We start from the raw sequence: 53,482 nt of genomic DNA, 5'->3' as shown, positions 1-53,482 counted from the left end.
AGCCAAAGTCAGACGCTTAACCAACTGAGCTATCCGGATGCCCCAGGTTCCTCTTATATTTATTGAAACCTGGACATGAAAGACTTCTTTAAATCTCACAATCAAGGCAATGAAAAACTGAGGATATATCTGAACAATGGTCAACACAGAAACAGAAAAGAACTGAGAATTAAAAATGAGCCCATGTGAACTAAGGAAAGAAAGGAAATGGATATTCGCTGAGTAGTTTATTACACATGTAATTATACAGTAATCACATGTGGGATGTTATTTCTGAATATATATATATATATATATATGTGTGTGTGCGTGGGTGTGTGTGTGTATTTATTTTAAAGTAATTTCAAGGTTAAATAACTTTCTCAAGTTCATTCAGCTCTTAAGAGGTATTCTGTTTGACTCCAAAGTAGTCCCTTCAGGAGGGACAATCTGGTAGGCAAAATTAGTCCACCTTATTTAAAACTCTCTGGAATATCTTTTGTGTATTCTATGCATTCTAATTTATCCTGCCTCATTAGAAGGTGATTTCTCTACTAAAACAGATTGCAGGCCAGAAGAACCACTATTTGGCTAACCTGCTTCTTGAGAGCAGGAAGAGTGAAAGGTCTTGCTCAACAGTCAGAGAAGCAGGCATCCAGGAAACCCTTAAGTATAACGCAAAACAGCTCACAAAACTGTAAAGGGCCATGCAAATATCATTATCCATTTATAATTTGCTTTTGCCCAAGCACCCGCTAAGTGACAAGTTGTGAAATTCGGCAGTACAAGCTGCGGGTAGGGACAGGGACATTTGAGGCCTCTTATATTTAAGTAGAGAGTAAAGAGCAACAACTAGCTGACATGATCTAATAACAGAGCAAAGCCTGCAGTAGAAGGGCTGTAAGAACAGGGGGCAGCCAGTGGACCAGGAAACAAAGAGGGACTGTTGAAACCCACATGTGGCCTTATTGCCAGTCCTAGGAGACACATGGATCTACCATACTTTGCTCTTAGGATAATAATATCAATAACAGCAATGTGAATAATACTTTATCATAGGAGTTTTAGATACATTATTTCATGGTCTCAGAACAACACTGCAAGGTTCGTATCAGCATTTTAGTTTAAATTTTTTTTAATGTTTATTTTTGAGAGAGAGAGAGGGGGAGAGAGCACACAAGCAGGGTTGGAGCACAGAGAGAGGGAGACACAGAATCCAAAGCAGGCTTCAGGCTCTGCACCATCAGTACAGAGCCCCACGCAGGGCTTGAACCCATGAACCATGAGAACGTGGCCGAAGTTGGAGGCTCAACCGACTGAGCCCCCCAGGGACCCATAGTGTCAGCATTTTATAGTGAGGTTCAGTGAAGTTCAGAAATGCAAAGCAACCCAGCAAAAATTAGGGCTGAGCTGGATCCCACCCAGGTCCTGGGCTATTTGACTCCAAAGTCCCTGCTCTTTACACAACTAGGCAAGGCAGAACACACATATTAAATGTGTAGTCTTTTACTTAGTACATAATAGAGGACTCAGTAAATTTTAGTTCTCTTCTTCCAGACTGTGACTTGCCTATTAGAAAGAACTCCTGGCCTTGCTTTACTCTTGGGTCTGATTGCAAGCCATCTATATTAGTATCTAATTGCTGCTACAAATTTAATGGCTTAAAACAACACAAATTTATTACATTACATTTCTGGAAGTCAGAGGTTCAAAATCAAGCTCAGTGGCCTAAAATCAAGATGGTGGCAGGACTGGTTCCTTCTTGAGGCTGTTGGAGAGAATCTGTTGCTTTCTCCAGCTTCTAGAGGCTGCCTGCATTCCTTGGCTTGTGGCCTCACATCACATCTCCTTATTCTCCCTCTGCCTTTGTCATCACGTCATCATGACTGTCACCCTCCGGCCTCTCTCATGTTAAAACCTGTGATTGCACTGGACCCACTTGTACAATCTAGGAGATTCTCCTTACCTCAAGATCCTTCATTTATTCCCATCTGCAAAGTCCCCTTTGCTGTGTAAAGTAACATATTCATAGTTTTGGGGAATTAGAACATGAACATCTTTGAGGGGCCATTATTTAGTCCATCACACCATCTCTTTCTGCTTTACCTTTCACTGGTTGATCAGGATAGATCATATAGATAGATCAGGATAGAATATAATATGAGTGGAGTCAAGACTAAAAAACTAGTAAGGTCACCCAGGAAAGAAACCAGTGCATGATTTGAGGTCACTGAGAGCAGAAAATCTGCATACCAAGTTCAAGTGATACATCATTGAATAGCAAGAGGAGAGAAAGGGTGCTTAAGATTCAGCCCCTTGCAATATGCCAGTCCCCCAGGGTCAACTATTTCACGCTGCAGGTGAAGACTTGACTCCAGCCTCACCCCTGCGGGGTCCGGCACACAGAAAGCTGGAGGTGTGCCTGAGGCACTGACACAGGCATGTAAGCAGAACAAAGGAATACACCTTGAGCCTGAAAGCTATTCCCACGCAGGGCAATAAGCCCAGTGCAGGTGCATGGGCTCCTTACCTCTTGGTAAGAAAGTATTCCAGGCCCAAGGTCCATTCTGACATGGCTAAGTGGGGGCGAAAAGACGGCAATCACCACACTGCCTTTCCCAACATTTTTTGCCTCTTCCCCCCATCTCCTATCTCTGGTTTGGGAGCCGTAACCAAGAAATATAGGGATGGCTTCAATTCCTACCCTGCCTTCCAATCCAGCTACAATTCTCAGATATCTTTTTTTTTGGAGGAACATTATCCCAAGTGTTCCTTTTCTTCCTCTGCCCTGCTCTTAACCACCAGGGTTGTTCCTAAGGGCCTCACTCTATGCATCCTCCCAGATAGACATCTCCAGTCCAGAGTTCCCAGAGCTACCACATGTTCAGACTGTGAGCTACACAATCCTAGGGGGTGCCATTCATATAGTAGATATTGTAGATTTGTATATTTTTTACCTCAATTTTCCAACAGACAAAAGTGTCTTGAGAAAAGAATTCTTTTTTCTCACCTGCACCTTGGTGTAACACCAGCAAGCAGTGGCCCTGCCCTCCATTTTCACAGGATTTTGCAATTTGTCTCAGTCTTGGGAGATTTGGAACAATTCCTACCAAAATCCAGCAGCAGTGATGGCAGGATGAGAAACAATGATAAGCTAAAGTCCTGCTTATTATTATTATTATTATGATTTTTGCTTCCTTTTTTACCCTCCAGGGCTGCCTTAGCTGGGCTCTAATCTTGCATTGTTCAAAAAGCTCTGTCATCTAAAGGAGGGAAAAAAAATTAGGCTTTTTGTCTGCCCATTTATCTGTCTATATCTGTGAGATTCCACCTCATGCATTTTCTGTAAGATCTGTAAAAAGAATGGTGACCAGCTTGCATCCCTAGGTAAAACCTACCTGCTATGGACACACCAGTGTGCACATTAGAAGGGAGCCCCATCTATGCTCACGAGTGCTGGATCATTATGGTCACCAATCTGTGAAATAGTTTAAAATTTGGAACAGATAAAGAGAAATGACTTCAAAAACTAGTTGGGTTTTTTTTTTCCTTTTGGGTGCCTCAGTTGGTTAAGCATCCAGCTCTCAATTTTGGCTCAGGTCACGATCTCTTGGTTCGTGAGATCAAGCCTTGAGTGGGGCTCTGCACTGACAGCCTGGAGTGTGCTTGGGATTCTCTCTCTGTCTCTGTCTCTCTTTCTCTGTTCCTCCCCTGTTTCTCTCTGTCTCAAAATAAATATCTTTTAAAAGGTAGTTTTTCTTTGATAGATCATGAGACATCTAAGGAAAATCCTGGAAAATGCTCTTCTGACCAAGATAGATTTGGGGTGTGTGTGTGTGTGTGTGTGTGTGTAGTTAACAGATAAGGTTTACTACCAAATACCCAAGACGTCATTGAAGACCTTGAGAAAAAGTCTCAGCGGGCGTCCCCTCAACCACCTATAAAATCCCTCTGGAAAATGACTTCCAAGACTGTACTCTGGTCTCCACCCCACCCACCCTTTTAGGCTTCTTTCCTTCTCTGCCTCATAAATCCCCTAGATTCTTCCTGAACTGAATTTTCAAGAGCTTCCCAGTTAACCATCCAATGATGCCAGAATACCATCCCCCAGGTTGCCTCATAATAAGAGTGAGCCTTTGAGATATTATCTCTAAACTCCCAAAACTCTAAGTTAGGAAAACCCAATCTTAGAAATAATGGACTTACTATCTGGAACATTTTATCTCCACAGTTGGAAATTAGAAATAGTGAACAAGAAGTAGCTCTGTCCTCAGAGTAAGCCTAGACTGTACACAACAGAAAATAGAGCAATTGCTTGTATCAGAGAATCTGAATCTAGAAGAACCATTGGTCCTGAAATTTAAATAAGTAGACCCGGAAGCAATTTTACCTTTAGATATGAAGTAATCCTTGTTTTACAGCTTCAAAAAATTTTCCACAGGAGCTTAGACATAATATTAATATACTTTTTGATTGTTAAATAGTAAAAAGCAGAATTGGTTGCCCAGCTAGAACTCATGCATTTGAATCTTACACCTACCATTCATGCAGTAACTGTTGATAAATCAAATGGTGACTTAAATGAAACTCATACACAGAACTTTCCCTCCTGTCTCTTAAGCGATTTTCATTCTCCTCTGAAGACAACGTAAAAGCTTCTAAAAATCTGAGAATGGCCACCTATAAGACGATTAATAACCTCAAATTGAAAAGGAACAGGAACAATCATACACTAGGTAAGGGTTTCTGTAGCACATAGAAATGAGGGATTGTGAGTGATTTGAGACCACAGTAAGCTGACTACACATCAATGGTGAGACGTAACCTCACTGTTACATCTTAGTAACGTAAGATGCGGTACATTTACTTAGAGGTACATGTCCTCAGATGCAACCTAAGGACAGAAAGAACTGAAAGGAAAACCCTAAGCTTTATCCTCTCATCTTCTTGTTTGCATTAATGGTGTTACTGTTTGGGAATTATTTTCTTTTTACTGTTAGGTAAAACAAGCAGTAATATTTTGTAAAAAAAAAAAAAAATCAAGATTTTTTTTCAGCACAAGAGAAACGGAGGTACAATTATAGAAAAAAAAAATCTCAGTAAGAACACAGTGTTAGCACTGAGTTAGAAATATCATTATAAACCCATGCCTTGAGAGAGAAAAAAATTGGTCTTTCCTGGGACCATCCACTAAAATTGCTGATTAACAATGGCATCTCCTTAGTACACATATTTATAGTGTTTGTAGTAACATCTTTCCACAAAAACAAACCAGGCCTCCTTGGAAAAATAGCCAATTCCATGTCTGGGCCTAGGAAGGTACAAGAGGCAGAAGACAGGAAAGGTTTCAAAAATTAATCTGCATAGGTGCTTTAAAAAAACTTTTTTTTCATTTCGATGGAATTTCGGTCTTGCAAAAAAGTTGCAAGATTACTACAAAAATTCCTGGATGTTCTTCACCCAGATTTTGTGAATGTTAACATTTTGGTGACTTTGCTTTATTTTTATCTTTGCCAGTGCATAAAAGATTTTAAAAAATTGAAAATAAATTGCAAGCATCATAGTCTTCACTGCTAAATGCTTTAGTACATTCTTTTGTATAATTATACAACAATGAACATTTAATTATCAACAGGAAATTAACATTGATACAATTCTATTATCTTTTTTTTTTAATTTTTTTTTTCAACGTTTATTTATTTTTGGGACAGAGAGAGACAGAGCATGAACGGGGGAGGGGCAGAGAGAGAGGGAGACACAGAATCGGAAACAGGCTCCAGGCTCTGAGCCATCAGCCCAGAGCCCGACGCGGGGCTCGAACTCACGGATCGCTAGATCGTGACCTGGCTGAAGTCGGACGCTTAACGGACTGCGCCACCCAGGCGCCCCTACAATTCTATTATCTAATATACAGATCTTATTCAAAGGTGGCCAGTTATTCCAATAATGTTCTTTATAACAAATGAAAACCTTGGGTCACGCATTGCATTCAGTTATCATGTCTCTTAAGTCTCCATTAATCTGGAACAGATATTCTGTGTTTTAGGACATCACAGTTTTTATTTTTATTTTTTTCAAATTTTTATTTAAATTCTAGTTAGTTAACATATAGTGTAATGTTGGTTTCAGGAGTAGAATTTAGTAATTTCTTACTTACTTATAACACTCAGTACTCATCCCATCAAGTACCCTCCTTAATACCCATCACCAATTTAGCCCACCCCCGCCCCCACCTTCCCTCCAGCAACCCTCAGTTTATTCTCTATAGTTAAGAATCTCAGGACATCACCATTTTTAAAGCATATCAACTGGTTATTTTGTAGAATGTGCCTCAGCTTGGGTTTGTCTGATGTTGCCTCACCATTAGATTATTTGTCTTTGGCAGGAATGTTACTCAAGTGTTGCTGTGTTCTTCTCAATGCATCATACCAGAAGGCACGTGATGTCGATTTGTCCCTTGTTGATGATGTCAACTTTGGCCAGTTGGTGAAAGTGGTGTGGTAGACATTCATCTCTGAATATTTCTTCTTTACATTTCAATTTGCTTTGTTGAGGCTTATGAAGAAGAGAACTAATTCATATTTGTTAGGAACTAAAAGTAAAAAATTAGAAAGTGTTCCAGCAGAGATTATATATGAGGAAGCATTATATAAACTGGAAAAGCACTTAAGTGAATATAAAGGATTGTTATTATTTTTAGCAATTATTCTGCTTTTAACCTTTCCCAGGAAAAATGACCTAATATGTAAAAAGCTAAACCTCTCAGCCTTTCATCTGAATTTTATCAGAGAAAACAATCACATGAAAGCAGCATCAATCCAAACTCAAGTGCTTTAGAACTCCTGATGAAGAATAACTTCTGTTTTTCTCAGTCTTATGATCTTAGCTCATTCAGCTACCCCTTGGATAAATTACTTAGAGTCTCTAATTTTCAATTTTTTCCTTCTATGAGAGAGAGAGAGAGAGAGAGAGAGAGAGAAAGAGAGAGACCACTCAGGTTTCAGAATAGTTGGGAAAAACAGATATAAAATGCAATGCACTTGGCATAACGCATAAGGCTTGACAAAGTCAATGTAAAAAAGAAGACAAATTATTGTGAAAGTGGTCCCCATCAGTAGTCCCTGTGGGTCCCTATAAGGTAGGTAGGATAAGTATTTGTTATTATCTCCATTTTGGGTGTGGTCACTCTCTCCAAGATCACATAAATCAAGCCAGATGTGGGGCTGGTACCTGCTTTTGGGTTACTATTTATTGCTCTTTCTTCTCCAGGTGGCCATAACCTTGTGTTTTCTGCATGAAGAACTCGTTTCACATTTAAATGAGTATACAGTTTTTGTTACATTTCTTAAAGATTCTGCTCAGGCCAAAATGAGACCGTGTAAAAGATAACAATAGCCTCTGTTTAATATCAATTAAGTCATTTTGTTCTCTTATCTCTTGTGTTGAAAAGAAAGTTCCCGGTAGCATGAAAGGTGACCTGTGTAAGACTGCAAAACAAAGTTATAGATCATTGTTGTCGGCACCAGTACTAAACATTTCTCTAATTTGGATTCAAGGGCATTCTCACCAATCATGCCAGCAGAATGCAAAGCAACATGTCTTTTACCCAGGGCAACCTCCACTTGACCCATGACGATTAAAAAAAAAAAAAATGTATGATTCATTCCGATGAAAATATATTACCTTGAAAACACTCCTGGAGAGACCGGTAAGTCAATTTCTGTGGCATTTGGTTTTCTAATTGCAACTTCATTTTTATCAGTTTCTCAGATCTAGATCTTTAACTTGTGAACACACTTGCCAAAATGTGAAGAAAAATTTATTAGTTTTCTTTAGTTGACCATTGTCTTTGGTTTGGTGTTATATAATCCAGAAATCAAAGGGAATCAGGATACTGCCAAATAAACAAGTTAAATTGCTTAATAATTTAGAAAAGGCCCAATTAGTAGGAAAGGATGCCAATAGGAGGCCTCCAAGGCAGTGTCTGTTCTCAGAAATTTGCTTGTCGCAGGGAATCCAGGGACAGGATAGCAAATGCACCCAAGTATCACTACCTTACTCCTACCCCCAGATTGCATCCTTCCTCTCTCCCTCCCTCTCTCCCTCCCTCTCTGCTTTCTGTTTCCTGACTCCTACATTTTCTGTAGAAACACTTTAACACGAAGTGTGAACGTAAGAGGTTAATGCTGACAAATCTTAAAATCACTTTTGACAAAAACCCTTTTTGTCCTTTTTTTAAAAATATTCATTTTGTGAGATAGAAAGAGAGAGAGTGCAAGTGAGGGGGGCCAGAGAAGAGAGGGAGACACAGGATCCAAAGCAGGCTCCAGGCTCTGAGCTGTCAGCACAGAGCCCGATGCAGGGCTCAAACCCACGAACTGTAAGATCATGACCTGAGGCCAAGTCTGACACTTAACCGATTGAACCACCATGTCCTTTTTTTTTTTTTTAAAGCTTATGGATTTATTTTGAGAGAGAAAGCACAAGTAGGGGCCGGGCAGAAAGGGAGGGAAAGAGAATCCTAAGCAGGCTTAATGCTCAGCGGCAGAGCCCAATACAGGACTCAATCTCGTGCTGCAAAATCACAACCTGAGCTCATATCAAGAGTCAGAGGCTTAACTGACTGAGCCACCAAGACACCCCTGGCCTTCTTAAATGTAAATAAAGATTGTATTGTGTAAATGCTTCTTATTTAGCAACACAAGACCATTATCATTAGGATTCTGGATTAATTCATACTGAGTTGGCTTTTGTCATCAAGGGTGGCCTGTGGCCAGATTGTAAAATGGGTAAAATTTTGCCTCACTTCTTCCCTTGCAAAAATATGTTTTTCATTTGCCCCTGATGATTCTGGGTTTTCAGGGTAGATTTTTTTTTTTCAGTCGATGGTGAAAGCACTCTGACAGACACACCCCAGAACCAGAAAGCCTAGAGAGTTCTGAATAAGATAAATAAGATGAATCGTAAGAAACCCACGCTCAGACACATTATAATTGAATTGTTGAAAGTTAAAGATGAGAGAATATTAAAAGCAGCAGGAGAAAAGCAACTTGTTACATACAAGGAAAACCCCACAAGGCTATAGCAGATTTTTCAGCAGATTTTACAGGCAAGAAGGGAGTCATACAATATATTCAGAGCTCAGGAAGAAAAAAACCCCTGCCAACCAGGAATAGTATACACAGCAAAATTGTTGTTCAAAAATGAAGAGATAAAGACTTCAGAAACGAAAGCTGAGGGAGTTCATCACCACTAGACCTGCCTTACAGAAAATGCTAAAGGGAGTTCTTCAAGTTGAGAAGAAAGGATGTTAACAGGAGGATCGGAACACTTGACTCCACTGAGACGCCAGGGAGGTGTGCACACAGAGGAAAAGGCCATGTGAGGACACAGTGAGAAGGTGGGCGGCTGCAGGCCAAGGACAGAGGCCTCAGAAGAAACCAAGCCTGCCAACACCTTCATCTTTGAGTTCTAAGCTCCAGAACTGAGAGAAAACAAGTTTCTGTTGTTTAAGCCATTCAATTCATGGTACTTTGTGATGGCAGCCCTTGTGAACATTAAGATAGGAGTCTGGGGGCGCCTGGGTGGTGCAGTCGGTTAAGCATCCGACTTCAGCCAGGTCACGATCTCGCGGTCCGTGAGTTCCAGCCCCGCGTCGGGCTCTGGGCTGACGGCTCAGAGCCTGGAGCCTGCTTCCCATTCTGTGTCTCCCTCTCTCTCTGCCTCTCCCCCATCCATGCTCTGTCTCTCTCTGTCTCCAAAATAAATAAACGTTTAAAAAAAAAAAAAAGAGAGATAGGAGTCTGCCCTTGACTCCTGACTCACCATGTGACCTGGCAGGGCCCTTCTCCTCCCTGGGCTCTGGTTTCCACATCTGAAAAGGACAGGTTGGGCTAGATGGTATTTGACGCTCCCATCTGCTTTTGTGGTAAGCAGTTCCAGAATTGTCATTAATTTTTATGTGGCAGATTTTACGGTGAGAGGATAATCACTAGGACAGGTGGTTTTGTTTTTTCACCTGACTTCTGTGCCTCTCCTGAACACCAGCAGCAGGAGGGTTATAATGAGGTATGGTCAACTGAAATCCCTCAGTGTGTCTGTGTTAGTTTGCCAGCACTGCTATAACAGAGTACCACAAACTGGGTGGCTTAAACGACAGAAATTGACGGTCTCACAGTCGTGGAGGCTGGGAGGCTGCAGGGAAGATGTCAGCACGGGTGGCTCTTTTCTGAAGGGCTGTGAGGGAGAATCTGCTCCCGCCTCTCTCCTAGCTTCCAGTGGTTTTGCTGGGGCAATCTTTGGCATCCTTAGTGTATAGAAGTATCACCCTGATCGCTGCCTTCATCTTCATGTGGCATTCTTCTCCATGCATATTTGTGACCACATTTCCCCCAGCTAATCATGTTGGATTACGGCCCACCCTCATACCCTCACTGTAACTCAATTACCCCCGCCAAAGACTTGTCTTCAATTAAGGTTGCATTCTGAGGTAATGGGTGTTAGGACCCCACCATAAGAATTTGGGGGGACATAATTCAACCTATAAATAATAGCATCCCTAACTGCTTACCTCCCGCTCACCAAAGAAATTATCACACGGGAATGCAAACTGGTGCAGCCTCTCTGGAAAACAGTGTGGACGTTCCTCAAAAAATTAAAAATAGATCTACCCTATGACCCAGCAATAGCACTCCTATTAGGAATTAGGTAAATTCCTAATTTACCCAGGGGATACAGGAGTGCTGGTGCATAGGGGCACTTGTACCGCAATGTTTATAGCAGCACTCTCAACAATAGCCAAATTACGGAAAGAGCCTAAATGTCCATCAACTGATGAATAAAGAAATTGTGGTTTATATACACAATGGAATACTACATGGCAATGAGAAAGAATGAAATGTAGCCTTTTGTAGCAGTGTGGATGGAACTGGAGAGTGTTAATGCTAAGTGAAATAAGTCATACAGAGAAAGACAGATACCATATGTTTTCACTCTTACGTGAATCCTGAGAAACTTAACAGAAGACCATGGGGGAGGCGAAGGGAAAAAAAAGTTAAAGAGGGAGGGACCCAAAGCATAAGAGACTCTTAAAAACTGAGAATAAACTGAGGGTTGATGGAGAGTGGGAGGAAGGGAAGGGTGGGTGATGGGCATGGAGGAGGGCACCTGTTGGGATGAGCCTTGGGTGTTGTATGGAAACCAATTTGACAATAAATTTCATATTAAAAAAAAAAAAGAAATTATCACAGAGAATCCCCCAGGTCAGCCTCCTGTCATGGTTTGCCTCACAACCATATGCTTATCCTGGGTTTTCCTGCCTGCTGTTCTGTATTTAGTACCTGGTTTTGTTTCTTTGGCAGTTCCAGTGTTGACAATTTGGAGAATCTGTTTGGTAATTAACTTCACCTTCCATTAGAGGCTACACCAGTGCAGTTGCATATTCTTCTAGCCTCCTGTGGATCCATATTCTCCAGCCCACGGATGTGCCCATTTTCAAACCCATCCAGGCCAACAATTCCCACCCGAGGCAAAACCCTAGGCCACCTCTGGCCATTCATCTAAGAGGGCGGGGTGAACAAAGAGGTCCTCATAGATCCTGAGGTAGTAGATTTTATAAATTTTTTTTTTCAACGTTTATTTATTTTTGGGACAGAGAGAGACAGAGCATGAACGGGCGAGGGGCAGAGAGAGAGGGAGACACAGAATCGGAAACAGGCTCCAGGCTCCGAGCCATCAGCCCAGAGCCCGACGCGGGAATGGAACTCACGGACCGCGAGATCGTGGCCTGGCTGAAGTCGGACGCCTAACCGACTGCGCCACCCAGGCGCCCCTGAGGTAGTAGATTTTAAATGACCTCTAAAGCAATAAGCAGAGGTAGAAAAAAGGCAATAGGCCAGAGTACTGCTAAAATTCGTAATAACATTTATTTTGCTATACCCCATCTCCTTCCTAGCAGGCTGCTTTCATGCTCTTAGAGGCTTGGGTGGCTTGGTTCTGCAAGGGGACAGCAGCCTCCTTGCTTTCATAAATACAGAAGAAATATCACCTGGGTCCAGCGAGAAAACCAATTCACATTCCCTCAACCTGTTGGAAGCCCTGGTTTAAGAATTACTTCACTCTACTGGGAAAGCGCAATTTTCATTTGCCATTTAAGAATGTTGGTGCATTGAAGGATAGGAGTTAAATAACATATATAAAAAAGATGATTACTTAAAAAAATTGATCTCTACAGAAATGTTCCATTGACGTTCAGTATACCAAAGCACAATAAGAAATGGCATTTTCTGGAGCCAGCACGGAGGTTGCCATGGTAAGAACGATTTTTTTTTTTCAGTTACCTAGAGAAAGAATAAAGTATCAGAAACATGTGCGGTTTGTTAGGTTCTAAACACTAGCATAGGGATGTTTTTTTCTTTCTAAAAAGGAGAATTTAATGGAGAATAAAACCTGTCCTAGACCATGACTTCCTAAAAGGGTTCCGGTTCTTCAAGGAGAATTGTAAACGTATTTGATTGGGGTAGGGGGAGGGGGGAGGAGGCCCTTCACTGTATAAAATGTCATTGAGGGACCTCTGGGGTGTTTTTTTTAGTATGGCCTGAGGAGCTGGAGATAACACCAGCTCTCTTTCAGGGTTGTTGCTCAGGTGTGCAGTAATTGGAGATCTCCTTTCCTCTGGCCCCTGTGTCTTTTATGTGCTGTTTCGTGCTGAGCAAAGCCAGGCTCACAGTGTAAAGCCTCTCAGCTCTTTGAGTTACTGCAGAGAATGCACGTGCATAGAACTATTTTAGACTTTCTGCAGAAGTTAGAGGGGAAATGAAGAAGATCCGTTTGAATTGCACAACCTTCCTTCTCCCTATCTCAATTCAAAAAAGAACAAACTTTAAGTATTTCTATTCTCTAATATTCCTTCTTTGGCTGTTTTAGCCACCAAAGTCTTCTCTTTGGTGGCCTCTTTCCACTCAGGACCCAGGCTCATGGGCTAATATTTCTCCTAAAATCCTTTTCACCATTGTTTTTCCTCCCCTCTATTTTGTTGAAGAATTTCGGTTCTACACCCAAAGTTGCACAATCCAAATCATCATGGTTGGACGGGTTCAACAAAGTCCTCTGTTACATAAGGGCTAGAAACACTCTGTGTTAAGGACCTTGCCCACTGCCCAGGACAAATTAGGTCGTCCTCCTCCTCCAAAAACAGCATCCTTGAAATTCAGCCTCTTTTTACTTCAGCAGTTTTCCTCCCAAAAATTGTTCCCTGCAGTTCCAAGAATCAAAGACTCCTAAAAGCTGAAAGCTGAAAAAAGTTTGGGGAACAAATTTCACCCTCTCACTTTACAACAGAAGATCATTATGGACCAGAGAGGGAGGAAGGACTTACCTGCCCAGGGTCACCTGGAAATTACAGTGATGAAATTGGGATGATAGCCCAGGTCTCTCAGTCCTTCACATCCCCCAACACTCTTTCTGCAGCATCTGTGACATTCAGAATATCTTTGACTATAATGTACAGTCAGAAATACATTTTACATTAGATGCTCCAATATCCATATGTGTATAAATATATGATATATGATACTTATAATTACTACATGTGAGGCATGCTAATATTTTCTGTTCTTTTGTATTCAATTTCACATTTTAAAATATTGGTCATAACTCTCTAAGTTGATTTCAGGCCCCAGGAATAGGTTGTAACAAAGGGTTTGAAAAACGTTGTACTACAACCCACTATCAAGTTCATTTGAAGTCAGGGAAGGTTTCATAGAAAAGCTAATTCTTGTGTTGGAACTCAATATAGAAGCAGAAAAATTGAGATAAATAGATGAGATAGAACAAGGATGAGGAAATGTGGTGGTTACTAGCATGTATGTAAATATCTTCTCAGATAAACTATTTGAAGAAATAAAGAGAATAATTTAGGAACCAACACGTGGTAAATTCTGGTATTAAGTATACTGGTGAGAATTAATAAAAGATGGAAGGAATACTTCAGTTCAAAAGTAAAACTATTTTATACTATAGAGAAAATCTTAGTTGTACAAGCTAAGTACATAGAATTGAGATGCTACAACCACAAGATTTCTTAGTTCATAGTGATACACAAACTTGTCATAGATTTAGAACACGGACCGCTCCTTTCCTGTCCTCACTGGCCTTACCTGCTAATTCAGCCTCCATATTCCTCATTTTCTCCCCATTCTAGATAAAGCTGAATTTTCTCTCAGCTGCCTTTATCTCTAGGGGTCAGGTTTCTTTAATGACAAGGACTCAGGTGCATCTTTCTTGGTTCAGACCTCTCTCTCTTTAGCTATGTGTCTTCCAACCCATGACTACCAGACACTTCCCATAGAAATTCCCAGCCAGGCCCTTAGCTCTGCACCCTGAGCCTCCAACTCCTCCTCCTGTATGGAGCCTCGAATCTGGAACTTCTTTCTTTCCACAATCTCTAAATACACTCCTCTATTGTTCTTGACATTTCCCCATGGGCTACTTACACACCCTACTCCTCACTCTCATTTAATCCATGCATTTAACCCTTCTTTCCTTTTGTGCTTCCAGAATTCATGAAAGGAATAAGTTCTTTCACAGCTCACTACCCCATTCTTGATCCCAGGCATTGACTCCATTTTGGTCCTTTTTGGGGACAATGGCACAGAGATCCCTGCAGAAGCAAACCTCAGAGTTCTCAGGAGGAGAGAATCCTAGAACCAGACCAGAAGTTGAGAAAGAGCAGAGGCAACCACAGAGCACAATCCCTGAGACTATATAGCAGCCAGGTTGGAAAAATTCTGAGCATTTCTTTCCTTCCCTCGTATGCCTTCCTTCTTAGTCTCACCCCACCACTTTGGCTGAAATCAATTGTGAGACCTTCTACCATATTGCCCCTGTACTAACTCACTTTTTTCACTCAAGTTTGTTTTGTTTTTTATGTTTATTTATTTATTTTTGAGACAGAGAGAGACAGAGAGAGAGAACGAGTGAGGGAAGGGCAGAGAGAGAGGAAGAGAGAATCCCAAGCAGGCTCTGTGCTGTCAGCACAGAGCCTGATGCAGGGCTCAAACCCACAAATGGAGAGATCATGACCTGAGCCAAAACCAAGAGTCAGACACTTAACCAACTGAGCCACCCAGGGGCCCCTCAAATTTTAATTATAGGTATTTAGGTTTATATCTCAATGCCTATATATGTCTCTGTGGCTGTCAGTGCCTAGCCCCATGCTATATAGACAGCAGGCATGTAATCAATGACTGTCAAAGTGCAGTTATGATCCCACACGCATCCTAGGTTGCTGCTTCAGTCCACTCTGCCTCTGCTGTACCCCAACCCATATTTCCCAAGACAATGCTCTTTCCAAAATGAAAGGAACCAAAGTTCCCAAGTAAGATTGACAAGTGGTCTGTATCTGGATATTTTCCATGACACATAATAAACTCAAGGAATATCCTACCAAACCCAGAAATGTGATCACTCCAGTCCTTGGGAAACATTACAACCTTGTAAGTTTTATTGTATAGATCTTGTTAGTGCTATATGGAGTAGGTGGGTTTTGTTTCTTCCTTTAAGGAGTGTTATTTTGTTCTGGTGGGTAGTTAACATTCCTGCAGATCAGCCTGATCTTTTCAAGATTGTTTTGAAGTTTTGTTATGGAAGATCTTGAGTTGCATTTATTCTAGAGGTAGATGAGCCCTATTCCTAAGGCATCACCTTTCAAGGGTCTCCAGTGAATGCCCAGAAGGTACAGGAAGGTTTCTCTTTTCTGGGAGGTTAGAATGGAAACGTCTTCCAGCCCTCTGGAAACTCCAATAGCTATTCAGTACATGGTTTCCAGGTGGCTTTTCTTTCTTCAGGAGTTCTTTGTCTAGCCCCATGAAGTTGCGTTCAAGGAACAAGCAGATTACTAGGCAGATACTTCAGGAATCACTGTGTAGATTGCTCTGTGCAGCTCCCTTCTTCTAGTACTCAGCTCAGTGAGATGGTCATGCGGTGCTTGAGTAGCTCCTCTTAGTGCCACAGTCTGAAAAATGCCTCCAGGCAGAAGGTGGGAGATCACCAGGCTCACACTGTTTGTTTTTTCCCTCTGGGATCACTACAACCGCCCGTTGTACAACATCTGAAAACAGTCATTGAATACATACATCCAGTTGTTAATGGGGGGAAGACTGGTCCAGTACCAGATACCTCACAGTCATTGGAATAGGAAGTTATGTTAGTTAAATTAACCCTACACTCAACCTTAATGGAGAACACACTCTTGGGATTTATAGTAACTTTGAAAAAGCCTACGACAAGTGTTTCTACTCTCTTTTTTGTTCAACAAGAGAGGCCTGGTTAATTAGCCTAATTGATTTATTCTTTGTTGAAACAAGTGGTGGTCAAGATATTCAGGCTGTCTGGGGATTTTGTACCAGCATTTCTGTGTCAGCCTGAAGGGCATCTAAGTTTCTAGCAAACCTGAGCCTAGCAGTTCATACTCTTTATAATGGTCCTGTAGGTTTAGGATTGCAATATATTCCCGTGTGCAGATTTCCCCAAAGATCGTTGTTCATTGACTCTAACTGGGAAGGTAGCTGAATTCTGCCAGAATTTATTACTTTTCCCTGAAATAAGCCTTCCTGAAAGATATGGGTTGGGCATATGATAGAACAGAGTTTTGAGTTCATCAGTCTGACAAGGACAGGTGATAATGATCATCGCTGACAAGTGTGTGTTTGTGTAGCAGAATGCTGTGCGGTTCTGGACTTCATTGTTATCTGAAAGGTAGGTTGTGGGAGGAGGAGAGTTCTAGCTCTTAATTCCTTCTAATCAAAAAGAATCTGATTCCTATAAAAAATCAAATATGTTCAAGTCAGTTCACAATACCCACCAGAGCAGTGAACAGTTGGAAGTTTTCACCTTTTACTTAGATCCCCTGGGCTCTGTGAATTATGGATGCATCAACATGGCAACGGCACTGTTTTCTTTTTTATAATTTTGTTCTAGATGAACTGAGAGGACAGGTAGGGTTTATAGAGATTCATGACTAATTTCCAGGCAAGTATACTGGACAAGTTTTGATTAGGTTTGTTTCTTGTAGCCGTTCTCCCTTGCTTGAGGTAATACAATCAGAGAATCAAATGCATCATTATCTGTATACTCAGAGGAAGTGATGCTTTTTTAAACTTTATTTAGAGTTTGCCTCAACTCTCATCCTTCACTTACATATCTTGTACACTACAATCCACAGTGCCTATTTTTTAAAAATAAAATTCTGTTTTAAACAATCTTTAGGAATGCCTGACTCATGATTTTTTTAGTAGATAACGATAGTCACTGCAGAAGTTTGAGGTGCGTGAAGGTCATCTACTTCACATGACCTTGCTACCAGGTTATAATGCAAGCGAGTCTCAGATTTTAGCCAATCCGCATATCCTATATACCTTTAATTTCCCCAGTGAGAACTCATTCCAACCATTTGTCAGGCTAATCAGCCATTATTTTCACCAATTAAAAAAAAAAAAAGCTTCTAATATTCACCATGCCAGTTAACAAACAAGGGTATTTTTTGAGGCACACATAACAGAAGCATCTTAAATAACGAGTTCTGTAGTTCAGAATGCTGGCTGACCGTCGGAAATGTGCATTTTTCTTTTAGAGCCACAGACTGAGTCAATGCTGAAGCTATTTTAAAGTAAATTGCAGATATCTTAACATATTTTCAGACCTGATCACAAGTATCTACATTGTTAAAGTCTGTGTTAAGTAAAACTCAATGGGTTTGGGGTTCCTTAAAAGCATTCATACACTGTGTGCACTGTCGCTTTTCCAAGAGGTGATAGGGAAGCTGGTGATGGTTCCAGCGTTCTGCACTTCCTAACCTCAGCTGGTCGTGGAAGCCTTTTTGGTAGTGTAGCCCATGGGACTAGTGTTCCTTAGAAACCATATTGGCAAATGCCAGTCTGGCTGAGTTATACAGGCAGATGTCAAGGAAAAAACCTGAAGGCTAGAAGACGGGTACATTACTATAATAGATATGCAATAATAAGATCCTAACTAAGCGTGGGAAAGCAAGACATCTTGAAAAATCCAATTAGATATTTAAAAGCATGGAATAACTTGGAACATTAGCATAACTTTAGCTAACCTTGACTGTAGAGACAGGCAAAGATATGCATAATCCAAAGGGATGTCATCTAAATATCTGCAAGTGTGATCTATCCAGGCAGGAATCGCATAAAAAGAATTCAGTATCCAATCCAGGAGTTCGCAGAGTAGGTGAATTCAGTCAAGTGGTGAGGCAATCTGTGTGTGCATGTGTGTGTGTGGGTGTAGGATAGGATCTGGAACAGATTCAGATCTGTCCCCTTTACATCAAAAGTCTTCAATAGAATTGTCCATTCTTACTGTGTCTCTTTATTCTCCTCCCATCCATTATTTCACTGAAACCAGTCTGGTCAAGGTTGCTAACTGTCTCTAAGTGCTACCTCAAGTGGGTGATTTTTAGTCTTCTTCAGTTCAATATAACAAACATTTTCAAAACTTCATCTATTTCATCTAAATTTTCACTTTTATTGACATAAAATAAGTGTCATCTTGTTTCCTCTTAAATATCTACAGCAATTCCAAATGTAGCTGTTGATCTCTGCCTACGTCATTCTGAAAGCATCTTTTTTAGGAGCTTTTCCGCCCCTCCATGTTCGCATGGTACTTTTCCTTTGATACTTTGCAGCATTTTCAGTGCTATTACTTACACAGCCTTGGTGAACCATTAATGATTGAAGGTACTTTACAAAATACCAACTAAATTGCAGAAAAAGAAGTTACAGCAGAGTAAACTACACGTTTCAGAAATCACAGAGTTCAGACCAGCCTGCTATAGTACTCACTGGCTCATAGTCTTTGTGTTTAGAGCTAAAGCTTATTGGCCAACAGCATTAAAAAAAAAACCATCTGTAACCCTTGCTTTCATTTCCTGGAAATGTGCCATAGCACTCGAAACAAAGAAACATGTAAATGTGAATGTGTACATAAATCGCATACATCACCATGGAGACACACACATCATGTTTTTAAATTTATTTCTGAGATAAACAGCATTATAACAAGTCAGAGCTGCCCCAGCCGGTATACAATGGGGTATGCTTCTAAATATAAAAGGCAGGGGCAAGTGTATGCCTAAGACAATAAACCTGAGTCCTCATATGTATTCCCATGATAGTATCCAGACTGGGTAGGACCTCATCACCTGATGTGAGTAGATTTGCCCTTGGAAATTTAATCCCATGCAATTCAGCTAACAACCCATATTTGTTAGGGATAAGGTGCTGGCATTTGTAGTTATGCATTGTAGACATTGATAACTATTATTCCTTCAAGACCAAAGGCAACAATATCTGCTAAGTTGTAGGATGCTAACATACCTGATTCTCTACTCATTGAATTGCTCCTCCTAGGTTTTGCCTTGGAGTTAATGTGAGCGCTAGGAGGGGGCTGGGGAAAATGACAACTCTCTTCTGTGCTGGGCCCCAGGCAGGTGCTGTGGTGAGGACCGACTTGTCGACTTGTCGTTAGGCATGGTGGCGGGGGGCGGGGGCGCACTATAGCTCGGGATCACAGTGTTCCTAGGGGTCTATGAAAATGTTTTCATTTCTATTAAAATCAGAAGAAAGGGGCACCTGGGTGGCTCAGTAGGTTAAGTGTCCGACTTTGGCTCAGGTCATGATCTCTGTTAGCTGTGCTAACAGCTCAGAGCCTGGAGCCTGCTTCAGATTCTATGTCTCCCTCTCTCTCTGCCTCTCCCCAGTTCACACTCTGTCTCTCTCTCTCTCTCTCTCTCTCTCTCTCTCAAAAATAAATAAACATTTAAAAATTTTTAAATCAGAAGAAAAAATCTAAATGTTTAGGCTGAATAAAATGTTTTGATATATAATATCGATGTATTTATCTTTATACCAATACAAACATAAAATTGTAACTTAACATTTTTTATGGAGAAAGGGGCCATCAAAGCAAACGTGCTAAGAGCCCATGAGAGTCCCAGTGTCGTCCTGGTTGTGGCCAGAGTGGAAGTCTCTTCTGACTGGAAGATTTTGAAGTAGAAGACAGAGTGCTGCAGAGAAATGGCCTCTGTGTGTTTTCCCACAACAAAGGCAGAGGCAGTGCCTTAAAAACATCCCCATTTATTGATTCTTCCTGCCCCAAATCACAGGGCTGATCCGTAATAGAATACATCCATTGTATAAACAGCAGGGCAGCTGTTTCCTGCTCAGGGAGGTAGCAGGGTTCCCTGAGGGGTCAGAGTGGAGTGGCTAGTGCTTGTTGCGTGCAGATGCAAAAAGAATGCCCAAGACAGGTTTGGTATTAATAACGTCACCAAAGTTTAGCAAAAAGAAGCAAACCTATGACAATAATATTTGAAGTTGGTAGGGGAGAGGGGTGTCTGAGAACTGTTGTGTCCGGGAGCAGCAAGTCCCCAAGGGGATAGGTTAGTACAGATTGGAAGAGGATGATGCAGAACTGTGTCTTCAAATATGCTATTTTACCCTGTCGTCCTCACTGGAATGAAGTAGGTATCAAAATTATCCGGAAAGCTTTTACAAAGCGAGGGACTCCACTGAAGAGTCTAATATCTACCCCCACCCCTCCCTGACACACACAAGGGAAGTTTCCACACCCTCCCTTTAAAAATCACTGCCATAATAAGCTGCAATTACCGATGAGAAGATACTGTGCTTCTCACTATGCTGGATCAAAACACACACACACACACACACACACACACACACACACACAAAACAAAAAACTAATAACTACTGATGTAAAAGACAGAAGAGTACTAAGATACTGAAAGCTACCACTTCCCTCTTATCTTCTATGTCCAGTTATTCTAGTACTTTGCATATTTTAACTCACTTTAGTCTTCACAATAATCCAACAAGGGGGGGCATTATTACTACAGGCATTGTATAGAGAAACAGGCACAGAGAGGTTAGGTAACTTGACTACAGTCACACAGACAATAAGTGTCAGTGCTGGTGTTCAAGCCCAGGCACTCAAGCTCTGGTGTTGGTACTATTACTGGTCGTTGAGTAGAGGAATTGGTAGTTAAAATGACACTAACATATGTCACAATACCTGTCCACATGAACTATTTACTAAATCAATACATTTTACCAATAACATCACTTGTGTTTTCCCAATTCCTTGTTTTATAAAACCCTAGGAGAGAACTCCCTCCATTGTCACTGAAACAGGACTTCTGAAATTCTGGGTGGATCCAAGCAGTTCATCTGGAGGCCCTAGCAAAGAACTATCACATTTCAAACTTCCCAAATGAAGTAACTTGCCAAATTATGAAGTAACTAAATTCATACTTCAAGATGTTACATGTTTTGAAACAAATCTGGACTTATTCATATTTGTAATCATTTACCCTAATATTTCAACATGTGTTTCCTCTCTCCAGTGGATTACAGAATCCAGATAGATTTCTCAACTCGATCTTGAACCTAAGAACTCCTTCCAATTCACCACACATGTGTCAAAGTGCAAAGGTATTAGAAGCCCATTGCTTTGCTTTTCTCATCTTATGCTTCGACTACCCTACCATGAACTAGAGTAGGTCTGTAAGGGCACCAAGCTCTTCTTTTTTCAGCCTTTAATGCCCTGCCCCATGTGCTTGGAGCCTTGGAGCTCAGTCTTGGCCCACTAGCGCCATGCCCTTCCCCAACCTAAGGAGAATTTTACTGTTCAGGAAAGAAGGCTGTCCTTTTGAAAGCTTTTCTTCTATTGAAGACATTCAGCCATCTAGAAAACTTTTTTTCTGAAGGCACATCTCCCCTCTCCAAATTAACTATCTAAACCCAAAGCCAACCTTGATTTAAGGGTGGATAATAAATTGTTTTACATCCATGACGATCTGCCCAGTTGAAAATGGAAACGCATCCATGACAAGAATTGTGGAAAACTGTGAAGGGAAGCAAAGTGCTTTGTCTACAGAAGTAAAATGGCATGGAAATATTCTGCCCTTTCTTTTTATTGTGTGTGTAGCATTTAGTGTATTTTTATGATTGCAAAAAGTAATACATAATTACCATGGCTATTTGGAAAACAAAGGTACAAAAGATAAATATAAAATAATCTATAGTTTTACAGCCAGAGATAACATATGTTAATCATGTTAATTCATGGGCATATGTCTATCTAGTCACTAAAGGAAGGACATGTCCTGTTGACTCTTTTGTTATATGACTGGTTTTTTCCTCTTCAATCAATATATTCTGATATTTTTCACATCATTAAGTATACTTCTACTTAGTGATTCTTTGTTGATGTATCTGGTCTAGAAATTGGATCTAACATAATATATTTGATATATATTTAGGTTGAACTACATAAAATTGCCATTTTTGCAGGTCAAATAGTTGAATATCATCAATTTTATATGTTTCCACCTAATATTTTCCCATCGCTGGATTCTTAGGTTATTTCCAATTTTTTATCTTACAAATAATGATGTGATGAACACTTTGCACATAAATCTTTTTGCAAGACTATGATTCTTTTCTTAGGATATATTGTTAGTAGTGAAATCACTGAGTCAAGAAGGATGGACCTTTGATATGGCCTTTGATACATGTTGCCAACTTTTCTTCCAGATAATGCTGAGTTATAATCTCTTTGGCAGCTTTAGTGCTTAACCCCCCCCCAAAAAAAAAACCTCAATTATTCTGTTTAGCTAATCTTCATACTAAAGCAGGAAATCATGTCACTGTTGGTTACCTTCCCAGCATTTAAATTTTATCACACAATATTTTTGCATGCCCAGAAACTTTATAAATCCATGGTTAATGCAGATGAGTGATAAAGCTTCCTTGAACCCAGCACCCAGCTTTTTAGTTCATGAGAGCTTAGTTAAAAAACTAGAAGAAATGCCTTCCCTTCCACTCAAGTCAATTCCCCTAGACTGCATTACCTGGTATGATGCTAAAAATGGCCAATGCTTCATTTGTGGGCATCAAGTTAAATTGCACTAGAAGATGCAGAAGCCACTATTTTGTTTTGTTTCTTAGTTGTTTTATATGGAGAATAGTGATACAGTCAGTGAAGGAAAGCTGAGGGAAGATATGGTGTAGTTACACGTGTGCACATGTTTATGTGTATGAGTGCATATTAGGGAATCCTGGGGTTCATTCTTCTACAGGTAGCAATTGATTGGGGTGTAAAGGAAAGATGTTAACAGGTTCTAAAATTTTTCATTTTTAAGTTTTATTTTATTTATTTTGAGAGAGAGAGAGCAAATGGGGGAGGGGCAGAGGGGAAGGGAGAGAGAGAGAGAATCCCAAGCAGGCTCCGCACTGTCTGCACAGAGCCCGATGCGGAACTCAAAGTCACAAACTGTGAGATCACCACCTGAGCCGAAATCAAGAGTCAGATGCTCAATTGACTGAGCCACGCAGGTGCCCCTAAAAAAATTTTTTTAAGTGTGTATCAGCCATAATGAGTCAAAAGCTGAGGTGACAAAACCTGTATCTGAATGTTCTTGCTTTAAAATCTCATCACATTTTAGATATTATTTTAAGACTTTAAGAACATGGTTGCACTTGACTTGAAAAATGTTATCTAAAATATTCTTACTATGTGGACTTCCAGACATTTTAGAATCAACATCTTTGTAGGGAAAGGAAACAAAACTCAATTTCTTTTCCACATGTTGTCTAGTTAGTAGTATTTCAAGTGCTACTTCTGAGTTTTCTGAAGTCCTTTTCTATACAAATCAGGTAATTTAGCCCCAAGCATCTTATTTTGCCAGTGGAACTTATCTAGTAATTGCTAGTTTTATAGTTCTCAAATTGCTTTGGGGAAAATTGCTTTCGGGAGACAGGAAAAGACTTTTGTGATCTTTAGACTCAGATTAAACTACCTAAGTTTGAAAGAGGACATTGCAATAGACAATGTACAACCTGATAGAAAATATATCCACATAATTTGCTTATATGTAAAACAGACAATATGCACATGGGGTTATCAAGGAAGATAAGAAAATTACAGTCATTGTAGTCTTTCTCCTTTCATAGAAAACCTCAACTCATATTAGACATTTTCCTGATAAAGAATATGTTTTAAAAATCATCTGCACCTCCCCACTCACAAGCTGTACATTTATAAATCTGGAATGACAGGTGAGTGATAACTCTGGTTATCAAAGCAGGAGCAGGATTTATAACTTAAAGTTTGTTATAATAACACCAAAATTCTAATTATCCAGTTAGTAATAATTTTGAAAAGCTACAGTAGTGAGATTGGTAATCACACCAGTGCTGCTGACAGTGTAAATTAGTGCAAACTTTCTGAAGATGAAGTGACACTATGCTTTAATAAACTTAACATTTTTGTATCTCTTAACCTTGTAGTTCTGCTAAAGTAAAAGGGCAATTTGATATGTGGGGAAAGATGCATGAACAAATGAAACATTCGTACTATTAATTTGATTGTAGTGTTTGGAAACAATCCAAATGTTAGAGGAACGCATAAAAAGTTATGTCATATGCTGGAAAATTATGTAGTAAAAAATGACATCTTCAAATGGTTTCATAAATGGAAAATGAAAATATTAAGTGGGTAAAGCAGAACATATTATATATTTATTATATATACATAAATTGTATACGTGTAAATCTTTTCACATTACTAATTCCTTGTCACGATTTGGTTAATATAGGCTTAAATGAGTAGGAAAAAAATCTTGAAGGAAATATACCAAAGAAACAAAAACAAAAGATATGGCAAGAATGATTACTGATAATTACTGCTTTCTGATGTACATTTTTCTCCTATTCTAATTCCTCTGAAATGAATACATATTAAAGTGAAATAATATTTTGAATAAGAATATTCATAAAATGAAAATTTTTAAAGTAAAAAAAAGAATGGAAGGGAGAAGAGAAGGAAGGGAAGGAAGGAGGGAGGGAGGACAAAATACTGATTTCAGAGTGGTTTGGAAATACTGATTTCAGAGTCAGTGTTTTAAGGAAAATGTTATTCTGAAAAAGAAAACAAGAAAATCTTGGTTGGACTGATGAATGTGGTAGTACAGATATGACTATTTCTCCATTTCAAACTGTTCCATGATATGGGACAGAAAGACACATGAGCTGAAAGATAATAAGAGCTAATAGTTCCCATTAGGTGGACTTTGGTCCCTGGAGTTTAAAAACAAAGATAATGTGGGTAAATGTGGTGGTATTTATTTGGTGTATGTTTGGTAACTCCAATAACTAGGTATCAGCTACCCTGAACATAATTCAAGTCTCTCCTCTTCAGTGAGGCCCTTCCCCGCCTGGTCAGGTTCCGTGAATATCTGTCACAGACTCATCTTCTCATTCTATCTAGTATTTTTCTTTCTAGGGGCCATGGTTCATATCTTTCTGTGTCTGTTACCTAGCACTACCTACCTTGTCAGACGCTTTATTGCTGCCAACAAAGGAGCATATGTTAGTCCAAGTTCTTGGTGAGAAGACAAAAAACTGATTCGGAATACTTTAGTAAGAAAGGGAAATCATTGGAAGAGTCTTGGGTTGCAGACAGAATGCAGAAAAGGCCAGACATGCAGATCCCAGCAAAAACAAGGCAGGAAAGCATAGCCAAGAACTTTTCACAGAAACTGCCTCATAGAACGTTGTCTCTACTGTTGTTGCTGTGGACACATGGCTGCAGTTGCAGGGACTAAGAGCTGTCTGATCCCACTTGACAGTCAAGAACTTGGAGAGACATCCGCCTGGCCACTCTTGCTGCCGGGGGCAGGGGAAGTGTAATGTCCATCTTCCCTGGCCTCTGTACTGGGAGTCGAAGCTTGACCCCCTCGCTATTGTTGAGAGTCTCCTCAAAGAAGAAGCGTGTTTGGAGAGTGGGCAGCCAAAATGTCAACTATCCATTATGAACGGCCATGATGATGAAACCCTTAATATCACTTTCAGACACACTTGGGGAATTCATACCTCCTATTCCTGCAACTTTAGTTTTTGTGAGTCTGAGTGTCCTGGTTCCCAACAGGAGATCAATTACACCATGCACATAGTAAGAGTATCACTGAATTTAAAGCTACAGCTGCCCCCTTGTCATTTGAGTCTACTTGAGCCAATAGAACAGCAGGCACAAAAATAATTAGCACACTTGCAGGAGTCACTGATGATTACATGAAGGTAGATTTTACGCTACATAATGGGCTAGGGGGGAATATATTTGGCTCTCCGTGTTCCACTGGGGCATATATTAACACTTCCATACCCAGTTTTAGTTGCACACGGGCAAGTACAACCACTCGCCAGTGGCTCAGACCACCCCAGGGAGGAAGGTCTGGGTCACTTAACCAGGCAAACCACACAGACTAGCCACGCAGGCTAGCATAAGTACTAACAGAAAGGGATGGTAATCTAAATAAGTAGAGGAGGAAGATGGTGGAATGTCCATTGTTGTCCCAGGACAAACTGCAGTAGTGGGGCTATAGTGCCCCGCATCAAATCTGCCTTTGTAAGATTCCCTTAGAAATTGTGAAGAATCAGGGGCGCCTGCGTGGCTCAGTTGATTTAGCTCAGGCCATGATCTCACGGTCATGAATTCAGCTCAGGTCATGATCTCATGGTTCATTCTGTGGGTTGTAGCCGTGCCTTGGGCTCTGTGCTGACAGCTCAGAGCCTGGAGCCTGCTTCAGATTCAGTGTCTCCCTCTCTCTCTGCCCCCTCCCACCCCCCACTCTCTCTCTCTTTCTCTCTCTCAAAAATAAACATTAAAAAAAATTTGTGAAGAATCTATACGTAGATGGAGTGAACTTGATATAAGAAGTGAGTGGATCTGACCAGTACATGGAGAGGATATGGTGAGTGCTGTTGATGTGTCACCCAGATCCAGTTTACTGAGCTGGGGCATCAATCACCACCCAGCTGCTGTGCTCCTTCTCCAGAGAACCGTCTCCAGCCAACAGGAGCTGCCTCGAGAAGTTTTGCCTTCCCACCCCACCACATGTAGGAGCAGCATGAAGCCAATGGCTGACTGACACAGGACCACAAAAAGCCAGTCCCCTTGTCTCAATATGAGATAAACAATGTGGTGCAATTTATGCTCCAGAGCTTCCTATGGGATCAGCGTGAAGGTGGGCCCCCACTGAGGCCTCCTCCTTGCTAGCCAGCTTCCCTCACCCTATCCTGGGTTCATGGTTCCCTCTCTCCTGAAAGTATCCCTTCAACAAATCTCCCGCATACGCATGCCCATCTCAGGCTCTGCTTCTAGGGTGATCTTGAATAGTCACCATTAAACATTTTTTAAAAAGACTTTTTAAAAAATTTATTTATTTTGGGGGGGGGGGCAGAGCAGAGAGAGAGGGAGAAAGAGAATCCTCAGCAGGCTCCACACTGCCAATGTGGAGCCTGATGTGGGGCTCGAACCCATGAAACATGAGATCATGATCTGAGCCGGAACCAAGAGTCAGACACTTAACTGACTGAGCTACCCAGGTGCCCCTAAAAAGACTTTCTTATTAATTACAAAGAATTTGATGTCTTAGGTGGTATTTTAGTTGTACTTCTGTAACAAAGATCCTTTCGCCAATTAAAACTGTTATATTTGGGTCACTTTTTTCCAGTTTTTAAGTTTTTCCAGAGTGTGCTTTGTGGGAAACAAGGTTCCCAAGATAGTCCACACACACACTCACTCACACACACACACAAAACACAGTAAAGGATTTTGTGTCAAGTGGTTTGAGAAACCCTGCAATGTATGTGTCAGTCTGGGAGACTCGTGCACGTGATCCATGAAAGACTGTGAGGTAGCAGCACCCAGTGCTTAAATGCCCCAACAGATCTGTTTTCAAATCCTAGCTCTGCCACTAATCAGGCTTGGGATCATCATTTAGCTTTTCTGATCCCAAGTTTCTTATACATAAAATTGATGAGCATATACCTTATAATTATAATGCAAGAATGAAACAGTAGAATGCACAAAAAGCACTCAACACAGTGCTAGGCACATAGTAATCAGCAATAAATCATGACAAGTAAATAAATAAAAATAAGTGCCTTGAGTTGCGGGGGAGAAGACTGTTAAATTTTCTTGACCACAGAACCCTTTCTTTTTTAAAAAACATACGGGTCAGAGAAAAAAACAAAAGATGCATTTCAGAAAATGCTGATTTGGTGAAATTGAATCATGCTCACTCATTACAAAGTAGATAGCATTATGTAAGAATTGAACCAGGTAAACAGTTAAGCAAGATAACTTGGGCAAATACCCCCAGTGACAATTCAGAGATCTCTGCATGAAAAACAAAGCAAAACAGGGGTGCTTGGGTGGCTCAGTCAGTTAAGCGTCCGACTTCAGTTCAGGTCATGATCTCATGGTTTGTGAGTTTGAGCCCTGCGTCGGGCTCTGTGCTGACAGCTCAGAGCCTGCTTCGGATTCTGTGTCTCCTTCTCTCTCTGCCCCTCCCCCGCTTGTGCTCTGTCTCTCTCTGTCTCTCAAAAATAAATAAATGTAAAAAACAAAAATTTTAAGACAAAACAAAAACCCAAAAGTAAAGAGTCGTTATTTTACTTCTAAGAAAATTAGCCCCTGCCTTGCTTGTATTTTCCAAATCAATGCTAACTTTCCACTTTGGCTACATGATTGCCCAAGTATTCTTGATATTTGCTTACCTAGTTATATGTTATGTGTCAACTTGAAAAATTGGAATCCCCCTGCATCTCGAGTCTGGGTGACCCTACTTTATTTACAGCTCCCACCCCCAACCCGGCCCAGCGCCCCTGGGAGGGATCAGAGAGAGCACAATGGGACAGGAAGAGTAAGAGGCTCTGTAATAGCAGAGCAGTAGCTGGAGCCAAAGTAAGAGGCAAGGTGCTTGTGCTTTACTTGATAGGGCAGGAGGCTTCAGCTAGAACATTTTTATGGAATTAAGTCAATAAAGCAGTTCCTTTATTCCCAGAAAAATAATGAGAAAATTTCAGAAAAGGAGATTCTGTAGGTATTATGTTAGTTTGCTACGGCTGCCATATAACAAAACTCCACAGACTGGGAGTTTTTATTTTGTCATGGTCTGGAGGTTGGAAGTCCAAGATCAAGGTGTGGGCAGGTGTGGTTTCTGCTGAGGCCTCTCTCCTTGGCTGGCAGATGACTACCCTCTCACTGTGTCTTTGCATGGCCTTTTCTCCAGATGTGCCCATCCCTGATGTCTCTTCCTTTTCTTATAAGGACACCAGTCCTATTGGATTAGGGTCCCAGACTTAAGACCTACTATACTTACTTACCTCCTTAAAGGTCCCATCTTTGAAAAAAGTCACATTCTAAGATTGGCTTTCAACATATGATTTTGGGAGGAACATAATTCAGTCCATAACATATTCGGTAAAAATATAGATCAGACATATTTTTTGGCTGCCATAAATTCTATCTCTTGAAGAAATATTTATTAGCCTTGACCTCAGTGAAAGAGTTCATCTATGAATATTTACTGCTATAGTGTACTGCAAGGTATGACTTTCCTCTCTGCACTCCTAGGGAAATGCTATTTGCATACAGAGTAATCATTTTAAAATCATTTCATCACTTAGAAGAGAGTGGATCTCCTCTCTCACAGAGCCTTCCCCAAAAGGCCATCTGTGTCAGAGTCATATACTTCTATGGGGAGAAAGAGCCAATTTGGGGTTGGAAATCAGTATTCTAGTCATGGTTTTACCTCTGTGTAGTTGGAAAGTTCCCTTTCCTCCTTAGGGCAAGGCAAATTCACCCTGCAGCGGTTCTCTTGGGAAACAGGTTTCCGTTTTGGCTTTTTTTTTTAATTTAGGTTCAAAATGTGTCAAAGATCATCTGTGCTTTGCTGTTTTCAGGCAATTCTTTTGTTAGCATATCCAGCATTTGGATGGCATACAAAGTAGCTAACACATTACCATGGCATGAGTCCAGGCTTACAAACTAAACAAGATAAACTAGTTGATAGAAACAGAACTTTACAATACAGACTCTGATTTCAACAGAGGGGCAAAAACCCAGAAAGGTTATTTTTTGTTTTTTTGTTTTTTGTTGTTTTTTTTTTTCTTTTATTGCCACAGATATGGTTCCCCACCCCCCTCTTCCTAACAAAATGTTTATAAAGAGAAAGAGTGTCTCTTCTAAGTTTTTTTCTTGGATGAGTTATTTGCAGATTATGTGTGTTTTGACGGCCTTCATATGGGTGGAGAATAGAAAGAGCTGTCATATGGAAATTCATCAAATGTTAGAGCTAATAAAAAGGCATTACCATAATACAGTATAAGACCTTAATTTTTCATATGGAGAAAAAAAACCCAGAAAAACTCGAGGTCCTGAAAATTAACTAACCAAGTCCAGATGTGTCAGAGATAGCATTGGGTCATTGCCATGTCTCCCAGCTAAAACATGAATTCTTCTACACCAGAGACAGTGATTTATGCTTCTTTACATTTCCTTTAAATCCCAGCAACTGCTGGGCACATGTAACACTCTAAAAACTCTTGTGTATCAACAATGCCATTATCCTAAAATGATGGTAGAGTCTAAGAGCATTAAAGTTCTCAAAAACAGAGGCACCTGGGTGGCTCAGTCAGTTAAGTTTCGGACTTCAGCTCAGGTCATGAGCTCACAGCTTGTGAGTTTGAGCCCCATGTCAGGCTCTGTGCTAACAGCCCAGAGCCTGGAGCCTGCTTCGGATTCTGTGTCTCCCTCTCTCTCTCTGTCCCTCCCCTGCTCGCATTCTCTCTCTCTCTCTCTCTGTCTCTCTGTCTCTCTCTCTCAAAAATAAATAAATGAACATTAAAAAAATAAACATTTAAAGTTCTCAAAAACAAACAAAAGGGCAGTGTTAATTTCATAACAGAACCATGTAAAATTATTTCAAAAGATTAATATAGTTTGGTAAAATAATCCCTAAATCTGATGGTATCATCAAGGGAAAACCACCATGTGATTACCTAATATGTTGTCATATAGAATCAAATAAATCTTTCAGAGTTAGAGAGAACCACAGAAATTATCTAGCACTAGCTCCTAATTTTACAGCTAAGAAAACTAAAGAAAAAACAAGAATAACTAAGACTCTCTCTTGAAGAAGAAGCTGAGATAGCTTTTTATAAAAGACAGTGTAGTATCGGCAAAGCAACAGGCAAATAGATCAAAGGACAAAATCGGGAACTCACAGAAAAGACCTATGCACTTATCGAAACTGGATATGTGACCGAGTTAGTACTAGAGATGGACAGGAAAAGAGTGCATTTATCAATAAAAGGTTCTGGGACAGTTGGTTACCCATATGGAAGAAAAATAACATGGCACATCCTACCTCATTCCATAACAAAAAAAATTTTTTAATCCCAAGTAGATTGAAAGCATAAATGTTAAGACATAAATACGTGGAATTTTATACCATGTTTATGACTTGGAGTAGGAAAGGATTTCTTAAACAAGACATAGAAAGCACAAAACATACAGAAATAGATTAACAAATGTGACTACATTAAAGTTAAAAACACCTGCTTATCAAGACACACTATTAAAAGAATGCAAAGAAAATCCACAAAAATACCAAAAGATACTGGCAACACATGTAAATAACAAAGGACATGTATCCAGGATATGTGTAGATTTTCCATGAATTGATAAGAATAAGACATTCCAATAGAAAAAGAATGTTAAAGACATTTGAACAGTTACTGCATAGAAGGTGGAACCCTAAATGAACGATAACCTAGCAAGAGATATTCAATCTCACTATAAGAAAACACAAATTAAAGCCACAATGACTTCCAATAACGCACCCACCAGACTGGCCCAAAACTTCTACAATACTAAGTGTTGATGAGTGTGCGGTGCAATAAGAATTCTTTTACTGTAGGTGGGATTACAGATTGGTGCTAGCGCTTGGAAACTTTCCCTAGTGAGGCGACATGAACATAAGCCACAACCCAGATAAATGGACACGTGTGTCAGGGAAATGTGTAAAAGTACTCATGGCAGCACTACCTATCCAAAACACGAGAAAGCACCCAAAGTCTTTTTAGCAGATAAATTGTGGAACATGTATGCAATTAAATACCCAAAAGCAATGAAAATTTTAACAAATCACGGTTCACACATCAACATGAATGAAATGTAAAAATAATAAGACTGAGTGAAATAAACAAGTCACAAAATAATATTTCCTGTACAATCCCTTGTACATAGAATTCAGGTGTGGTAAAATTATTTTTGTTAAAGCAAAAAACTGGGGCTTCTGGGTGGCTGAGTCGATTTAGTGTCTGACTTTGGCTCAGGTGACGATCTCATGACTTGTGAGTTCGAACCCCACATCAGGCTGACATCTCATATCCTGGAGCCTGCTTCAGATTCTGTGTCTCCCTCTTTGTGCCTCCCCTGCTTGTGCTCTGTCTCTCTGTCTCTGTCTCTGTCTCTCTCTCAAAGATAAATAAACATTAAAAGAATTTTTTTTTGAAAGCAAAAAAAGGAATACAAAAATCAAGATAGCTATTTTCTCTGGGAATAAAGAGAGCACAAGGTAGTGTCCAAGTTACTGGACAAGGTAAGAGATTTTATTCTAGATCAAAGTCTTATATTTATGACTTGGGTTATAGTTTATGGCTTTTATGGCTTTATGATTATTGTTTATATTACACATATGCATGTTTTATATTACCTTATCTATGTATGATATATTTTGCACCACAGAAATAATTTTTTTAAAAAAGGCAATAAAACCAATATGGAAGAAAGGGTACTAGGCTTGGAGTCAGGAGGTACTACCATAAATTCAAATGTTAAAAAAAAAAACCAGGTTTCTGTAAACGTTTAGTCACTCAACTGTTCAGTAGTGGAAAGAGTATTTGGAGCAAGGAGAAGCAGAGTAGTGGATAGTCTTTTTAAGTTCTTTGGATAATATCATGGACTACTTTTGAAGTCTGGGGATACTTAAAAAAATTTTTTTTTAATGTTTATTTTTGAGAGACAGAGAGAGACAGGGCATGAGCAGGGGAGGGGCAGAGGGAGAGGGAGACACAGAATCCGAAGCAGGCTCCAGGCTTGAACTCATGAACGGTGAGATCATGACCTGAGCCAAAGTCAGACACTTAACCAACTGAGCCACCCAGGTGCCCCAAAGCCTGGGGATACTTAAGCATCATTCCATTGCCTAGACATCAAGTACTTTCTGAATGCCAGACTCTTTGTGGCATTTCTTTGTGTTATCACAACAAATCTACAAAGACTGTGCTATTGTATCTGTTCTATAGACAAGAAATCTGAGGCTCAGAAAAGTCAAATGCCTTGCCCAAATCAATCCAGTCAAGAAGGAGATAGTACACCAGAACTCCTTAAACTCTATTGTGCACATGAATCTCCTGAGATATTAAAATGCAGATTCTGACTTCAGGAGTTCTGGGAACCAAGAATCTGCATTTATAACTGGTCCACAGACCCACTCTGAATATCATGGTTTCTGGAGCCATGCTGCCTGGAACCATGATGCTACCATTTAATAGTTTTATGGCACAGGACAGTTACATTCCTTTTTCTCATCTGTAAAATGGGGGTAATAATAAGGCTTAGTTCATCAGGTTGTTGTGATGTTTATAATACTCATGCAGGGTTTTGAATAGTGCCTGGCACTTAGAAAGCATTTGAAAATAGTAGTCATTTTTAGTAAGTAACATAGAGCTACATTTCTAATGAAAATTTCACTATTACTAAAGGAGCTAATAAATTATACCAGAGAGCCCTTGGCACAAACATTAGGAAAAATTGCCAAGAGAATCCTAGCAAGAAACTCTGCCATTTTGACTTTTTATACTCTATTCATACGTCTTGCCCAATCTTGTTACTTCATGTAACTTTATAGAAAAATACTTAATACCCAGCAGACTTGCTTATGTGGAGAATAATTTCCCACATCTTTCTGCAAACTAGCTGCACTATGTATGAGGAAACAATTTTCTGGGAAAACAGCTAAGACTGGGAATCCATCCAGTTGTTTAAAACTGCTGATCAAATCCAGACTGACAAACAATTAAAAAAAATTTTTTTTCATGTATTTTTGAGAGACAGAGTGTGAGCAGGAGAGGGGCAGAGAGAGAAGGAGACACAGAATCTGAAGCAGGCTCCAGGCCCTGAGCTGTCAGCACAGAGCCTGATGTGGGGCTCGAACCCACGAACCGTGAGATTATGAACTGAGCCGAAGTCGGATACTTAACTGACTGAGCCACCCAGGTGCCCCAAACACTTTTTAATAGAAACTATTTTGAAGTTAAAATGTTACATTAAATGGAATCATTGACTAATGGTATTTTGGGGGTATTTCTCACTGTTTGCAAGTGAGAAACAGCATTAGTACCAAAGTCCTCTCTTCCCCAACATCCTGACAACACTGCTGTCCCTCCCTAATCATTCAGGTTCCAGCTGTGATGTGGTCTTTGTTCATTCCTTTCCTTTATCAGCCTGTAAGATTATAGTCAGCAAGTTTATAAAGGATCTTAACACCACCAATAACCGTGGTCTTTGGTCAGTGGAGAAGCAAGCCAATTAGCTTGGTTGTAAATGCACTTTCCAAAGAAAATAAATGTGTGTTCCCATTTGAGAATGCAAGAAACCTACTGGGAAATAATAACTTGGATGCCATAAACCACTCCTGCCCACCCCAACAAAGGGACGACAATCCGATTCAGCCAAGGGACAAGCAAAACAACTTAGCTGAGTCTCCACAGGTACATCTGTCAGAATGATTAACCTTAGTCACAATCAGACATAGTGACCTCCATTAGTTAGATAATGGAGGTGAAAACAGATCGTGTTCCTTTATTTCCTGGCCAATTACACAGCCCTATTTTCCTCTGTGTTCAATAGAAGTGACCTAAAAGCTTTTGAGGCACCAGTCTAGGTACAACAACCCTTCAAAAATTATTTTGTTCTCTCCTTTCTTTGAAGGGGAAAATATCCCAAAGGGTGCTGTTTTGTAGACCAGCAGAGACTGTTTAACTGCACTCTGGAATAGAGAAGAAAAGCAAATCTGCCTGGTGGCATTTGCAGTTGGATTTCCTCTTTCAGACAACAATTAATTTAGCCCATTGTCTGAAAAAGAGGCTGAGCTCACTGTGAGCTGGGCTCTGTTTACACTGGATTCTATCATTTCGTTTCCATAGCTTTGTGAGTTTGAAAGTCAAACCAAACTCATAATTAGGTTACTTGTTTAGATAAAATATTTATTATTATTATTATTATTATTATTATTACTATTTGGGGTTAAAATTCTCTCTGGGAATGTCCCACAAAGACACGAGGGAAGTGATACAGGAATCCCAGAGTGCTCTTTCCTGAAGACAGAGGAAAGGTTGCAAAACCTACGGAAACACAGGAGTATCTGCGAATTTGAAAAATTGTACAAACATTGACTATGCACCAGTTTAATGCTGAGTTACTGAGACAAATGCAAAGGGTCTCTGCCCTCAGCATCTCATCCCCCGTTCGGCAGGCATTCAAGATTTGGTTCTGCCCTTCTCAGGACAGCACAGGAGAGGGGCAGCTACTAACTTACTGAGAGGCCAGGCTAGCCCCCTGACCTCCTTTCCCACACTGGTATGCATATCACCAGCTTAAAAGGAACTTCTTGGTCACAGATCCACACCCAGAGTTGCCTAGAATACTCCCCAGTCGTTGTATCCAGGAACTGGTATAGGCTGAGCCACCACACAGGATGAGTTGTGGAAACTTCTCCAGCACACTGAAACATTTCAGGCCTGCCCTCCAGTACTGGCACCTGGCAACCACAAGCCACCACCTTTTCCTCTCTTCCTCTGAGCACATGCTCCTGCTCACTCCCTTCCTGTAACAAGGCCACTGTGTGACACTTCTGCCCTGCCGGACCGCCTTCTCTCTCTCTTTCTCTCCACCTCTTCCTTCCCACTTACTGCTTCTTCATGAAGTGCTGAAGTGCCAGGAACTCATAGCACCGAAAATCAAAGATTAATAGAAAAGCGTTTCCCTGTGAGGTTGCACTGGAGTTGTTTTCTCCCTCCTCCCGCCAAGCGGACTTCCTGGTCTTTGTTTATCATCGGCTCAGGGCTAAACTCACTGAACCTAGCAGTCTCTGGGCTGCAGGGCTAATGGAGGAAGGCCTGGCGGGAAGCGAGGCAGCTGCTCTCACCTCACTTCCATCCTCTGCCTACTCCCAATGCCATGTAGCTGTTAGAATCCCAACGTGACAGAAGAGAAATTCTGATCAGAGAAGTTAATTGGCCTGCCCGGGAGCACACAGCTCATATGGTCTCCTTCTGAGATGCATGACCAACCCCCCACACAGTCTTGCAGAGCCTCTTGATCTTTTCCTGCTCCCAGAGTCGAGGGCTCCTCTGCATTACCACAGAAAACCATCTCTCTCTCTTTTTTTAAGTTTTTATTTATTTTGAGAGAGAGAGAGAGAGATTGAGCGTGAGTGGGGAGGGGCAGAGAGAGAGGGAGAGAGAGAATCCCAAGCAGGGATCTCTCTGCACTGTCATCGCAGAGCCCAGTGTGGGGCTCACACCCACGAACTGGGGGATCGTGAAACCAAGAGTCAGACACTTAATGGACTGAGCCACCCAGGTGGCCCGGAAGACTGTCTTTTAGAGGTGGAGCAAGGGCTGCAGGCCATGGGGAAGGGGCATGGCCTTCTGACAGGAGTGGCAGCATGAGGCCCAACACTGGGGCCTGCTGTGGTGAAGAAGGTCAAGCACAGAGCCACTTCCTCAGAAGGCCTGATGGTTTCGCTTTCCCACTGCTTCTGCTCATTTCTTTTAAACTATATATCACTGCTTAACAAATTTCATGTTTCTTTAAAGTCAGTGGGAAAGTGCCACTTCTGGAAGGCTGTGCTCAGAAAGTCATTTTGCTTCCTGCTCCCTAGCCCCCTTCTTTCCTGAGTTCATCTTACCTTTGCTCTGTGCATGGGAGCTGGAAGTCTGCACCTGCCAGCACAGCTCATCAGGGCTCCCTGCAGAAGTGACACGGCTGTTTGTAGTAGCCCCAGGAGCCGGTAAGGGCATTGCCTTAGCTCACCACTCCCATCCCCATCACACCCACCCCACCCCCCCCATCACAAAAACACAAATCTTATTGGAAACGCAGTGTCTGGTACGCATCTGCAGCTGCCAGGTGAGTGCTCTCTCACATCTCCCACTGTGCTGTTCTCATCCAGGACCACACAAGCCACTTCACAGAAAGTCTGCAGCCACCCCTATGCCACAGCTTTATCACCTTTGAGAAGGCCTGTCATCCTGAGACGCCAGTCTATGGTATCTTCAGGTATTTTCAGTTACTGTTTCCACTTAAAAAGTAATACCCTCCTTCATCCACCCACCTGTTTACCCAAAATTTATTGGTGGGACAATGATACTTCTCAGCGTACCAGAATGGTACTGGTTTATGCCTTTTATCCTGGCATAGTTATTAATGGCATCCTCTTTTACTACCAAAAGCAACCCAGTTTGGGGGATAAGTTATTTGGTCACCTTATTGGGGCGCCTGGGTGGCGCAGTCGGTTAAGCGTCCGACTTCAGCCAGGTCACGATCTCGCGGTCTGGGAGTTCGAGCCCCGCGTCAGGCTCTGGGCTGATGGCTCAGAGCCTGGAGCCTGTTTCCGATTCTGTGTCTCCCTCTCTCTCTGCCCCTCCCCCGTTCATGCTCTGTCTCTCTCTGTCCCAAAAATAAATAAACGTTAAAAAAAAAAAAAAGTTTTAATATTTGGTCACCTTATGTATTGAATACATGCTATAGGCCGGCCCTGTGACAGGTCCTAATGATGCAAGGATACATTAAACAAAGCCACTTCCTTTCAGGAGCTCACAAACTCAAGAACCTTATCTCTACATTGTACAAGGATCTCTGAGCAGGTATTATCTTTGATGGCTCACCCCAACCTGTCTTTCCCTTCTGGTCACCCTCACTCAGACCCAGTTAATTGGTGTTGCTGTGGCGTTCTCTCACCCTGTTGGCTGTCAAGCCTGTTACCCTCAGTGTCCTGCAAGAACCCATGTGTCCTGCAAGAACCCATGTGGCTATATATTACATTTCAGCATCTCATGGGGACATTTGTGTGTGGCTTTTCCAGGTCCCATAGACTTGTGTGCCCTTACATTACCTACATGGATGTCCTGAGACACTCCATTAATATCCCCTATGAACACTTTCATGTCCCTCTTCAGTGGGAACGGACCATTGCTTTCCTTTGGTCTCATGTGGCTGCTACTTGTACCCATCCATTTTCCCATGTGGATATTCCTGTCCATCCTTCTAGTGTTGCACGTTGGGCTTTTGTACCACTCCAATAATGCAGGCTCCACCAGTAGACCCCCCGCTTGAAGGTTGCAGGCCCTGAAGGGTTACCGAGTAGCAAGGAGTCCTTGGCTGCAAATGTGAACAGAGCAAATTTCATGAATGGTTAAAAAAAACCCTCCTCTTATTTAAAAAAAACCCTCCTCTTTCCTCTACCTCAGAGCCACTTGGTAAGTTTGTATGAACAGCAGATTTCTAGGTTTCATTCTAGGATTGGGCCCCGGGGTTTTTATTTTAGACAAGTTCCATGGTGCTATGGTCTAAATGTTTTTGTCTCTCCCAAATTCATATGTGGAAGCCCGGTACTCAACGTGATGGTATTAGGAGGTGGGGCATCTGGGAGACGATAAGGTCATGAAGGTGGAGTCCTCGTGAATGGGATTAGCGTCCTTCCAAAAGAGGCTCAAGCGAGCTCTCCCCAAGTAGGGGGGGCCACTGCAGAGGGCCGTTGGGTTGGGGCCACCCCTGCAGGCCCAAGCAGGTAGAGCTGCCAGAACTTCAATAGGAACTTCACCCAGCCCAGGCCCGAGTCTCCACAGGGGCAGGACCACCCGAAGCCAAGGGAGCAGGGCCACCAGAGCCTTGGAGGCCCAACCTCTGCCCCAATGCATCCAGAAGATACTGGATTTTAATTAGTATTTTGAAAGGATGGTTTTGATGTGCAGCTTGGGTTGAGAACCAGTGGTTTGGCCCTCCTTTCTTCTATTCTCTCTTCTCTCTGTGAAATATCCTCTTTTTCTTCCTAACCAAATATGGGTTTCTTTGTGTATTTCTCTTTATCCCCTGTGCTCCATGCAGTTCCTTGCCTCAGAGGAAGCTAACTGCACTCTTGACTGCAGGAGTAATTTTTCATTGCTAATTAATGCTCATTGCTCAAGAACAATCTGAAAATCTTCATGGAAAAAAACAGGGGACCCAATTCTGGCCAATGAATCATTAGGAGAACTTGCCAGAGATGTCTGGAAAAGTTCTTCCTCATTCTTTTTTTTTTTTTTTTAATTTTTTTTTTCAACGTTTATTTATTTTTGGGACAGAGAGAGACAGAGCATGAACGGGGGAGGGGCAGAGAGAGAGGGAGACACAGAATCGGAAACAGGCTCCAGGCTCTGAACCATCAGCCCAGAGCCCGACGCGGGGCTCGAACTCCCGGACCGCGAGATCGTGACCTGGCTGAAGTCGGACGCTTAACCGACTGCGCCACCCAGGCGCCCCTTTTCTTCCTCATTCTTAAGAGTAAGTCATTATTGGATTTCCAACTTAATAGCAGAGTAGCTTGTATTGTACTACTTTTCTGCTGGCAACAGGTATAAGTTTTGAACAAAATATAGGAAGAAATAACCGTTGTTTCAAAGCCCTGGAAAGCAACTCAGAACAGACAAAAACTGAAAGGGAGACAGTCTTGAAGAAAGGGAAGCATGCTGGGTAAAATATCACATTCCCCATCACTTTCTTGAGAGAGTTCTCTCGACCTCAAGATGCAAAGGGAACAGAACTCAGGCAGAAAACAGCAGTCTTGCTGAGTTGAAGAGTCAGAGGATAGTTTGTAGGGTTATTATAGTCACACCTGGAAAACGAAAAGAAAATTCCAGGAATGAGGGAGCTACACAGAAGTGAGTCCCAAAATCCAAGTACAAACATACCTGAAATGCTTGGCTGACTCCTAAACTATGCATGTCCATGCAAAGTCTCCAGGGAACTCAGCCAGAGAGCAACTCTGGAAACCTGAAAGAGATGGGCAAGGATTTTAGCAATTACTTAACGTTACAAAACCTGAGTATGGAGTTCAAATCATGCTAAGTTGGAAGGTTTAGTAAACACCTTGGTCTTTCCGCTGAAATTTCAAGGGCCAGGTCTTAAGAGTAACCACCGAAATCCAGGACTAACAGCTATGCCCTAGAACTAATGGAAACACAAAATGAACCTGCCAAAACAAAGCCTGTAACCAAGCCTCTGTAGGATCAAGGTGATTCATCTGTAATTTAACTGTCTGCTAGGGGAAAAAAAAAAAAAAAAAAACCTCAACACACCTTTCAGGAAGATTACAGAATCCACAGTTTCTACAATGTATCACTGACAATGTCTGGTATATATAAGAAAAAATTTCTAGGAGTGTGAAGAAACCAGAAAATGAGATCATATAACATTTTTTTAAAAGTTGATAAAGAGCTCGGGGTGACCCAGATGTTTGTGTTAGTAGACAGGTACTTTAAAACTATTAAAAATATATTTAAAAAGTCAATAGAAAAAAATTGATACAATCAGTTAAGGGATGGGAAATTTCAACAGAGACATGAAATTCTGAAAAAGAACCAGATGTAAATCCTAGAAGTGAAATAAACAATGTTGAAATCAAACATTTATCAAATGAGAATTATAGAAAGATATGGTAGAAGAAACTTGATGAAGTTTGATGACAAAGTTGATGACAAGTCGATAAAAAATATGCAAATGGGGGGCGCCTGGGTGGCTCAGTCCGTTGAGCATCCAACTTTGGCTCAGGTCATGATCTCAAGGTTTTAGGGTTCGAGCTCTGCATCAGGCTCTGCACTGTCAGTGCATGGGATTCTCTCTCTCCTCTCTCTTTCTGCCCCTCCCCAACTCATGCTTTCTCTCTCTTTCTCAAAATAAATAAATAAACTTAAAAACAAACTGAACCACAGAAGGAAGGAAAATTGAAAAAGGAGGAGAGAACAGAATCTCAATGGCTGTGAAACACTATCAGTGATTTTAAATAATTATATTTAAAGCCCCAGAGTAAGAAGAGAGACAATAGAGGAGAAACTGCATTTAAAGGTAGATTGGTTGAAATTTTACCACATTTGCTTTAAAACATCATTCCAGAGATCTAAGAAACTCAGAAACAACAAGGTTAGATGCAAAGAAAACTATACTGAGGCACATCATAATAAAACTTTTGAAAAAAGAAGAGAACATTTTTAAAATAATTTTTTAATGTTTATTTATTTTTGAAGGAGAGAGACAGAGCATGAATGTGGGAGGGACAGAGAGAGAGAGAGGGAGACACAGAACTTGAAGCTGCTCCAGGCTCCGAGCTGTCAGCACAGAGCCCTAAATGCAGCTAGAACTCATGCACTATGAGATCATGACCTAAGCCGAAGTCAGAGGCTTAACCGACTGAGCCACCCAGGTGCCCCAGAAGAGAACATTTTTAAAGAGAAAAAAAGGACATTACATAGAGGAATATGATAAGAATGACAACCACCTTCTTATCAGAAACGATAGAGTTCTAAGGATAATGAAAAGATGTAGTTCAAGTGATGAAAGAAAAGACAACGGGCAACCTAGATTTCCATATACTGCAAAACTATCTTTCAGGAGTGAATGCAAAATTAAGAAACTTTCAGAAAAACTGAAGTATAAAGAACCTGTCACCAGCAGAATCCCACTCTAAAAATTAGTAAAGGAAATTCTTCAGGTCAAAAAAGGAATGGTACCTGATGGAAATTCAGACCCATAGGGAATAATGTAGAGGGCCAGAAATAGTAAATATGTGTGTAACTGTAAACACTATTTCCCCTTATTCATTAGATTTTTATAAAGACAATAGACTTATTAAAGCTTCATAATAATCATGTATTACGGGGTATACAACAAGTAGAAGTAAAACTTATGTCACCAATAGCACTAAACAACAGGAATAAGGAGAAATAGTATTATAATGCTACAAATTCTTGTGTTATATATGAAGTAGTATAATTATAATTCAATAATTCATGAAGAATATATAACATTTAATAAAATGTATTCAGAATACAAGGAGAAACCTGACAGAAATAAAATGAAAAAAGAGGCAAACCCACAATTATTACAGAGATTTTAACTCACTTCTTTTGGCAATTAATTGAAGTAGTTCTAGAAATGTTGAGCTACACTAACAACCAACTTGCCCTAGTTGATATTATAGAACACCACACCAATTACTGGATTCTTTGCAACAGCACATGGAATTTCCACCAAGACAGATTACATGTTGATTCATAAAACAAATCTTAATTCATTTCAAAGGATTAAAAACATATAGAGTACATTGTCTGCCCACAATAGAATAAAACTGAAAAACAAATATCAGTAAATGTCTAGAAAATGCCATAAAGATTTAGATATTACACTACATACTCTAAAGTATTCTCAAAGAAGAAATTACAGAGAAAATCAGAGGATATTACCAAATTTGAAAAAACCACGGTTCTCCCTCCTATGCAGGGAGAAACCCAGTTCTTCTCTTCTGGCTGTCTCCCTTCCTTTAATACAGAACACTCACAACACTTGTGACATTTCTGGTCACCAAATGTGGGGGTGGAGGTTGTTCCCCACACCAAGCCATTCTCCATGACGTCAGCTGAGGGCCCTGCAATTCAAATCAATTCTGACACTATCTACCCAGGGATCGCAACAGATCCCACAGTTTAAGATTGCTTCCTCCCCACTTCAGATGCCAATCACAAGTAGTAGGTGCCCAGGTTACCCACAACAAATCAGAGGTTCCTCAGACCCATCCTCAGGTTTCATTAATTTACTAGAGTAGCTCACAGACTCTGGGAAACAATTACTTATGTTTACCAGTTTATTAAGGGATGTGGTAAAGGATACAAATGAACAGCTAGATGAAGATATACATAGGGTGAAGTCTGTGATGGTCCTGAGGTTAGGAACTTCTTTCTCCATGGAGTTGGGGTGCATCACCCTCCCAGCGTGAATGTGTTCAACAACCTGGAAATTTGCTGAACTCTGTTCTATTGGGATCAAAATAGAACACAGGCATGACCAAATATTAATTGCACTTTGAGCCCCTCTCCCCTTTCTAGAGGATGGGGGATGGGGCTGAAAATCCAAAGTTTCTGATCATGGTTTGGTCTTTTGGTGACCAGTCTTGATTCAGGAACCATCCAGGGGCCCACCTAGAGTTGTCTCAAAGAACAAAAAAGCCTCCTAGGAAAATTACCTAGGGAATTACCAGTTTTAGGGGCTCTGTTCCAGGAACCAGGGGCAGAGACATAGATGTCATATATATATGCCAGGGTCAAGCTTTAAGGAAGCCTTCCCTATCCAGAAATACTGATATATGAGCTGATAGCCTCCCTGATTGTTTGAAATGAGCATTTATCTTTCACTGTGGCTGGCCAGCTCACAATCTCTTTTATATGTTAGGAATTCCCCACTTTATGAATAGCCCACTTCTCACAAGAGAAGTTAAAATGTCAGACATTCACTTCATTCTCTCTTGAGGTTAAGGTGTAGTATGAGGCTCTACCAAACAGATGTATACAACATATACTCGAATCTAATGGTGATTCAATTCACGAAGTTTCATGAAGCAGAACCAGAGACTCAATATTTCTGTTCAATTTCCAGAAACAGCAGTGTTACCGGTTCTAGTAGTAGAATCTGATGTCTAGCAGAGGTGGCATATAGGGATATGTAGCCTGAGGTGGTAGCAGTTACATTGCAACCAGAACGACTATATGATCAGGTCCTGATGTTGTTTCTGAATTTGAAGGCTCCAAGTCCAGGTTTCCAGAAACCTCCGCCACAATTGTAACTCTCCTATATCCTCTTAATAAATTGCTTTTTCTTATTCAGTTTGGCTGAATTTGCTTCAGTTGCCTGACACTAAAGACCCAACTGAAATTTTACTGAATCTCTTGTAGGTAGCATTCTCTGTTAATTATAGCTGAAAGTATCCTAAATAATCCCAGTCCTGGGCTCTATCAGTTAACTATTACCACATAATGCTCTGCAGCAAATGGCACAGTGGATTAAAACAACATTTATTCTTGCTCACTTGTCTGTGGGTTGCCTAAGATTCAGCTGATGTAGGCTGTGTTCAGTGGATCTTAGCTCCAAAATGCATACTGGGTCTAGCCCAGAACCATGCTTCTGCCATCCTCCTTGGATCTCCCAGGGCTTGTCTTCTTATGGAAATGACAGTAGTCAAGAGGGCAAGATGAATTGTGCAATTATGATTCAAACCTTCTCATGTTAGGTTTACTAGCATTCCCATGTCCAAGTCCCACAGCTAAACCCAACATCAGTGAAGCAGGAACTTTATTCTCTAGTGAGATGAACTACACAGCACATGACAAAGAGCATGTAGAGAGGGAGGGATAAAGAATTGGGAACAATAATGAAATCTACTACACCAGCCTACACCGCATTCCTCCAAAAACCATAGTGTTAGGTAACGCCTGGCGATGGTGTCAGAGTTTCTGCTTTATGGTGGTTGAAGACTTTTCAGAAAAGGTCTTGGACATGCTGTCTTCAGACAAAGAAATTAATTTCTATCATCTTTGCATGATCGGGTGATGATAGAGTCATAAATGATGGGGCTGCTAAAGATCTTTTTTTTCATTTTTTCATTTTATTTTTTTATTATTTTATTTTATTTTATTTTTTTAAATTTACATCCGAATTAGTTAGCATATAGTGCAACAATGATTTCAGGAGTAGATTCCTTAGTGCCCCTTACCCGTTTAGCCCATCCCCCCCTCCCACAACCCCTCTAGTAACTTTCAGTTTGTTCTCCATATTTATGAGTCTCTTCTGTTTTTCCCCCTCCCTGTTTTTATATTATTTTTGTCTCCCTTCCCTTATGTTCATCTGTTTTGTCTCTTAAAGTCCTCATATGAGTGAAGTTATATAATTTTTGTCTTTCTCTGACTGACTAATTTCACTTAGCCTAATACCCTCCAGTTCCATCCACGTAGTTGCAAATGGCAAGATATGATTCTATTTCATTGCCGAGTAATACTCCATTGTATATATATACCACATCTGCTTTATCCACTCACCATCGATGGACAATTGGGCTCTTTCCATACTTTGGCTATTGTTGATAGTGCTTCTACAAACATGGGGGTGCATGTGTCCCTTCGAAACAGCACACCTGTATCCCGTGGATAAATGCCTAGTAGTGCAATTGCTGGGTCGTAGGGTAGTTCTATTTTTAGTTTTTTGAAGGAACCTCCATACTGTTTTCCAGAGTGGTTGCACCAGTCTGCATTCCCACCAACAATGCAAAAGAGATCCTCTTCCTCCGCATCCTCACCAACATCTGTTGTTGCCTGAGTTGTTAACGTTAGCCATTCTGACAGGTGTAAGGTGGTATCTCATTGTGGTTTTGATTTGTATTGCCCTGATGATGAGTGATGCTGAGCATTTTTTCATGTGTTGGTTGGCCATCTGGATTTCTTCTTTGGAGAAGTGTCTATTCATGTCTTTTGCCCATTTTTCACTGGATTATTTGTTTTTTGGGTGTTGTTTGAGAAGTTCTTTATAGATTCTAGATACTAACCCTTTATCTGATATGTCATATACAAATATCTTCTCCCATTCTGTCAGTTGCCTTTTAGTTTTGCTGGTTGTTTACTTCCCTGTGCAGAAGCTTTTTATTTTGATGAGGTCCCAGTAGTTCATTTTTGCTTTTGTTTCCCTTGCCTCCGCAGACGTGTTGAGTAAGAAGTTGCTGTGGCCAAGATCAAACAGGTTTTTGCCTGCTTTCTCCTCGGGGATTTTGATGGCTTCCTGTCTTATATTGAGGTCTTTCATCCATTTTGAGTTTATTTTTGTGTATGGTGTAAGAAAGTGGTCCAGGTTTATTCTTCTGCATGTCGCTGTCCAGTTTTCCCAGCACCACTTGCAGAAGAGACTGTCTTTATTCCATTGGATATTCTTTCCTGCTTTGTCAAAAATTAGTTGGCCATACGTTTGTGGGTCCATTTCTGGGTTCTCTATTCTGTTCCATTGATCTGAGGGCCTGTTCTTGTGCCAGTACCATACTGTCTTGATGATTACATCTTTGCAGCATAGCTTGAAGTCCAGGATTGTGATGCCTCCAGCTTTGGTTTTCTTTTTCAAGATTGCTTTGGCTATTTGGAGTCTTCTGTTTCCATACAAATGTTAGGATTATTTGTTCTAGCTCTGTGAAGAATGCTGGTGTTATTTGGATAGGGATTGCATTGAATATGTAGATTGCTTTGGGTAGTATCAACATTTTAACAATACTTGTTCTTCCTATCTAGGAGCATGGAATCTTTTTCCATTTTTTTTGTGTGTGTCTTCTTCAATTTCTTTCATAAGCTTTCTATAGTTTTCAGTGTATACATTTTTCATCTCTTTGGTTAGATTTATTCCTAGGTATTTTATGGTTTTTAGTGCAACTGTAATTGGGATCGATTCCTTGATTTCTCTTTCTGTTGCTTCATTGTTGGTGAATAGGAATGCAACCAATTTCTGTGCATTGATTTTACATCCTGCAACTTTGCTGAATTCATGAGTCAGTTCTAGCAGTTTTTTGGTGGAATTTTTGGGTTTTTCACATAGAGTATCATATCATCTGCGAAGAGTGAAATTTGACCTCCTTGTGGCCGATTTGGATGCCTTTTATTTCTTTGTGTTGTCTGATTGCAGAGGTTAAGACTTCCAATACTATGTTGAATAACAGTGGTGAGAGTGGACATCCCTGTCTTGTTTCTGACCTTAGGGGGAACGCTGACAGTTTTTCCTCATTGAGGATGATATTAGCATTGGGTCGTTCTTATATGGTTTTTATGATATTGAGGTATGCTCCTTCTATCCCTACATTCTTGAGGGTTTTTATCAAGAAAGGATGCTGTATTTTGTCAAATGCTTTCTCTGCATCTATTGAGAGGATCATATGGTTCTTGTCCTTTCTTCTTTGTTGTGATGAAACACGTTAATTGTTTTGCAGATATTGAACAACTCTGCATCCCAGGTAGAAATCCCACTTGGTCGTGGTAAATAATTTTTTTAATGTATTGTTGGATCCGGTTGGCTAATATCTTGTTGAGGATTTTTGCATCCATGTTCTTCAGGGGAATTAGTCTATAGTTCTCCTTTTTAGTGGGGTCTCTGTCTGGTTTTGGAATCAAGGTAATGCTGGCTTCATGCAAAGAGTTTGGAAGTTTTCCTTCCATTTCTATTTTTTGGAACAGCTTCAAGAGAGTAGGTGTTAACTCTTCCTTAAATGTTTAGTAGAATTCCCCTGGATAGCCATCTGGCCCTGGACTCTTGTTTTTTGGCAGATTTTTTATTACTAACTTGATTTCCTTACTGGTTAAGGGTCTGTTCAAATTTTCTATTTCTTCCTGTTTCAGTTTTGGTAGTGTATATGTTTCTAGGATTTGTCCATTTCTTCCAGATTGCCCATTTTATTGGCATATAATTGCTCATAATATTCTCTTATTCTTGTTTTTATTTCTGCTGTGTTGGTTGTGATCTCTCCTCTTTCATTCTTGATTTTATTTATTTGGGTCCTTTCCTTTTTCTTTTGGATCAAACTGGCTAGTGGTTTATCAATTTTGTTAATTCTTTCAAAAAATCAACTTCTGGTTTCATTGATCTGTTCTCATGTTTTTTCTTGTTTGTTTGTTTCGACAGCATTAATTTCTGCTCTAATCTTTATTATTTCCTGTCTTCTGCTGGTTTAGGGTTTTATTTGCTGTTCTTTTTCCAGCTCCTTAAGACATAAGGTTAGGTTGTGTATCTGAGATCTTTCTTCCTTCTTTAGGAAGACCTGGATTGCTATATACTTTTGTCTTATGACCGCCTTTGCTGTGTCCTGGAGGTTTTGGGTTATGGTGCTATCAGTTTCATTGACTTTCATACACTTTTTAATTTCCTTTTTAAGAGCTTGGTTAGCCCATTCACTCTTTGGTAGAATGTTCTTCAGTCTCCAAGTATGTGTTACCTTTCCAAATTTTTTCTTGTGGTTGATTTCGAGTTTCATAACGTTGTGTTCTGAAAATATGCATGGTACGATCTTGATCTTTTTGTACTTACTTAGGGCTGATTTGTGTCCCAGTATGTAGTCTATTCTGGAGAACGTTCCATGTGCACTGAAGAAGAATTTATATTCTGCTGCTTTAGGATGAAATATTCTGAATATATCTGTTAAGTCCATCTGGTCCAGTGTGTCATTCAAAGCCATTGTTTCCTTGTTGATTTTTTGAGTAGATGATCTGTCCTTTGCTGTGAGTGGGGTGTTGAAGTCTCCTACTATTATTACTATCGATGAGTTTCTTTATATTTGTGATTAATTGATTTATATATTTGGGTGCTGCCACATTTGGCGCATAAATGTTTACAATTGTTAGGTCTTCTTGGTGGATAGACCCCTTGATTATGATATAATACCCTTCTGCATCTCTTGATACAGGCTTTATTTTAAAGTCTAGATTGTCTGATATAAGTATGGCTACTCTGGCTTTCTTTTGTTGACCATTAGCATGATAGATGGTTCTCCATCCCCTTGTTTTCAATCTGTAGGTGTCTTTAGGTCTAAAGTGTGTCTCTTGTAAGCAGCATATAGATGGATCTTGTTTTCTTATCCATTCTGTTACCCTATGTCTTTTGATTGGAGCATTGAGTCCATTGACATTTAGAGTGAGTACTGAAAGATATGAATTCAGTGCCATTATGTTGCTTGTAGAGTTGGGAGTTTCTGGTGGTGTTCTCTGGTCCTTTCTAATCTTTGTTGCTTTTGGTATTTATTTATTTATTCATATATATATATGTATATATATATGTATATATATATATTATTTTTTCATCATTTCTCCCCTCAGAGAGTCCCCCTTAAAATTTCTTGCAGGGCTCATTAGTGGTCATAAACTCCTTTAATTTTTGTTTGTCTGGGAAACTTTTTATCTCTCCTTCTACTTTGAATGACAGCCTTGCAGGATAAAGAATTCTTGGTTGTATATTTTTCTGATTTAGCACACTGAATATATCCTGCCATGCATTTCTGGACTTCCAAGTTTCTGTGGACAGGTCTGCCGCAAACCTGATCTGTCTTCCCTTGTAGCTTAGGGACTTTTTTTCCCTTGCTGGTTTCATGATTCTCTCTTTGCCTCAGTATTTTGTGAATTTGACTATGATATGCCTTGTTGATGGTCTGTTTTTGTTGAATCTAATGAGGGTCCTCTGTGCTTCCTGGATTTTGATGTCTGTGTCTCTCCCCGGGTTAGGAAAGTTTTCCGCTATGATTTGTGCACATAACTCTCTACCCCTATGTCTCTCTCTTCCTCTTCTGGGACCCCTATGATTCTGATGTTATTCCTTTTTAATGAGCCACTGATTTCTCTAATTCTTAGATCATGCTTTTTTGCCTTCATCTCCCTCTTTTTTTCTGCTTCATTATTGTCTATAAGTTTGTCCTCTATATCACTGATTCTCTGTTCTGCCTCATCCATCCTTGCTGCCGCTGTATCCATCTGTGATTGCAGCTCAGTTATAGCATTTTTTATTTCATTCTGGCTATTTTTTACTTCTTTTATCTCCACAGAAAGGGATTCTAATCTATTTTTTACTCCAGCTAGTATTCTCATTATCGTGATTCTAAATTCTGGTTCAGACATCTTGCTTGTATCTGTGTTGGTTAAATCCCTGGCTGTCGTTTCTTCATGCTCTTTATTTTGGGGTTGAATTCCTTCGTTTCATCATTTTGAAGGGAGAAAAGGAATTAATGAGGTAGAAAAATTAAAATTAAAAATGAATTACAATTTTAAAAATATTAAAATTAAAAAATTAAACACACGCACACACACAAATCAAATAAATGATGCTGGATCCTAGGTGTGTTTTGGTCTGAGTGTTAAAAGTGGTTTGACAAATTAAAGAAAAAAAGGGGGGGGGGAGAAAAAAAAGGAAATTGTTTGAGAATTTGAGAAAATGAATACACTGAAGTAAACTAAAATGAGATGATGGAAGTAAAGTAGAATTTGAAAAAATATACACAGAAGTAAATAAGATAGTAGAAAAAATAAAGAAAAATATTTTTATTAAAAATTTTAAAAATGAATTTTTCTTTCCCTATATTCAAGAAAAAGAAAAGATACAAAAGAGAAAAAAAGAAAAAAGAAAAAAAGGGAAAAAAGGAAATCATTTGAAAATTTGAAAAAGTGAATACACTGTAGGAGACTAAAATAAAATGATGGAAGTAAAATGGATTTTGAAAATATTTACATAAAAGCAAAAATTATAGTAAAAAATTAAAGAAAAATATTTTTTTAAATTTTTTTCAACGTTTATTTATTTTTGGGACAGAGAGAGACAGAGCATGAACGGAGGAGGGTCAGAGAGAGGGGGAGACACAGAATCGGAAACAGGCTCCAGGCTCTGAGCCATCAGCCCAGAGCCCGACGCGGGGCTCAAACTCACAGACCGCGAGATCGTGACCTGAGCCGAAGTCGGACGCTTAACCGACTGAGCCTCCCAGGTGCCCCAAGAAAAATATTTTTAATAGAAGTTGAAGGTAAAAGTGAAGTTTTCCTTTCTGCATTCAAGAAAAAGAAATGAAAGAGAAAAAAGTAAAAGAAAAAAGGAGATCGTTTGAAAATTTGAGAAGGTGAATACACTGAAGTAGACTAAAATAAAATGATGGAAGTAAAATAGAATTTGAAAAAATTTACACAAAAGTAAAAAATATAGCAATAAAAATTAAAGAAAAATATTTTTAATAAAAATTGCAAATGAAAATGAATTTTTTCTCCTTCTGTATTTGTGAAAAAGAAAGAAAAAAAAAGAAAATTGAATAGATGGACCTGCTAACAGATTGAAGTAGGACTGAAATTACTTCATTTTCCCCTAGAAGTCAGTCTATATAATGCTTTACAGTCCATAAACTAAGCCGGCGGTGAGACTTGTGTTCTTGAAGAGCGAAGTTGGCCCAGCTGGGCGGGGCTCAGTGTAACCGCTCCCCTCTCCACTAGACGGCGCTGCTTAGCCTACTAGAATGGATTGTTGCGGCGCTCGTAGGTGCGTATGCGCACGCGCGGGACTGGTGAAGATGGCGGCACCCAGGTATCCAGTGTGTTTTCCCGGATCAGCAATCACGCACCTGATCTCTGTCTTCAGCTTTTGCCCACTCCCCGCTTTTTCACTCTCCGTGACCAGGCCCCAGGCAGTACCTCTCTCCTGAGTTTTGCCTCAGATGGGACTGTTTTCCCCGGCCCCTTACTTCTGAAGGACTGCGGCTTTGACCTGTTCCACCCCTCTGTGGAAGTGTCTCATGGAGCAATGGCCGAATGAGCAATGGCCAAATGTCGGCTGCACCCAGGAACGCTTGCTGGACCCTGTTGCTGTCAGTGCCCCAAGACTGTGGCCAGGTGCCAGCCCGCCCCAGAAAAAGTTCGCAAGATAGTGTAGCAGCAGCGTTTCAGGGATTATGGAAAATCACAACACACATCTGGCACCAAGCTTCACCCTTAACGACCTTGTTCCAGCACCAGCGAATGTGGCCATTTTCTGGGGTCTGCTGGGACCTGGTGGCCTCTACCAAATGTCTCTACCAAATGTCCTTCCAGCAGCGGAACCGCTTTTCCCTGTGTGGCAAGAGAACCTCCCGGACCCCACTCTGCTCCTGGGGATTCGCCCTTCCCACCAGAGCACCGCCAGGTATGGAGCTGTGGAGTTGCAGCCTTTGCACTCCCCTTGTTTACAGTCCTAATGGAATTTAAACCCTCTCCTTTCTCCTTTATCCCTTTTTAGTTTAGTCTCTGTGGCTGTTTCCAATTTTCCACTTTCTCTCCAGCTGCTTTTGGGGAGGGGTGCTTTCCCGTATTCTGCCCCCCATCTCCGTCCTCTCTCTGCCCACAAAAGTGCCTCTCTCTGCCAGCTGCGCCTTCTCGCTCCCCAAGTTCACTTCTCCACGCTGCGTACCTGCTGAATTCTGTGGTTCAGTTTGTGCAGATTGTTGTGTTAATCCTCCAGTCAGTTTTCTAGGTGTGTAGGATGGTTTAGTGTTGGTCTGGCTGTATTTCATGGACGCGAGACACACAAAAAACTTCCATGCTGTTCTGCCATCTTGGCTCCTCCTTTAAGTATTTTTTTTTTTAATGTTTATTTTTGAGACAGAGTATACATGCGTATGAGCAGAGGAGGGGCAGAGAGAGAGGCAGAGGATCTGAAGTGGGCTCTGCATTGTCAGTGCAGAGCCTGATGTGAGGCTCAAACTCACAAACTGTGGGATCATGAGCTGAGCTGAAGTCGGATGCTTAACCGACTGAGCCACCCAGGAGCTCGGGGCTGTTAAGGATCTTAAAGACTCCGTAGTGCATCCCATTGCTTCATTGATAAGGAAATTAAAGCACCAAAATGTGAGTGTCTTGGTCATGGTGAACAGCTAGAAAATGGCAGAAGAAAAGACTAGAATGCACACTGAATGTGATGGGTTAGTATTTTGGAAAATCATTGATGTGTTTCTCTTCTTTGCCTGAGTGTGTTAATGCTCCCTACTTCCCTGTGTGTGTGTGTGTGTGTGTACACAAGGTAATGGTGAAGAGGGGTAATGGTGGGAGTAAGGGTAGGGATGGGGGTGAAGATTAGGAGGGAGATTATAATTTGTTTTAGAAGGTTTGCAAAGAGAACAAAAGAATTTATATTAAGATTCTGACATTCAAAATAGATTACGTAGCAAGACAATAGCTATGAGAGAATATTTCTACTTTACTCGCTCCAACCTCCCTCCTTTCTGGCATATTACAGCAGCGTAAGAAATATCAAGTATGGAAATGTCAAGTCACATAAATTGTCTTACAGTTTAGAAAACAACCTTTGTGCCTATGGCAGCGAGGCCATGAGGCTTGGACGTCTATGGTAGAATGAGGATATGTGAGGAAAAATAAAAGAAAATCCCACCCTTCTTTGGCTTGAAGGGGTTGTAGAAAGACAGAGAGTGAGAAAGGGAACAGGTGGGGCAGAGGTGAGTATAAAAGAGGGGTGCATCTGTGTCTCCCTCTCTCTCTGCCCCTTGCCCGTTCATGCTCTGTCTCTCTCTGTCCCAAAAATAAATAAACGTTGAAATCTTAAAAAAAAAAAAAAAAAAAAAGAGGGGTGCATAGACTTCAGGGGCAGAAGAAGGTCTTGTATTGGGTCCCCTTACTTTCCAGTCACCACCTTCACACAGCCATATTTCAGGCAGCAACACTTTCAACAGACTTCCTGGTGATTTTAATATGTGGTGGGTTGAAAACCACGGAGGTAAAACTGAAACAGAATGAACGTCAAGTTCCCCCATGCTGCTTCTCCATATGAAGCCCTCATGAGAATAACTAGGTTAATTACAGACAATATAGAGAAATTATTTGTTTACAAATAAACATAAATATTTCTCACAACACTTGGGGTGTGGGTTCATTTATCA

At 40.6% G+C, this 53,482-nt stretch overlaps 1 long non-coding RNA gene across 1 annotated transcript; it reads right to left on the bottom strand.

Annotated features, from left to right (window-relative positions):
• Positions 1–11,881: 11,881 nt before the first annotated feature.
• Positions 11,882–35,998, bottom strand: LOC121033999 (uncharacterized). The gene is made up of 3 exons (XR_005792243.1): positions 35,901–35,998; positions 13,355–13,449; positions 11,882–12,317 (listed from the first exon to the last, which is right to left on the bottom strand). It is a non-coding gene; the product is annotated as an uncharacterized LOC121033999 (long non-coding RNA).
• Positions 35,999–53,482: the final 17,484 nt, after the last annotated feature.

This window comes from Herpailurus yagouaroundi, unplaced genomic scaffold (assembly GCF_014898765.1).
Source record: "Herpailurus yagouaroundi ecotype Mexico unplaced genomic scaffold, PumYag 159, whole genome shotgun sequence".
Classification (NCBI taxonomy): Eukaryota; Metazoa; Chordata; class Mammalia; order Carnivora; family Felidae; genus Herpailurus; species Herpailurus yagouaroundi.
This window is presented reverse-complemented; position numbering and strand designations above follow the sequence as displayed.